We start from the raw sequence: 71,042 nt of genomic DNA, 5'->3' as shown, positions 1-71,042 counted from the left end.
GCCTCCTGATCTCCCCTTCAGTTTCATTCTGGCTCTCCTGGGATTTTTCCTGAACTTGGCATCTCAGGATGAGGAGCATTGGTGACCACAGAAGACTGGATGATGGGTAAGTTGGTACTTGCATTAATGCAGGACAACTGCATGGCAGGCCTGGGGTGCTGACTTTTGCTGGATGAAGGTCCAGCTCTTTTGTCCACTCTGATTCTCTGGTGTGCCCATAGTGGAATCCAACTGGCTGCCCCATCAGGCCCTTTAATGGCATAATTGATGGCAGGGCAGGAAAAGAAGCAAGGATGCCCAAGGTATTCTCGTTCTCTGGGGCTCCTATTATGTACCCGACGGAGTCACCACCTCCAGTTTGCCTTCAATGGCTAAAGCGACAGAACCCTTATCTGCAAGGGCAAGCAAAAACATTTCTCTCTTTGTGATGGAAAATCAGCCTGGCTGGAGCAAGCAGCTAATGTGTGTCGGGCAGCCGCTAAAACTTCTAACAGGGATATATAGCACATCATTTAAGGTGGCTTTTTTAAAATGCTGAAATGGGAGAAAGCAGCTGCTATCTGTACAAACAAAATTAGGGCAAGGGAGGAAAGTCATTTTGTAAAGAGAAATCAGGTGATGCAGGCGGAGATGAATAGCTGGCACATGAATAAACGCAATCTACATAGAAACAGATAAAAATTCAATTTCTCAGCACACACATTTCCTGTCTGGCTCTCTCTCCCTCTCTCTGTCTCTGGGCCTCGTTGCATTTACACTCCACCTTGCTATGCTGCTTTCAAAGCTTCCAGCTGGAACGTGGGAGGCTGGAACAGAGATTCAATTCAGACCTGAACATGCTGCAAAATTAGCTTGGATAATGTCACCCCCTCCCCTCGCCCCCACCACTCACAACTCCTTGGAATTAGGTTTGCTGTATAACGTACTACAATACAGAACATGCTCTCTCACACATGCACACACTTGTCCAAACTGCAGGTGTCTGAAACGTCTAATTATTAAAATCTGTACAGCCTCAGGCTGGCATCATCTAATGTAAATAAAATGCTCCCTTTTATCAATATCAGAACACCCAGTTATCTGCATGTTTAGATGGATACTGCAGGGCCTCTTTTTCCACTCTGCTGAGAGACCACCAACTTTCCGCCCTCTCCCAAATTACTTCCCTGCTGCTCACTACATGATCTGTTTAAAAAAGAATTAGTGCCTACTCTTGCTTTTTTTCCTCCTCCCCTTTCTTTTTGTGCCATGCCTCTTTGATTGTGAGTCTGAGGACAGGGACTGTCTTCTCAGCGATATTTGGTATTTAGAGAGGGGCCATAGCTCAGTGTTAGAGCATCTGCATTGCACATAGGATAGGCTGCAAAAATTCATCTCAAAGGTGCCTGATGTTGCTTTGATGGCAGAAAATACTATAGAGATAGAATTAAAGCACCAGAAAAAATTGAAAGGATGGTACTGAAAATTACAGAACTGCAGTTGAGATCAAGGACCAGGAGAATTGAGATTACCGTCAGGATATTTGCCTAAGGATAGTGAAAGATGGTCGGGGGGGGGGGAGGTTATGCTCTCCTTTCTGGTGGCATGGATTAACAGCACTGTCCTGAGCCACAACATTCTGAGGTAGACGTAGAGCAGGTCACAGGGTTAGGAATGGGCCCACCAGGCACCAGACCTTCTAGAGACATTGTTGTTGTTGTTGTTTTCATTGATGAAGAACTTCCTACAAAGCATCTCATTCCTTTGCTATACACTTTTCAATACCTGCTCATTTAGGCAAGCCTATCCAGGCATGTAGACGTTGATGTGTTTTAATCTTTTCTTGTTAACTTTAATCGTCTTTTAAATGCTATTCATTACTTGTTGTTTTCTATTGATGAGTTTTAATATTTCTTGTAAACCACCTAGAGGTTTTATTACAATCAAGCATCACAGAAATTTTGTTAAACGAATATGAAACTGACTTGAAATGAAAATAAAGCATTCAGGCATCCCCGCTGGTCTCCATCAAAAGACATAGCCAGCCACTTTAGCAGGTCCAGGATGGATGTCATGATGGTGATGGTGCTGAGACAATTGCACCCATATTCACAGTGTGCAAAGAAGGCTGCTTATGTATATGGTTTCCTGTTGCTGGAGCGCTTAGGGTGGATTGGAGCAGGATGTTTTACTTCATAAAGCATTTTAGAAGTTAGAAAAGGAAGTTAGTTGTTCTGGGCCCCCACCCGCCCACTTACCACCAGAAAAATGAGAAAGAACAAAGGTTTGCTCATTCTGAAACATACCTGAACACTCCCCTTTCTAAAAATAATTCCTTTCCCCACCGGCTCACTGCACAAGAGAGACTAAGGGTGAGATTAAGTTATGCAGCTAAGGTAGGTCAGACATCACCTCCCCTTTTGCAATCGCTGTTCAGTTATGTCATGCAAATCAAATAAATTAAATATAAATAGAAGTCTAATAACCAGTGTCAGAAAGAGAAAACCTTGTTCATCACAAAACAGACAATGCAGAAGTAACATGTTTGGATCAGGAATAGTGAACAGAAATGGCACGGCGGGCGATAGGAGATTCTGGACCACAGCTCAAAAGGGAAAGCTCTTGGCACTAGCACAGCTGCTAAGGAGATTCAGGGGAGCCTAAGTGAAGAAAAGAGCCTCTCCCCCTGCAATGAACATGCAATGGCACCTGATTAAATGTGCTGGGAATTCTTGATCCTAATGGAGCCTGGGCACAGGAAACTGCCTTATACCGACTCTGAGCATTGGCCCATCTGGTGCAGTGCTGCCTGCACTGACTGGCAGCAGCCCTCCAGTGTTTCAGGCAGGAGGCATTCCCAGCCCTCTGTAGAGACTGAACCCAGAGACTGAACCCTGCCTTCTGGGTACAAGGCAGGTGCTCTGCCACTGTGATCTGGCGTTGGTCACTGTTAAGGTCAGCTTGATATGCGTTCCTCATACCATCGTTAGAATCCTGCCCATGCCCTCCAGCATTCTGTTTCCAGGAACAGGGCACGAAAATGAGCTTCTAGAATTCAGTTATATGCCAACTCTGAGCATGGATCTTTCATTTATCTATCCTAGCAAAGAACTACTGGTGAATCAATCCTTTTCTAAATCACCTAAACGTGAAGAGTATCACTTAATTTTGCAGCCGTAAGCAACCTTAGGGTGAAGGGCAGAAAACAAACAAACAAACCTTCATTTTGACTGTCCTAAATAAGCCACCAGGATCATAATTGGCATACCCCAAATTTCAGTATTATGAAAGTGGGGGCTGGAGTCCCTCCTATGCAGTCTGCAATGAGATCGACAATGACATGCTCACAAAATGTAAGCTGTGTGTATTTAAAACACACCCACCCCAAGAATCCTGGGAACTTTAGTTTTCTTAAGGGTGCTAAGAATTACAGATCTGTGAGGTGTAGACTACAATTCCCAGGATTCTTTGGGGGGAAGGAAATGCGCTTTTAATTGATGGTGTATAATGACAACTGAAAATTCAGGTTTTGCAGAATTTATCAGCTGCTCCCGTGAATGATCTAATATATTCTCCTTCCAAAGGAAAAATGGTGGGAATTCAGTGCTGTAAGTGTCAGAGTCCTGAATTGCCAGTTATTTTCAGAATATTACAACTGAAGCAGTGAAAAAAGAAAACCGAGTTATACCAAGTCAGGCAATTGGTCCATCTCTTCTTCTTCTTCTTTCTCCTTCTCCTTTGGCAATCACTCGTAGCCAAGCAAGATTGTCTTCCATAAACACGGTTTTAACAATGAGTCTGTAAATGACTGTGGAGGCCAATTCTGGATCCACAAGTCCATCTAGCTCAATGTTGGCCACACTGACCGACTCTCAGGAATTTCAAACAGTGTTCTTTCCAAGCCCTACCTGGAAATGCTGCTGGAGATTGAACTGGAGACGTTCAGCATGCAGAGCTGATGTTCTCTCACTGAGCGCTGATTCAAAGAGGAAGAACACAGAAAAACCCCTTATACCCAGACAGACTGCATTGGTCCATCTAGTTCAGCGTACAATGATAAATAACACAGAAATGGAATTCAGATCCATTGTGTGCAACTCTCCAGTCTACTTTGGTGGCTGTGATTAAGTAATCCTGATCATGTGATACAAGCATGCAAGAAGGTGGTGGAATCAATGAAAATCATGGGACAGGGTTTGTGCATCTCCCTGCTTAAACAAATTCTGACCCAAAACTTCCTTCCCTCCTTCCACGGACAGCTCCCTTGTGCTGTGTCTTGGGGCTGCAGGGCTGCAAGTGATGTGTTTGCCGCTAAGTGCGCATTGCATTCACCATCATGCTAGAGGAAACAGCAGGTGCACCCTGTGATTGACTTCCCTTTCCAGGGTCTGTTATTAAAAATGTATAGAATTACTCATGCACACGCAAAAAACCCCCATAAAATCTTACAAAAGCGCCTGCTTACACACAAGGTCTTTTGTGAACACATTTCTTAAAATCACATCATTTGTCACTCACTTCCCAACTGTTAGTGATTCATTCCTGTTTACAGTCTTCTTCTTATTGGCATTTTTGCGCCTTGTTTCTAGGACACAAGCAAAACGGCTTTGTTATCTCACTCGTATTCCATCATGTCCTCGGATTTTCCTTGTTTCTCGTCGTCACTCCCCCCTCACACACAAAATGGTGTGTGTTGTGGGGGGAGAGATCTTCTCACAGATTGCCTTGACCCACTTTTCATCCCTTCAGAAATTGCCACCGAGATTCAACGTCATTTTGCAATCAGGCAGGCCCAAAGGGGTTACGAGGGGGTTCGGCGGAGTGAAAACATTGAAAGGCTTAACAATTCGTCTGGTCTTATTGAAACCTCTCTTTACTTCACTTCCAAATTCCTTTGCTGTTTCTCTGAAGCAGGAGCTTTCTGGCTTCTCCAGCCGTGGAACCCCAAAGGGACATCCAGAAAGCTGCTTTATACCAGGGCCTATACCCATCAAGGGGACGCGGGTGGCGCTGTGGGTTAAACCACAGAGCCTAGGACTTGCCGATCAGAAGGTCAGCGGTTTGAATCCGCACGACAGGGTGAGCTCCCATTGCTTGGTCCCTGCTCCTGCCAACCTAGCAGTTCAAAAGCACGTCAAAGTGCAAGTAGATAAATAGGTACCGCTCCGGCGGGAAGGTAAACGGCGTTTCCGTGCACTGCTCTGGTTCGCCAGAAGCGGCTTAGTCATGCTGGCCACATGACCCGGAAGCTGTACGCTGGCTCCCTCAGCCAATAAAGCGAGATGAGCGCCGCAACCCCAGAGTCGGCCACGACTGGACCTAATGGTCAGCGGTCCCTTTACCTTTACTATACCCATCAGAGGCCAGAGCTCTGAGACTGTGCCCATTTCCCACCTGGGATTTAGCCATTGATTCAATTAATGCAGCGAATGCTGTAGTCATTCACAAGAACACTGCAAGATCTCTCTCCCAAAATTCAACAAGAGGTGGCTTTGGCCTGCAGCCACAGCGTGAAGAATTGTTTGTCTGATCTGCTCTTGGCATCTAATAATCCCAGGTTACATGTGACCAGTGTTTCTTTTCTATAAAAATAGGTGTTGGTACTCACCAGGAAGTTGTTACACTAAGTGCCACACATTTTAGCAACAACAAAAAAGAGGTGTCAGTCCCAGCCAGATGGGCGGGGTATAAATAATAAATTATTATTATTATTAGGTACTCCCTGAAAAGAAAGCACGGCATGTGACTCTGATCACATGTTCCTGAGCTTGAAGTGTTCATGGAATGAATGCTAGGCAGCCCGTGGACATCTGCAAGATGGATGAGTCCTCCCGAAATATTATTAGTAACAAAACATTTGTGGAAGTATAAACATGTTGGATTAATTGGGCTTGTTTGCTTATTTCTTCCTGGGACTAAGAGGGCTGATTCATGCATCGTGTTCCTTCCAGCTCCTGACAGTGAAACCATTTCAGCTCTTAATACATCGCCTCCTCTGCCCCACTACCCCCACCATGCTTTGCTGGAACAGGCGAGTGCTTTGCCAAGTCAACAAGATGAATGGCTGAGAGTCATCAAGCCTGATTGGGTCAACAGCTTCGCATTCAAAAACATCGGTCACATTACTGAAATGCTGGAGCCCTGGAGCAAATCTTGCTCTCGCCGATGCTCTTTCCCCTTTGCAAAATTCTCACCTTGGCTTGGCAGTTCTGTTGCTATGCTCATGGCTCTCCTGCTTCTTCTTCCAGATTTCTCTGGACAGAAATGTCACAGCTACAACCAAGGTTGTGCCATATAAAGTTTGCTTGGAATGACTCAATATATGAGGTTTGAGGAGGTCTAATATCTATTATGTGTTTACATGGCATGTTTATTCCCTCACCTACTGATTAAGTTCTTGAGGAGGCTTATTACAATGCATTTGAAAATACAATAATTAGACAAGAGTTACAAGGGCATGTTAAACCACTCTGGAGGGACTCCTTCGCCTGCAAATTTTATCCACTTATGCGAAGGGGGGAAAGGATATAGACATTTTTACATTCCCAATTAGAATCAGTGGGGGTGAGAAAGGGCTTCAGATTTAGCAGATCAGATTTAGAGCACAATAATGAATCAGAACAACACAGAGCAGATCCAAAGCAGATCAGGCTACTTCAAGACACAAAATATATATGAACACAGCACATATAGTTTGCAAACCCCTAATATATAGCCATAATGATGAACAGCTGTTGATATCCTTATCCTCCTAGAATTTGTCTAACCTTCTTTTAAAGCCATCTAAGCTACTGACCAGGAAGGGACGCGGGTGGCGCTGTGGGTTAAACCACAGAGCCTAGGACTTGCCAATCAGAGGGTCGGCGGTTCGAATCCCCACGACGGGGTGAGCTTCCGTTGCTCGGTCCCTGCTCCTGCCAACCTAGCAGCTCGAAAGCACGTCAAAGTGCAAGTAGATAAATAGGTACCGCTCTGGTGGGAAGGTAAACGGCGTTTCCGTGTGCTGCTCTGGTTCGCCAGAAGCGGCTTAGTCATGCTGGCCACATGACCCGGAAGATGTACGCCGGCTCCTTCGGCCAATAAAGTGGGATGAGCACCGCAACCCCAGAGTTCCAGTAGTATAAGAGAAGGAGAAAATCCGTTTCCCACACATCCTGAATAATGTTATAAAACTCTGCTGTACACCCCTCTGTCAAGTGTACTGCAGGTCTTGCAGGTAACAGCATTGGGTGTTTTTTAAGCTATTCTGGCTTAATCCACTTTTGAAGGCCTCAGAGTAGGTGCCTTCATGCCATCCTGTGGCAGTGAATTCCATATGCTGATTATGGAGTCATCTGCTGGTGAACATTACATATGGGTCATTTCCCTTTATGTGTAACAACAACAAAGTTCAGATGGGTTATCCACACAGACTTGTTTAAAATCAGCAGGAGCTCTTGATTTCTGACCACTTTTCAGCAAGATGTTAGAGTCTGACCCCTTCCCCAGACATAAAGAGGGTTCTTGGGAAAGGGCTTATGTCAATACTCTGAAAATTACATGTTCCACCACATTGCCCAGTAATTGCATCTCCAAAAAAAAGTAATTATGGCTACCGTGTAACTTGCACACAGCGGGCTTTGGAAGACAATGCATTATTTATTTATTTATCCCTCTTCTAACGATGTAACTGGCCTGGAAGCTTCTCCCCCTGATGCCCGCTTCATGGCAATTAACCTGTGATTAAATGGGCAGACATGACCATGGAGGGAAATCTTTCTAGTGTGTGCCATTTCTCCCCATCTCTCCCTCCCTCGCTCCCTCCCATGAGCACTGTGCCCCTCATTTTTTTCCTCTTGAGATACAGTTTGGGATCCATTGATGCATGGATGAGGAGAAGAAGCAGAGTTACAATTACACAAATGCTTTTTTAAAAGGAAAAGGAGGGGGAAAACCTTAGCAATGTATAAGAACATAGGAATCTGTCTTATACTAGGTGAGACCATTGCTCCATCTAGATGAGTTCTAAGATATAGCCCTTTCCCTTTATGCAAAATAATTTCTTTTATGCAAAATAAGTGACCATTTAGCAAATGTATGCGATTTATACATGGAACGGAACTCACAGCCACAAGCAATCAAAAAGTACAAACTGACCAGGGAAGGAAGGTAGCAAGGACTGCCCCATCTCTCTCTCTCTCTCTCTCTCTCTCTCTCTCTCTCTCTCTCTCTGTGTGTGTGTGTGTGTGTGTTGCTGTGGCATCAGTTTCAGAAGAGTGGGGAGGGGATAAGCCTTTCACACACACATTACAGAGAGAGAGAGAGAGAGAGAGAGAGAGAGAGAGAGAGAGAGAGAGAGAGCTTCAAGCAGTTTTTAAAAAGCTGAACAGCGGTAGCTGTAGTTCAGTGGATATGTGGGGCATTCAAAAAAAACATGCATGGACATAAATGTGCACATGGGAAGTGGGATGAATGCCATCCCAGCTCCATGTCCCTCCAAGCTGATCAAAGGTCTGGAAGCCAAGCCTTATGAGAAATGGTTGAGAGAGTTGAGTATGTTTAGCCTGGAGAAGAGGAGACTGCGGGGTGATATGAGAACCATATTCAAATCTCTGAAGGGCTGTTTTCAGAACCCCCTGCTTCACCAGAAGAATGCTATTATAATCCCCCTTCTGACCTTCCTGTTCAATTCAGGAAGTTCAGGCACGGAGGGGATGTTAGGGCTGGGGTGGTGCTCTGGATGCCCACACATATTGTCCGAACATACACAGAGGGTTATAAGTGATGAAATCTCCTTGATGGTCAGCTTCCCCTCCCCAAACCCACCAATAACCACCGGGCTCCGAGGTCAGACCTGCTCTCCACTCTGCTCCTGAACAAGAAAGCTCTTCCATCATGACCCAACAAGGTTCCAGAGTTTTTGATTTCAAGAGCTGGCATCCATCCCTGAGAGCTTTGCCACATATCTCTGCCTGTACCATGCCAAGTAGGGAGTGGGGGGCAGTAGCTCAGTGCTAGAGCATTTGTTTTGCATGCAGATGATTCCAGGTTCAATCCCTGGAATCTACAGGTAGGACAGGAATAGACCCCTACGTAAAATCATGGGGAGCTGCTGCCAGTCAGTCAGACAATATTGAGCTAGAAAGACCAATGCTATGGCTCAGCATAAGGAAGCTTCCCCTGTTTCAACCTTAGATTGCCTACTGCCACACTGGTGCTACGTATGGCTTCTAGCGAGCTCTACAGTTGCCTCTATGGCCCTGTCTAGATGTTTCTGAAGCCAGAGCAGATACAATCCTGATCTCTCACTTGCATAGCCTGATGCTGACCTAATCAGCCCCAAAGCCCCTCTGAGATGCTCCTCACTTCAAATATCTAAAGGGCTGTCACATGGAAGATGGAGCAAGCTTGTTTTGTCCTTCTCCAAATGATAGTACCCAAACCAAAGAATTCAAACAACAAGAAACAAGATCCTGACTTTCTGGTGGCAATAGATGCTCAACAGTGCAATGGACTCTTTCAGAAGGTGGTGGACTCTTCTTCATAGGAGGTTTTTAGGCAGAGGAGGGATGGTCACCGGTCAGGGATTCTTAGCTGCAATTCCTGCATGGCAGGAGATCAGAGGACCCTTGGGGTCTCTTCCAACTCTACAGTTCTACCATAGTCCATGTCTGGCCACCTCTCTCTCTACCTGCCTCCACAACCACTTGCTAGTGTCAAAAACTCAACCTGTTTAGGCTGCTTACTGGAGCTGGCAAAACTTTGCTTCAGAGCAGCAGGGTCACCAAAATGAGACTGGATGGCCACTCTCTACTGCGACAAGAAAAGGGAGACTCTTCCTGCAAGGAAAGGGTAATCCGGAATGCCACGTCACACTTGCTTAGTGTCAATAAAGACCTCTTTAGCAGGGATAGTATAGATCGGCAGTGGGGATTTTGCTTGTTGCAGCAGAAAATGCCAGACAGATGTGTACATTTCACACATTAATGCATCAGACAAAATCAACCATTTAATCTTTCCCTCTATCAACTCCCCCACCTCCATCCAAACCAACATCACATCGACCGGAAATGCATATAAGAACATACGAAGAGCCAGCTAGATGGCATATACAGTATGCCAAGTCTAAAGTTCAGCGGTCAGGAAACACGGTCTGGGGTCAATCCATATGAGCAAAGTCCAAAGCCCAGTGGTCAGGAAACCTCCTGGCAAACTGGGAATATCCCCTCACTCCCGCAGTTTAGGACACTCCATACCTTTCCTTGGCAGAGTTTCTTTTTCTTTGAGAAAAATAAGTGGCTCACGTAAGTGTAAGCTAAGCTTCAATGAAAAAGGAAACTAACACAATAACATGAGAAAAACTAAATACCGTATTGGCCTGAGTATGAGCCTCACTTTCCCCCTAAATTCAGACCATGAGAAGTTAAAGTGCAGCTTATATCCGCGACCTTATGCTATGCAGCCAGGAGCGTGGGGCACACAGCGCCCGGAGCATGGCAAAGCGGCTACCGCTCTGCGTGTAGTCCCCTGTCCTCTTCCCCAAGGCCAGGAAGGGAGAAAGAGCAAGGAAGGGGAAAGGCCATCAGCAACGCAACGCAGCGCTGCTCCCCGCCCCCCCCCCCCAGTATGCAGCCAGGAGCAGCGAGGAATGGAGTGGCTTATATCAGGGTATCCCCCCCCCCCGCAATTTTAAAAGTGTGGCTTATATTCAGGTGCAGCTTATATTTGGGCCAATATGGTACAATGACACGAGGCAAATCTGAGGCAAGAAACAAGATGAGACAGTTGGTCCCTCTTCACTGAAACTTAACAGAACACCCTGAGGGGTGGGGCTGATTCCAGAGCAGAACACACAAGCCCCGCCCACCAGATACCAGACATTCTACTGATCAAATGAGGCCCCAATGTTTTTCTTACACTGTACCCCCGGCCTACCTGACAGCAAGTGCCGCTGGCGAACACAGTATGTCAAGTCCAAAGTTCAGTGGTCAGGAAACACAGTCCAGGGACAATCCAAGTAAGCAAAGTCTGAAGTACAGCAGTCAGGAAGCAGAAACCCATAGTCGTCCTGGAGCGAGCCAGTGTGGTCTAGTGGTTAAGAGCGGTAGTCTCATAATCTGGTGAACCGGGTTTGCTTCCCCTGCTCCTCCACATGCAGCTGCTGGGTGACCTTGGGCTAGTCACACTTCTTTGAAGTCTCTCAGCCCCACTCACCTCACAGAGTGTTTGTTGTGGGGGAAGAAGGGAAAGGAGAATGTTAGCCGCTTTGAGACTCCTTAGGGTAGTGATAAAGCGAGATATCAAATCCAAACTCTTCTCTTCTTCTAAGCTGAGGTCCAGCAACATGGGCAGTTGAGCAGACACAGCACCTTTACTCAGCTTCTTTTTTTATACCAGTAATAATAACAACAGCAATAATAAACCCCAGCCACTCTGGGTGGCTTCCAACATATTAAAACACAATATGGCATCAAACATTAAAAACTTCCCTGAACAGGGCTGCCTTCAGATGAATGTTGATTGCAGCATCTGGGTTTGATGAGGCATGTGACCCTCACCTGTTCTGAGCCTACTCCAGCCGAGGAATCTCACACCTCCTCCCCAAGCTAACAAGCCTCACCTGGGCTGTGGGTCCTTCCTGCCTCAGCCTCCCAGAGTGCTCCTCCCACTGCTCCCTATGCCTTGTTTGTGGAGACAGGGGCCTCTCTGGTTCTGAGGAGGGGTCCTGCTCTTCTGGCCCCCATCCCCTCACCACCCTCTATCATCCCATGTGTACTTTCCACAACCCCAACATCTCCTTTCCCATCCCTGTCTTCCCCTGGTGGGTCCCAGTTTGTGACTGCACCATTCGCTAGGATCCTCTTCCTCCTTTCCATTGTCCTTCCAGTTCATGATAGTAGATCAGGCCAATGGCCCCTCTAGGCCAGCTTCCTGTTCTCACCGTGGCCAACCAGATGCCCCAATGGGAAGCCTGTAAGTAGGACCTGAGCACAACAGCCACTGTTCCCTCTTGTGATTATCAGCAGCTGGTATTCAGAAGCATTACTGCCTCCAACTGTGGAAGCCAGTGTTTCCCAGACTTGGGTCTCCAGCTGTTTTGGGACTACATTTCCCATCATCCCTGACCACTAGTCCTGTTAGCTAGGGATCATGGGAGTTGTAGTCTCCAGCTGGAGACCCAACTTTGGCCAACATTGGTGGAAGCAGAGCAGAGCCATCATGGTTAGTAGCCACTGATAGATTTCTCCTCTATGAACTTGTCCAATCTTCTTTTAAAGCCATGCAAGTTGTTGGCCATCACTCCCTCCTGTGGGAGTGAGTTCCATAGTTTAACTATGTGCTGCATAAAGAAGTCCTTTCTTCTATCTAACCTGAATCTTCTAACATTCAGCTTCATTGGAGTTCTAGTGTTATGAGAGAGGGAGAAGAACTTTTCTCTATTCACTTTCTCCAGTTACTTGTTTGCTCCCCCACCAAACTTCAACATTTAATCAGTTAATCAGTAAGATAATTTCATTAAAACACTTTTAACCAACTAACCCACACTCTCAATTAATCAGGCAGCAGATTCTTTTAAAAATGGTTTTAAGTAAGACTGCAGGTGACACGCCTTGTCATAAAAGGCTGTCCTTTTCTCTCTTGTGAAAGGTTGTGACACAGACATGCATCATCTGAAAGCACAAAAGGGGACGCCTCTTGCTTCAGTACTACTGTTTTGCCCATATGCAAATTTATGCAAATTTAAATGGTTGATTAATTGGCAAGTCAGATCTCTTTTAATTAGGTGGCAGAACTACAAAAAGAGGATTACTGGGTGGGGTGGAGTGGTGAGTAACAAGCAGTGGGAAATTCACAAGGTAAGCCTTTTATAGATTGTGGAAGAAGTACAGGAGAGGTGGAGCATGAGAAGCGAGCCAAGTCCTACTCAAAGGGGGCAGGATCCGTGTCAAAATGGAGCCAGACACTTTGAGTAGGAGGGCATTGCATTATGATTTCTCCCCATTGCCCAGTTGAAGTCCCTAAACGGCAAATGGAGCCTTTAAGGAGCCAGGTCCTTCTGAGATGAGTCCACACTCTCCAACACTCATAGACAGAATCAAATGGGAGTGATTTTATGTGTGTCCACTTTGAAGATCACAGGAAGCACCACTGTCCTCCTGAGTACAAGGACACACCACCCTCCATTATTCTGCTTCGTCAGATATGGAAGGGGGAGAAATTTGATTCATTTTGCAGCTCCAGGTGAGCCTCCCTACTCTGTACTCCCCAAAATAAACAGGAAATGACATGCAGCTAATCACTGAAAATATTTGCACATCTCCCAGTTTTGAGATGCAGGTGTACAACTCAAAAAAATGTGCCTATCCCTCAGAACAGCTCAAGCTGCAATTCTGACCATGCCTACTCAGAAGTAAGTCCCACTGAATTCAGGAAAGTGGGATTTGAATTGCAGCCCTTCCTGAAGAAATACTTGCATTTTCTCCTCTTCCTCATTACCTCCTAATGCTACACTTCACCTTCAAAGCAGAAGTCCAGAGGAAATGAAATCAATAAAAAGGATTTAGCTGGAGCGCAGAGAACATTTCTGAAAAATAGTCAAGAGGACGCAGTACTGGCAGGAAAACAGGAATGAGATTGCAATGAAGGGAGGGGGTTTCTTTTTTCACACTCAAACGTTACTGTTTGGGACACAGAATCCATAAATTGAGCCAGTCTAAGCAGGCACATCACTGTGCACCTAAGATCATGGGAAGAGTTCATCAGAATCAGGACCAAAGTTTGCCCACTCAAGCATCCAGATTTCAAGTGCAACCAGCCAGAGGCTTCAAGGAAACCCAAAAACAAGGTTACTGAGACAACCCACTCCCTTGTTGTGTGACCTCCAGGATATATCCTTCCTTTTAGGATACAAATCCTCCTTCTGACCCGTTTTAAGCCCCCCCCACAATCAGTATGGTGGAATACTACAATTGGGAGGATGAAGAATAGCATAATAATTACATAAGGAAAATAGTATAATAAGTGCATCAAATTGCATAAATAGTTTACAAGTTACTTTGAGAATAAATCCAGAGAGGGAGGGAGAAAGGGAGTGGTTCAACTTTAACTTGAACAAATCCTTGTAAGGCAGCTTACACGTCACATAGAGACATGTGAATAAAAGAGACATGAGTAAAATCACAATAATGATATTCAGCTTCAACAAATCACAGGGCAGTTAATGTTGTGTGTCTGGAGTCTAGCTAGAGCCAGCTTTGCAACTGGAGGTCATCCTACACACAGTTCGTGCTCTGGGCTCTTTGGGCTGCAAATGCAAATGTTCGATTTCCACTAGCAGGATGTTTTAACCAAAGAAGCCTAAAAGCCATCCTTGCCCCCCTCTCCTTCCCCCATATACTAAGCAAACTTTTTCACATAGTAAATGCTTCTGTTTTTCTGGGGGAAGTTTAGAGTGAAAGACAGGAATCTGTTGCTAAGGATTCTGGGTCCAGAACATCTACACGGCTCTATTAATGTTGTCTAACCAAGTACGTTACACCTGAGTAGCCCTGTCATTTTCCAATAATACAGACAGAGACAAGCCAATAAATCATCCAGATCCTCCAATCAGGAGCCGCCCCGTTCCAACAAAAGATAAGGACTAAACAACAGCTGACATTTTAAAAGGTTGATATATTAATGCGGAATTGCAAGAGCTCATCTTTCAGAAGAGGACACTGAGGTTCTGCTGGTGGCTGGGGCACCAACTCCCTGTGTGACCTTCCTTAGTCTTTTTTCATTCTACCAAAGCTTGCCTGGGCCCCTATCTGCATTACACATTTAAAGCAGTAGCTTAGAATCACAGAGTTGGAAGGGACGCTGAGGAATATGCAGCTGCCCATATGCAGATTGAACCTGCAACGCTGGTGTTATCAACACCATGCTCTAACCAACTGAGCTATCCAGGCTGCCTGCCACTCCCAACCAGCCTGGTTCCACCCCACCACCACCCAAATTCTAAGAACTGTAAAATGTTAAGGGTTCTAACAGCTGTTAGCCTACTCTCCTTCCATAGCTAAAATGATCATTAAACCACTCTGAGAACTCTGGGAAGGGGATAGAGGCAGTGGCGTAGCGTGGGGGGTGCAGGGGGGCCCGGCCGCACCGGGCGCAACATCTGGGGGTTAGGGTTAGGGGGCGCAAATCCACAGGTTAGGGGGCGCAAATCCATGGGTTAGGGGGCGCAAATTACTTGCCTTGCCCCGGGTGCTGACAACCCACGCTACGCCACTGCATAGAGGTGTCCTAACAATACAGGGTGCCACTGAAATTTGAGAGCCCAACGTCTGACACTGTTCCTGGGATTCTTCAGGGGCAGCCATGCCTGCTTAAAATGGTATGGTGCTGCTTTAAATGTGTAGTGCAGATGAGGCCTTAGTTGCTGACTGGTTTACCAACTGGAGTTGTGCTGAATGGTCTCCAATTTGACTTCAGGCTGAAACTAATGATATTGAATGGGATGGAAGTTTCTACTCTCCAAAAATGCCAACATTCCCCCAGATTCTCTTTGCTACAACCAGGCTAACCCAATCTGCTTATCGTTCCCCTTTTTGTGGCTTGTTCACATGAGAGATTTCTCCATGGTATGGAATTTACTACCACTTCACGCACTTGGGAAGGGCTCTTACATATTTAAACACTGCCTGCCCCCCCCCAATAAAACTCTATGTATTAGAAAACTGGCATGCCAGACTTCTCACCTTCTCTCTGACATACTAGTTTTCTGTGTGCAGGGGTGCTGTTTGTCCATAGAAAGGGGGCAAATGTGCAGAACACCAACAGCTAGTTGAGTTTAAGGTGGGGGAAAACTTCACTGTTCGATTCTGTTGGTTGCATAAAGTGGATGGATGGATAGATCCTTGGGAACTGAGGCAAAATGCTACCCATCCATATGTGCTGTATACCAAAATATGAGTACCAGTTGGCCTTCTGAATTTGGACCAATGACCTTCTGGATACAGACACAACATAGCTTTGCAATGAAAGCCACACTTTCCTGTTGTAGAATTATCCCAGGGAGAGTCCAGGTGGGTGGCCAATATGAGATGGGTCTCAGGAGTTGGTTTTTTCATGTCCAGTCTTCTGGAAACCCAGGATCTGGAAACCCATGCAGAGGATTTCTTTTTTTTTAAAGGCCTTGCAGTTTTAAAATCAAGATTTCAAATAAGGAGCAAAGCAAACCCACTGAGCCAGGGCAGAGAAGCTCTCACTGTAGCTGCATTGGGATGGAGGAGGCTTGTGTCTCCTTATCAATCAAGCAGGAGAGTCAAAAGACATGTTTGCACATCACCAGCAGAGTCATTATCATTGTTAGAGGTCATAGGAAGGGGAGGTGCAGCGGTGAGTGGCTGAGAGCTTAATAAACTTGGGGAACAAGGAGAGAAGAAGCCCTTGTTTATCAGGATGCAAGAGGGAAGGATGTTTCTGGAGAGGAAGGGAGGGCAGCCGTCAATTGTCTTGAGCAGAACATCTCTCTCTCTCTCTCTCTCTCTCTCTCTCTCTCTCTCTCTCTCTCTGTGTGTGTGTGTGTGTGTGTGTGGATTCTGCGTGTCTGGTTTCTGTTGATTAATCTGACTGCTTCTTTGCTCAGGGAGCCTCAGCCCTACATAAGATTCCCTTCAATTTTGAGAAAGTGGAAAATTTCCACTTAGGTCTAATGAAGAAGGGGCTGAGTACTGCTTTAGAGGGAACTTAAACTTTTATTTATTTATTTTTAAAACTCTTTGCTGGTGTGCCATTTCATATGTGCTGCACATGTGTAGGTGTGCGGTGGACAGAATTCAACCATATCTGTCAAGTATGTATTTAATCTGACCCCAAGTGGGAGCAGGTTCATATGGGGAAGTAAACTGCCATGGCATTCACACATGTGTGTGTCTACTCTGAGAAGGGCTAGCATTGGATTCAACCCATTGTCTGTAGTTTGGGGGTCCTCCTGGATTCACCCAGCTGCATCTTTACCTGCCCCATCCCTAAAATCATGTAGGTGTAGGTAGGGATGGGGGATTTGGTTCAGTTCTCATTTATTGACAAACTTATCTAAGTCACACTTCCTGAAACAACACGTGACCCGAAATGCAGACCTTTGAAATTCACACTTATAAGAATTTTGCTAGGGAGTTCCCCAACTAACTAATGCGTATGAAAACACATATATATGGGGAAAGTGTGCATAAAAATGCATATTTTAGTGAAAATAAGATGCAGAATCGTATTATAATAGCGGAAATTGATTTGTCTAAATGTGTAAGCAAAACTGAATACAAAAATAAGTACTGGGGAGAAAGTCACACTATAATACTGATGAATTTTCATGAGGACTTTAGCAAATTATATTGCAGACTGATGTGGAAATGTAGAGATTAGGAAAAGGAGAAACAGAGAGAGAGAGAGAGAGAGAGAGAGCGCATTTGAGTCCTTCTCTTCAGTCAAATAGGCTTCCAGAGCAGTTTGCATATGATCAAATACAAGACATTTCCTATCCACATGCTTACAATCTAAAATCGCAACACACAAGGGGAAAGGGACCAGGAGGGAAGAGGAAAACCAAAACCAAAACTCAGACACTAATTTCTACACAGCTGTTCTTATGACCATCTGGCACAGTTCAGGGGCATGAGGTGCCTCTTCCCCATTGCTGGAATGGCTGCTCCAGATGACAGTGGAGGGATTTGGCCTGCTTGATTCTCCAGTCCTTGGTTATAGGGTGGGTTGGCGCAGTGGAGGTGGCTTGGCCAAAACATGTGAGGAGGCCTGCCTGATCCCTCCCCCCACCCCAGCTCACCCCATTCTAAGGTGATGTCTACTGCAACCAGTGCCGGATTTACGTATAAGCTAAACAAGCTATAGTTTAGGGCCCCACTCTGTTGGGGGCCCCCAAAAAAATAAAAGGGGGAAAAACTGGATGTACATTTCCAAAATATAAGATAAAAAACAAATAAAACAAAACCTACATACAGCAACAGTGTTTTGTGTTGTGTAGGTCCACAAATTACCATATAGCATATATTCAACACAAAAAACAGCAACAATTTGTTGTTGACAAAGGACAATTGGACATATAAAGGGCCCCATTACCTTCAGTAGCTTAGGGCCTCATCAAACCTAAATCTGGCCGTGACTGCAATGCAGGCACATGCAGCAAAGGACATGTACTTCTTAGGTCATAACACTTTTTCTTTTACTCCTCTGCAAATTTATGCAAATTTAATCACTTATGTAAGGACTCAAACTCTTCAGATTAATCAGGTAAGGTTCCTTTGACTGAGTGATCTCTCTAGTTGAGAAGCATCTGACAAATGACAAAGGGAGCAGGTGGGTGGGAAGAGACTTGATGCAACCAGGGACTTGATGCTCCCCAGGACCCCCCAGGCATCCCTAGTCCTAGACCTTTCTCCTCCTAGAAATCCAGCTCTTGGCATGAGCTCCTGGTCTGCCTCCCCTCCCTTCTCTCCCCCCCCTTTCTTGGAGCTCTTTGATCTGCTTTTAGTTGCTGCCGATTCTGCTGCCACATTTGCTTTAGCCTTCAGAATAAATGTCCAATTTGGGGCTTCCGCAGGGCTCATAAATCTCTGGGCTCTCGTTAATTTCAGCCGACGTCTCAGCCATCCGGGTACTTTGGCGACAGGCCTGCCAGAGCTCTCCACTCCCACAGTGACTTCCTCCCCAATTCCCAGCTCATTTTAAGGCCATTTTTAAAAGATGTACTTTCCTCTCTCTATAGCCATGACAGATGTGGGCATGTCTCTTTTGACAACCCTGAAAAGCCCCAACTCATAATTTCTCACTCTCTCAATCGGTTTGAGGTCATTTGTCAGATCTGGGCTGAAAGCAAAAAATAACAAGAAAAAAGAGTTGAGATGTTGAGAAACTGGAAACTGGAAATCTTTGGGAGCCATTGTCGGCCAATTAGGCAAGGGATCACGGCCCTCAGGTGTGGCAAAGCAGGGGTTGGGAGCCCAGGAATTGTTGGACTCCAACTCCTATCAGCCTCAACCGGCTTGGCTAGTGGTCAGGGATGATGGGAGTTGAAGTTGCTAAAGCTAAGCAGGACTCAGTCTGATGAGTTCCTGGATGGGTGTCAGCCTGGGTACCACACATAATTCACCTTAGGTTCCATGATGGAAAGGAAGCAGAACATACATCTGAGGAAATAAACATGGACATGCACCCCTTCTTTGTTGGCTTTTATTGAACATTCTTGCTGATACATTTGCACGAAACTTGCACAGAGCTTCTCTGGCATCAGCTGTTTATTGAGCAGTCATCCTGAAATGTTTGCACAGAGATTATAGGACATTGCCAGGTAGTGGTCATTTATCCCCTTCTTTCAGCGCAATTTTCCATCACTTTTTCTTATCAGACTTTCTGCAGCCAGAAAAGGGACGGAATAATTGCACTAGAAAGGGCAACCAAATTTTGTGCAAACAAACAGGCCACCAAAAAGCTTCCTTAGCAGAGCCCTGAAAGCCCTTTGTTGTTGTTATTGTTGTTGCTCCAGTATGTTTTGGGCTGATCTTATGGTGTGGTATTTTAATCATCGTTTTATTTCTTTCTATTGTTTTAGCTTTACTAAACGTTTGCTGTTTTATTGTTTTTGTTAGTTCATAAGTTTAATCTTTTATTTTATTTTTCCTGACTGCTTTGTAAGCCACCTTAGGAGGGTTAGACAACTTTGTGGAGGAGAGGTCTATCAATGGCTACTAGCCAAAGTGGCTGTGCTCTGTTCTCCCTACTAGCAACAACTGCCCCATCAGACTTTAGAAGAGGAAGAGACAGGACTACAGCATTCTAGGGTTGCCATATGTCCTCTTTTTCCATCCTCTTTTTCATGGGTATGTAAAATGAGAGTTGTCATAGAGATCCATAGTTAAAAGTAGAAGTTGGCAATTGTGTCCTCTTTTTTTGTTGTTCTTCAAAATATGGCAACCCTAGCATTGGCTAAGCTGTGAGACACCAGCCACTTTGGTCTCCCCCCTGCCCAAAACTATTTCCATCCAAGTGGCTTATTCCAATAACTCTGCAACTATGATCTGGTGCCTGAGTTTGCCTTTTCCCTCCTCCCTCCTGATCCCTTTTCCTTTAGTGTTGTAACATTTAGCCTGCAGACAGGCAGTCTTTTGCAGTGGAAAAGCAGAGTAAAAAGAAAAGAACAAGCAAAACAGTACCAAGAGGTGCTTCACAGCAGCGGGTGCCCTTTTGTTCTAAGAAAGAATTTTTGGTGGCAGTGGGGAAGGTGATGCCAGCCCCAAGGAACAGCACCACGGTTTTCAGGAAGGTCTCCTTTCTTCTCCTCCTACTCCCTCTCTGCAAAATGACTGAAATCTGCCCCCGCTGTCAGCTTTACTACCTGTAAAGAAGGCAGTGAAAGGTGGGCATTTTGGCACAACCTTACAAAAAACACACACACAATAATAATAATGTATTTTCAGAGGAGACTCTGCCTTCCCAGAGAAATTGAAAAGAAATGTCTATATTTCACTTGAGCTGAAGCACCCTTCTTTCTTGCAACTTGAAAGGAATGTGCTCTATTTCCCCATCAGGCAGGAACTGGTGTCTGAAAAAGGAGGGGAACATCTTTTCCTTTAGGGTGACTATTGGGGGAAAGGTTACAGAACAGGAAGGAAAGCCAAGTGGGGGGAGTTGAGGATCTTTCCTGCTTTTCAGCATCTGTCTGGAAATAATAATCATGTATAATTCTTGCTGTTTAAAATGAGAGGTGCAGCCAGTCCAAAGCAGGGATGGGAGAGCCATTTAATGCAGTTCCCATTTAAAAACAAATCTATCCAATACACATTTTCCAAAGTAATATGTGAACCAAAATATATCCATCCATTGAAATTTACACGTCTCTGAAGTTTGCAAGGTAATGTGCACAAAAACGCATATACAGTACAAAGGTAAACTGTGCGCAATAACACCTATGCTAGAGAAATAAATAAAGAAATAAAGGGACGCAGGTGGCACTGGGGTCTAAACCACTGAGCCTAGGGCTTGCCGATCAGAAGGTTAGCGGTTCGAATCCCTGCGACAGGGTGAGCTCCTGTTGCTCGGTCCCAGCTCCTGCCAACCTAGCAGTTTGAAAGCATGTCAAAGTACAAGTGGATAAATAGGCGGGAAGGTAAACAGCATTTCCATGCACTGCTCTGGTTTCACCAGAAGCGGCTTAGTCATGCTGGCCACATGACCTGGAAAAACTGTCTGCGGACAAACGGCAGCTCCCTCGGCCAGTAAAGCGAGCTGAGCTCCACAACCCCAGAGTCCTTTGTGACTGGACTTAATGGTCAGGGGTCCTTTACCTTTACTTTTAGTGAAAATAACATACAAAAATGCATTACAGTGGTACCTCAGGTTACATACGCTTCAGGTTACAGACTCTGCTAACTCAGAAATAGTATCTCGGGTTAAGAACTTTGCTTCAGGATGAGAACAGAAATCGTGCTCCAGCGGTGTGGTGGCAGCAAGAGGCCCCGTTAGCTAAAGTGGTGCTTCAGGTTAAGAACAGTTTCAGGTTAAGACCGGACCTCTGGAACGAATTAAGTACGTAACCAGAGGTACCACTGTATGTGGAGGGAAGTTTATTTGCACAAATGTGTATATTAGGGAAAACTGTGTGCAACAATGGGAACGTTAGGATAAATTTGCAATAAAATATTGATGAATTTTCATCAGGACATGGAAAAACAAACTGATGTGGAAATATGGAGAACCAAACTTAAGATTGGAAAAATGAGAAACAGAGAGAAACCATAGCTCAGTTGATAAAGCCTGAGACTCTTCATGTCGGGCTTGTGGGTTCAAGTCCCACACTGGGCAAAAGAGATTCCTGCATTGTAGGGGATTGGACTAGATGACCCACGTGGTTCCTTCCAACTCTACAATTCTATGGTTCTATGAACCAAAACTGACATATTCACCCATCTGTAGTCCAGAGAGGGTGTCCTGAGGTAGCAGCACAGAGAGAAGCAGCAGCATGTGGCATAGCCTGGTCCACAGACTCCAGCTTCCTAAGGACAGAACCCTCAGGCAGCCTTGTGCAGCCAGTGGGGGAGAGGGGCTCCTCCATCCCTTAGAGCCAAGGATGGCTGAAGGTTTCCAGGCCAAGAGCTGCATTGACTCCAACCATCTGAGGATCACTTGTCAAAACAGGTGTGGTGTGTATGGCACCAGAAAATGCAGTTCTCGGTCAAGATTGCCTTCCAAAAGACTTCCCCATCAGCTTGTTGACACTTTTTATAATAATAATAATATATGTTTTACTATTCATCATTCGTTATTAAATTCACCCCTCTCACCAACCCAGTTCTCCAAAACCCAAGCTCCAAAATGACATAGAAAGTCCCTAGTGTTTGCAGTCAGAGGCTGTGGGAAATTGCAAACCTCCATAAACTTTGGCTGCAAATGACAGCTTTCTGCAGCCAGGAGGTGGCTGTTTCTGGCCACCTGAACCCTCTCATTTGCAGAGGTTTAAAGGTAAGTGGCTTGTGAGGATGTGTGCAGGTTGGTATCATTCAAATTGGCTCTGAAAGGAGACAAGCTTTCGAACAGATCAGTTTACTTCTGAGTCAATCCAAAACACAAATTGCCTGCCCATCTTTACTCTGCGCTGTTCTTGGGCTCAGTAGTCACTTCCTTTGGCCTGAGCTTCCCTCATATACACAGGACAGAACTGGCCAGTTCCAAGTACATTCAAGAGAAGAAGATACATTGGAAGTGGGACAGTCAAAAGGTTCAGCTGTGGCAGAGCATTGCATCCTGTCCCCATTATTTGCAGTCTTTCACTGAGGTAGGGGGAAGCATTTTTGTCCAATCCTATGGTGGACGAGGCCAGAGGCAAAAGTAGGTGGAGAGTTTGTGTGACTCTTACCTGTGTACACAAGCCTACATTCCAACTGCACAAAATGAGAAGTTTCTACACTTTTATGCAAACAAATATATACTGCAAGTAGCAGGGTCTAGACAGCAGTGGCCCCAGAGTCATGGAACTGCCTCCTTTTGGAACTAAGCAGTTGTTCTCCTTTGTTTTTTTTTTTTTGTTTTTTTTGGAAGGGTTGCAAAACTTCCTGTTCCTACCTGCACGATGCCCATAATACACTGTAAAAAAGCATGAAAGGCCCAGTTTAAGATTCTGTTCAGATGCCATATATGATTCATAGAATTATAGAGTTGGAAGGGATCCCAAGAGTCCTCTAATCCAACCCCCAGCCATGCAAGAATCTCAGTTAAAGCATCCATGACATTCAAAGGAACACAGAAACCTGCCTTATACCAAGACAGACCACTGGTCTATGTAGCTCAGCTTTGTCAATGCTAACTGGCATTTGCTCTCCATGGTTCCAGCCAGGGGTTCCTCCCAGTTCTATCAGGAGATGCTGGGGACTCTACCTGAAACCTTCTGCATGCAACACATGTGCCACATTGAGCCACACAGCCCTTCCCCGAGGAAGGGGAGGAAAGAATGAATAGGATTGATAAGATAATGAACAAAGAATGAAAAGGATTTATCAAATGAATTGTGTTGGGATGCTGGCAATGTGGTATTTTGGATGAAGGCTTATTTCAGGTGTTGTGGAGTTGCCCCAACATCCAAAGCTATTCGACACACTAGATTTCTCATATAATTAACCAGATAACAAGGATTAGACTAGGCTTTCAGTGCTTTGACTTTACTCTCAAAGTACATACAGAATGTATCAAACAATGGAAGTGAAAATGTGATTGTCAATCTTTTAATTGGGGCAAGGATTGTCCATGCAAGACACTGGGAAAATCCAACTATTGCATCTTTAAAGAATGGCTACTGAAAGCATTAGGAGCTGCATGCATGGTTAACCTAGAAGAAGAAATGGACAAATTATATAAAGCAAATCCCCCGGCTGCTCTGCCACATGGTATTCTTTTGTCTTACATTGGAACATTTGTTTGAGTCTAGGGAGATTAAATATGTCTGTATGTAAGGATTCTTGAACTGGGTGTGTAAATATTATTATTATTATTATTATTATTATTATTAGACTCTGGTGCAGTGGTAGAGCAACTGCATTGCATGCAGAAGGCATCTCCAGGTATTATTATTGCTGTTATCATTATTATTACTGATTTATTAATTGCCTTCTAAACAGAGCCAGCCCATCTATGAGGCAAGGTGAGGCAACTGCCTCAGGTGGCAGGATTCACTGGGGCACCAGATCCCAATGTCGATCTTTCTTCCCCCTTGTTCCTGATGTAAAACTTTCCCCTTCTTCCATGGCAGAGAAAGGGTCCATTTTGGGATCCACCTAAGGGGCCAAAATGTATTGGGCTGGCTCTGCCATCTTAATCCCCACTCAGCCATGAAGCCCCCTGGGTAACCTTGGGCTGGTCACCACCTTTGAGCCTAACCTAACTCACAGGGTTATTGTGGAGAATAAATGAGGAGCGGGGGAGAATCATGTAAACCCCCCTGGAGCTCCTTGGAGAAAAAAAGGGGGATAAAAATGCAACAAATAGATAAACAAATATACAGTGGTACCTTGGGTTAAGAACTTAATTCATTCTGGAGGTCCGTTCTTAACCTGAAAATGTTCTTAACCTGAGGTACCACTTTAGCTACTGGGGCCTCCCGCTGCCGCCGGACTGCCAGAGCACAATTTCTGTTCTCATCCTGAAGCAAAGTTCTTAACCCAAGGTAATATTTCTGGGTTAGCAGAGTCTGCAACCTGAAGTGTTTGTAACCCGAGGTACCACTGTAAACAACAGTAGGAAGATGAGAAACTGAGAGAAGCTGAAACTGATAGGTTTGTCTATTACTAATCATAACTGCTCTACCCATTGATTTCAGGCACCTACCTTCCCACTCCCTGCCCCTCCCCATTTCATTTCAAGAAGTACTCCCCCCCCCCAACTCAATTGCTGCTCCCATTTGGTAGATATAAACATACCAACAACAGCCATCCGCTTGTGAGCCAAGGAAAGCTGCTGTGTCGGAAACCCTTCAATTTTCTCTCTCCCCTCTTATCTCTTTCTGGGCAGAAGAGAGGCCTCTGACAATGGAAGAGAGCACTTCTACTCTTCAACAAAACATTTGAGAAAGGGATTGAGGATGGCGTGGTGAGGGGGGGGGATGGCGAGGATGCGAGGAAAGAGAGAAGCTTTCCTTCACAAAAATAAATGTATTGACCTGGAGATAGACAAGCGAAGCTCGGCTCCTTCCACGCTACTGTCTCCGTTTCCCGGACTTGGCAGAGGATGTCTGATGAATCAGACATTCAAGCATCAAATAAATAGAATTTGCCTCTTTGGGTGATTATGACAACTCTGCAAAGCGATAACACTTTGTCAAAGCACACACACACACACACACACACACACACACACACACACACCGATTCAGAATCACAGAGCACCGGCCCTCGGTTTTCTCGCCCCAGCAGCCTGAGACGGAATCAAGGGATTTAAAACAAAATATGGAATAAATGACCTTTCCTCACCCATCCCCCGCCACCTCACCAGTTTAGCTTTTGCCTTTTTAAATTCCCTGGGCCATATCCTCAGCTGGCGTCACCCAGCATTGATCTGCTGACTCTTGCGGAAGAGTGGCATGGAGTAAAGCTTTGGCCAACAGAATCAATATGCAGTAAGGGGGCTTATCTCCTTCCCACATCCCTATCTCTCATTTTCAGCAGGTGCAGAGGGCATTCACGCATTGCAGTCCCAGGGAACACTCTGCACTGCTCCCTCAAAGCCCTTTTCTGCCTGCTGCTCAAATCTCTGTGGACTATTGTTCCTACCCGCCCCTTCGCTTTTAATTGACTTTGTATTGGCTTTACCATAAAAATAATATAACCTTATTACTGAGTGAGACAGGCCATAGAAAGCATTATCGGGAGCATCCATTGCTTCTTTTTTACTGCCAAGTGTCACCTCAGAGAGAGGTGGCCTAATGGGAAAGCTGCACAGCCAGAGCCAGCCCTACGGTTAGACAAAGGGAGGCAGTGGCCTCAGGCAGCAGATCCTGGGGAACAGGTGGGGAGACACTGGAGGACACAATTGTATGTGCCACATATGGGTTGCCCTGTGTCCCCTAAGGTAGACTGCTGTCCTTGGGTGTGGTAGACGGTTCTGCTCAGATTCAACTGCCACTCTGGCTGGCATTTGTATGTGGCGCCCTTTACCTCAGGCAAACTGACCCTGTACACAGCCATGACCCAGCAATCCAGAAATATTGGTAATGTGAGGGTTGGGTGGGCATGAGAGGCTGTGTGTGTGGTCCACCTGACAGAGTGATGCTTGCTGTTGGGTTTGGAACCAGGAGATGGTTCACCTCTTATTTCATCCTTGGAATCACATTCTCTCTGTTTCAATACCCCAATTATAAACAGGGAATAGTTTCGGTTACAGAAACCCAACCTCTACAGAATGTTGCTAGTCTTGTTTGCGAAAGCTCTTTCAGGTGCCTTCAGATAGTTTGTTTGGCTAGGAACCCCCAAACTTAGATAAAATACAGTGTCTAGATAGGCATTCTGTTGTGCTGTAATTCTTTTAGTTCCTCCCAAAATTCATAGCCCAGGCAGGAATTGGCTATGTTGAAATTATCTGAGCATGCTGATGGGAGTTGTAGTCCAAAACCCATGGATGACACTCTACAAAGTTTTCTGCATCTGACTTCCCTGCTGGTCTCAGCAATGAGGCGGCCACTTCTGCTCTTGCTGTTTCTTGGACTCCCTTGGCTGCACCCGATTCAATCTGGGTCCCATTCCCAGCAAATTTGGGAAGAGGGAGGGCAGGCAATTAGTAAACGAATCGTTGAGCTTTAGCAGCTCAGAGCTGTCACATGGAGATGGTGATAGGCAGCATTATCATTGCTCTGTGGGGCACCTGGGACCAAGAAGGCTTGAGGAGAGACAGAGGAAGAAAGAGAGGGGATAAATATATAAAAGTGAGGGAGATAGCAGTGAACAAGATAAGTGTTTTTGTTTCTCAATGGGAGGCTGGCACAGAGACAGAATCTAAACCATAAAGACAACAATGAAGTGTACTGTAGAGCAGCTTGGAATGCTCTCTTTTAATTAGCTGCCGGTACAAAGAAAACCACTTTCCTCCTCGAAAGGAATACGGCTTCTGGTTGTATGGATATCATATAGCTGCTCCATCAGTAATAGTCAGCAGCAAGTGTTTATTAATCTACTCTGCGGCCAGGAAACTTCAGGTTTCCCCAGCACGGACTAGAATGCTGTGCCACCAATGTCACAATTGTCCCCAGAGTAAAGGACCCATTAAATTTGCAGACTGCAATCAGCCATGTCCACATTGCAGAGCCCAAGCGTTGCATCCCAGCAAGTCCTGCAGCACTGCAAAGGATCCTGGGTAGCCTCTTCCTGAATTAGGCTCCGCAGCCAATTCAGCTTGAGTGCTGCATTCCATTCAAGGCTAAATGTTTTTTGATAGATGTAGCTAAGTGGTAAGTAATCCTCTCTCATCTTATCTCCCCAATATGGCCAAATTCTCTGAGGGCTGGAGGTGACTCACAAGACAGCACTCATCTCTCCTGGCAAATCAACTGCCGCTCTTGCTCTCAGAAACCTAGGGGCATTGTCAATATTCTCTATCCAGGAAGGGCCCGTTGTCTTGACAGGGCTGCTGGTAACAAATAAAGGCAAACAAGAGCCCATTGTGAAGAGAGGAAGATCAAGAATGTGTGACCCAAATTTATTCTTACTTCCTCTTCCCAGGAAGCCCCTCCAGCAAGGTCAGGACTGAGGTCAGTGGTGGGATCTTCTAGCCCACCTGGACTCCATCGTTGACCTGTGAGGTCATTTCAGGTGAGCCATGCCTACCTGTGTGACACCTGACACCACACATGTTGCCAGGTGCAGGGCAGGTAAAGATGGGGCTTGGCTGAAAGGGGTTTGCATACACAGGTGACCAGCTGCTCAGCATTGCTGCAAAGGCCAGCTCAAAGGGCTTTGCAAGGCTCAACCAGCAGCAAGAATCTCTCCTGGGGATTCAGCCAGGGACCTTCTACATGCTCTCCCACTAAGCTATGGCCCTTCCCCAAAGCACATAAATTTATTCATACACATAACCTAAGAGTAATTCTTTTCTAGTAATTCAAATGCCCAGGTGACTTACAACTCAATAATCAAGCAGGCCCATGACAGTGAAAACCCCATTTAAACCAGTTCAGTTTACTGAGCAACATCATTTCCAAAGTGTCTGGTTCTAAGTTCTAAGGACGTGGTTTTGAGTTAGCTATGTCCATGAATTTCAGTGGGTCTACTCTGAGTATGACTAACATTGGATACAACCTTTTCTTTTTAAAGAGACTCTGGAGTCATCCTAAATATTTTGGCTGCTGTGGCATCTGATACTGTTTTTTTACATCATTGTATTTTATTCTGTGGTTGTAGGTTGTTGGGTTGTTGTTTTTTTACTGTATTTATTGTACATTGCTCTGATCTCCTGAGGAATGAAGATATAAACAATTTTAAATAAATACATTTTCCAAGACTGCTAGTGTCTGGTATTACAACTGGAGCAGGGCAGCTGAGCCTGAGCAGGAGCTTGGGTCTCATATGAAGGCTCTTCTGGGGCTAGGAGCCGAATATTTATTGTAGGCTTGGCCAATCCAGGGGACAGATACTGCCAGCCAATCACAAATGATGATACTGCTCTTTCTTCTTTAACCCAAAGGCCCTTTTCTTCACAATCCCCTTTTCTCAAGATTATTTGAGAGAAGTCGTAATTTCACTCCAAATTTCAAGACTCTAGTCTTAAGGCAGGTCTGCTTGGTCTATTTCAGCTGGGACAGCAATTCCCAATGACATCTTTGCATTGGCAATGAATGCAACTGAAAGAGGGGCTAATGCAAATCATCAGCATTAATGATAATAAGAATAGTTATTATTACTATTATAAAAAATACTTGGTGTTGCTGTCAGTGCCTTTTCAGAAGAGGATCTTAGAGTCTTGTAAACATTAATTAATTAGGCAACAAAAGGAAGCTAATGAGGGAGCTTGTTCAGATCAGTTCTTGACTGTTCAGTGTTGTTCCAGTAAGCATCAGGGGGAATTTCACTCAGTTTGCTCCATCCTTGATGACTGGCAGCTGAATGTGTGAACCAACTCCACTGAAAAGCACAGGGAATTTCTGTCTGTAGCATTTGACATGTGTTGGCTTTTTCACACATACAAGTGATCACTTAATGCAGCCCTCAAGTGTTAAGCATGCGTGAATGATGGGTCAACCAAGTATTTGCTTGTGTGCAGGAAACAAGGTTGTTTTTCTGCATGTATGAAACTTAACCCTAAATATCTCTGTGAACATGTTCATAGGAAGCATTGGGTGTCTTGTTGAAGGGCTGTGTGGCTCAGTGATAGAGAAGCTGCTTTGCATGCCCTCCCTGGTTCAGTCCCAACATCTCCAGGGAGAATCCAGGTGAAAACTTGATTAGGTAGGTGAATCATGAATGCTACCCTGGACTACAGAGGATAGAACAGGCTTCCTCAACCTCAGCCCTCTAGATGTTTTTGGGCTACAACTCCCATGATCCCTAGCTAGCAGGACCAGTGGTCAGGGATTATGGGAATTGTAGTCTCAAAACATCTGGAGGGCCGAGGTTGAGGAAGCCTGGGGTAGAACTATGGCAGCCAATAGGGTGGAGGCAAATTTCCTCTTCTAAAAGTTCCTATTTTGGCACAGCAGAAATACCTGCCAAAATCAGGTAGACACTGCAGATCTTAGCCTGTGTGATACCATTGTTTTTATGGGATGGGAAATATATTTGATTCAGTCCACATTTAAAGGTAAACTTACTTAATTCACCCTTCCTGAAACAATGCAAAAATCATTTGAAATTCTCACTTCTTTGAATTTTGCAATGCTATTCTCAAGTAAGGTCCCCTGTCCCCATCCCCCGCTACACATACTGGGGCAAACTATATATGAAAATGGAAACATTTGAGAAAACATGCATAACATACACTGTATTAGGGGAAATATTTAGGCAAAAATATGTGTATTAGCATAAATTCACATCAAAATGCTGATGAATTTTTATGAGACTGCTTCAGCTTTTCCAGGAACATTTGTGTAAAGCAGTGGGTCCATTTGATTCAGCTTAGATGGGTTTTTGAATGCTCAGAACAACTCTGTACCACTCTGTCCTGCTCCTAGCACAGTGCTGAAACTAAATACCCATGGTAGCACTAGTATATCTGTGTGGAGGTCTATATTGGAACTGACAAGCCAGTTGGAGCAAAGAGCACTGATAAGCCAATGTCAGGATGATCCCATTATCTGAGACACTGGTATTGGTGGGAGAGACCAAAGACGTGGCATAAATTGCCAGCCTTTACCAGCTTTGTTAATTGCATGAGAGCAGAGTCTGGCACATAAACACCCGGCCAACCATTCATCAGCATTCCCTCCTTGCCACCCCCTAAAGCTCAGAGGCAGATGATAAAGTCTTTCCATTTCGTTGCCGGAGAGCTCCGAGAATCCCCGAAAGAAACAGTAAATCCCCCTTTAGCTTGGAACTGATTACACACCTCACTTTTGTAAGAGCATGATAAAGGCTTTGGCGGAAACCCAGTCGGCAGTATACCTCCCCCTCCCCTCCAATCAAAGCATTGCGGTTCTTGCCAACAGATCCAGAGACCTTAATTCACAACAAACCCCCCCGGCCCTCATGAGGGCTCCAAGAGTTACCCATCCCTGCTCTTTCTGTTTTCTTTGTCCACACTCTCCAAGCCCCTGACCATTATAGTTCCCACTCCGGTCCTTCCCAGGCCCATTTCCTCTATTACTGAGAACCAGAGTTGGGTCTGCCCCAAGTGGACACTTGGGAAGGATCTCCAGTGAATGGAAGCTCTTTGACAGGGGCTCTTATATGTTGCGTCTGTTTGCAAACCCACTTTTGTTTTATGTACATTAAGAGTTTTAAGTGCATACATAAGCATCAGTGTGAAGAAAGAAAGAAAGAAAGAAAGAAAGAAAGAAAGAAAGAAAGAAAGAAAGAAAGAAAGAAAGACAGACCCTTAGGCCCATGAGGAAAGAAAACCCAAGAAACCCAGGTCCGCTGCAAGTAAACACTCTGAGCTGTTTTACAAACATACTTTAATATGCCACACCACTGAAATACAAGTCACACCTTAGCTAGGAGTCATATGGCTATTTGCATTTGGTCAGAGAAAGTTGAAGTTTGAGTTTCTTGGAGCTGATGAGGAAGAAGTAGAAATTTGATGGGGCTGCCTGCCCACTTGCCCCTGCTCAGTGTAAATATTTGTAAATAGTGGAAGGGATATTACAAAAAACTTCCATTATACCTCCTCACAAGGAAGATGATTCTGTAAAAGTCCCAGCCACTGGAACTTCCTATCACAAGGAGTTGCTACTATATCTCCATACTTTTCTAGTGATCAGCAGGTACAGGGCTATGTGTGTGCCAGTTTTCACCTTCTTGAAAAATTTGAAGTACTTTAAGCATTTGGGAATATAACTCATGCCCCCTATTCCTAGGGAGAGGTTTACAAATGGCAAATTCTCATTTCATGCTTTCTTAGCAATTAGTGTGTCTTCAACTATACACATAATAAATACAAGCTTTCTAGGGTGCCTAGAAATATAGTATTATTATTTACAAATTTCTTAACCATGGTTCATCGTAAGGTCCCAGGGTGGGTTATAGCAATTTAAAACTCAATATAAAAAACAGTTTAAAACAAATTATTGTCACAGACCGATTATGTATGTTCTGTTAAACATTTTCGAGTAGTAAAAATGTCCCATATTCATAGGAAAATAATTGGTAATGTGTCTCTTTCAGATTAGGATTATATGTGTACAAAATTCAACACCCCCCCATCTCTCTCTCTCTCTCTCTCTCTCTCTCTCACACACACACACACACACACACAGAGAGAGAGAGAGAGAGAGAGAGAGAGAGAGAGAGAGAGACTTAAACTATTTGTGATATAATTCGAGTTCCCCCACTTTGAGAGAATTGTGTATAAATGTCCATTTTTCATTGCTGCAAGTAATCCAGGTATCTCCTGCATGTGCCATGTAGAACCAGCTACTCGGTCCTCTAGCACATGGCACAGTATCCTGGGAATTTCAGTTCCCCACTTCCCCCATGAGTAAGTGGGGCCCAAGTGCCACCATCTATGCACAGGGGACAGATGCTGCTCTCTTGTTTCTATGATCTACAGCAGTTCCTTTCCCTTCTCTCTTGTGACCTTTATTTTAAAGCAAAGAAAACAACCTGGATAGTTGCAATCTGGAGTACATACATTCTAATGAGGCAGGTAACAGTTGGGATCCATTAAATTTAGATTTGAAAAAGAACAAAAATGAAAAGAATTGTAGCTCGGCACACTATACATTTTCCTTCCTTCCTTGTAGGAGAAAAAGAAAGACTATTTCAAAAATTGCTGTCATGCTCCCAGACTGATCCAGAGATGGAAAGAAAGAGGCAGAATTAAGTGCTTTGGAAAGCTGGCAAGGATTCCTCTGGGAGCTTTTTCTAAAATCTCTTTTCCACCCCTCCCTCCCATCAAATATTAAAAATGAGATTATTGTCGTTCTGCTGACAACTCAGTCTTTCTTTTTTTTCCCCAGCCAGGTGTTCCTGCCTTCATAACATGAATCACTGGCCCCAGGCTTTTGGGGGGCTGTCCTTCTTGGTCAAATGAGGGGCACTTGAGGCTTCATGTCCTGCTCTTAGCCAACTTTGGACCTCTCGTCTGGGTGGGAGCAACAGTAGATCTCCCTGGCAGTGCAACACATGGGGGGTGGGGGCTTGTGATCTGATTCTCTTATGGCAAGAAAATGTTGATGAGCTAAAAATAATTGCTAGGCCACATTGTGTCAGCAGGTTGCATTGTCTCATTGCACACAGAGGCATCTGTTGGCGCGCATGCGTGCAGGCAGGAAGATTTGCAAGTACACTCTGCAAACAATGGCACTAGCTCCCACATCGGCTCCCGTTGCTTAGATACTTAACACACCTTACACTTCTGAACTCTTGTGCTTGCTTTGTCTTCCTCTCCAGAGCCAGCTTCATCAAGAGAGGGGGCTGGGGAAGAGGCCATCGCTACTCCACCCCCTTCATCAGTGGTGGGCAGGGAGCAGCTAAACCGAGTCTGTGTGCCAAAGCTGACATGAGATGACTCATCTAAGCAAGCCAAGCCGCATGTAAGGATGAGATGTTCGATTTGAATTTTAATGAGAATCGACCAAAGTCATGCTTCCCGAAGCAACACATGAACTGAGACGTGGATATATTTCAAGATTCACACTCCTCTGGACTTTGCAATACAGTTGTCCGATCAAAGACCCCATGCCAAAATGCATATACTACGGAGACACTGTGCTAAAAAATTGCATATGCTAGAGAAAATAGCATAAAGCATCCACTTAGGAAATATCACTTGTAAAAATGCATACAAGGCCAAATGACATTCAAATATACATATCTCAGTCCTTCTGGATGCTGACACCAATCAGTTACTGCTGTTGGGCCAGAGCTGTTGCCCAACTCTGCAGCCGCTGTCTCCTGTGTTCTGAGGGATAATGAAGTCTTCCGAGTCTGAGGAATCTGGTGAAGCAACGTCTTCTACCTGATAAAGTCTAGTAACAGGAAACAATGCCTGCACACCATCAATGCCTTCTTTTGAGCTTGGGGTGAGGGAGCTGGAGGGAATAGGAAACTTTCAGCCTGTTTATCAGACTCTCACCATTCTTCAAGATGAGAGCACCATTAAGCAGATTCCTGTCCCTTCCCCCACCCACTAGCACACAGCCTCCATCATCAGGAGGTTGGCTGAGACAAAGGAAACTTTCAGGCTTTTTGATCCAGGGCCAACCTGAGACAAATCCTTATCCCGAGTGGCTATACCCTACAAGGTAGGTGTGCCCCAAGTTCCAGTACAACATCACAGAGGGTCCTGGCCTGAACCTCTCAGATCTCTAAGTGTGGGTCCATTTATTCTACTCATCGGGATATAGGACCCTTCCTATCTCAGCAAGTTATGGGAGTTGTAGTTCAACAATATCTGGAGGGCCACAGCCCCTAACATCTCTGGTATAATCAGAATTCTTTTTGCCCCAAATATTTTGTCTGTCCAGAGGTGGGGTGCTCTAGAGGTCTAGGTATGTCCTGTGGGCCATAAATTAGCTACCCCTGCACTGAAGAAATTTCACAAATCCTACTAAAGCCAGCTTTGCTATCCTAGAAAAGGCCCAAAGTGTTTCTCTCAAGTAAGACCCCCAGGGTCCACTTTGAATTTTGATTTAGGAGACTGTGTGGCCACATGTTAGTCTATTCCCATCTTAGGCATTCCACAGGACCTGAAATCCTCCCTTCTCCCCGCTCTCCGCCCTTTATCAGCTTCCCTCCATTTGCTTCCCTTCAGCTTGGCAAGCTGCCACCCCAGTGAGCAAAAGAAATCTGCACTTAAGCACGGATATTTAAAGCAAATGTTGGGGTGAGAATTCAATCTGTAAGTGGGAGGGCAATATGCTGGTTTATATATTAGCAGCAGCCAGGATGATATCAGCAGGCTCGGCAAAATGCAGAGGATCTCAAGAGTTGCAGTCGGGGGCGAAAGGGGACCGGCAGCAATAATGACAAATAATGACGCCTTTCCTCCTTCGTGTCTAAGCAAGGGCTCCAGATGCATTTCTGGAAAACAACCTGCCTCTCTCTTCTACTCAGCCCCCAAATAGTCCCTCCCGGAGCTCCAGGAAGCTCTGAGCCGCCGGTTGCAAGAAGGCGTCTCTCCAACAGAGAAGTTGATGCTATAAATTCCTTTCCTCCCTCCTGCTTATAATAATAATTATTACTTGAGGAGTAAAATGAGCAAGTTGCAGCTTTTGGGTGATTATATACTATATATATAATATCAAAGGGGGGGCGGTAATATATCTCAGATTCCATTACATAATGGAATTCTCCCTAAAATACATATATTTTAAAGAACTCTTGGCATAATAGGCAGCCCTGCTTAACCTTGGGTGCAACTGCATTTGCTCGCAAGCCTCTCTTGGGCGCCAAGTCTTGAAAGAGCTATGCTGGACAGATTGGAATTTCACCAGCCAGCCTGTGCCCATCTGTAGCCACAAAGCCCAACTCATTTCGTGAATACATGAAACAAAAAAAAAAGGAAAACAAAATCCCATTGATTTTGACAATGGAAAATCTGGACTCTTTGTTGGGAACTGATGGGAGCCAGCCACAAGCCAAGATTACAACCTCTTCTGGGAACTAGCAAATCATGGATGTCCCAACCAGCCAGCTGAGCCTGGTAGCTAATAAATCACCAAGCCACAGTGTTGCCCTGTCCTTTGCTCTCTACTTTGTTGGCAGAGATCTACACCAGTTGCCTTTCTGCAGCCAATATATCCTTCACAGGACAAAACTATAAGGAGAGGGAACCCTCCTGGAGGCTGCATGGTCAGCTCAGGCTCACGTTAAGGCATCCAGCTTGTTGGCTGTATTTTCAAACTTCCCTCTGGCTCCATTTTTACAACAGCAACATCTGTATGGTGGAAGTTTTGCTGGAAAATGTGAAGGCACAGCTAAGGTTTTGCAAGAAAGGCTGACATTCACACTGAGGCAGCAGGATATTGATCTATTTCACTATTTGTTCTTACAGCCTACTCTTCACCAAACGGCCCCTTGGAGAGTTACAAAAAGATCATATTTAAAATATATGCAAATTATCGTTAAGTTATAAAATAAAGCCACAAAACTAACCAGTGACAAAGTCAACCAAACAGCAGGGCAGAAGGAGGGAAGACCTCCACTCTACTAAATGCAGGGCTAAAGAGATGCATCCTGTCAAATGCACATATTGTGCCATTGTATGCCTTAGAAGGGAAGACATCCCACGACCTGGGGGCCACCACAGAGCAGACCCTCTCTCACACCACTGCCCTTTGAACCACAGAGGGCTATAGCTATTGTGATGCAAGTCCTCACCTCTTCCAAGGTGAAGCCTTGTGCAGGGTTCAGGAGGAGTACTATTTGGGAGCAGAGCTCAGATGTTGTTCCAGCACCAGTCAGCCTGTAAATGAGCCATTTAAAGGAGAAGCAGCTGCAAGCTCTGATGTCACTGAAATGTGCCTCTTAAGCGGAAGGGCCTAGCCCACCCTAGAACAACAGGGCACTGGAACCATGAGGCTCATCTGATGGACTTACTTCTGGAGCCTCAATCTCATCTCTTGAAGAAGGGAAATCAGATTCCATTTCATGGCCCTTTCATTGCCAAGAGGGCCTCCTCATTCCTTAACACCTGGGCAGGTCAATGTGGGAGGGTCTGCTCCTTCAGCTAGTGAGAAGGGACTCCACATGCCACCTGTTTGGCTTCAGCTTGGAAGGAAGGCAGTCTAACCTACCTCACAAGGTTGTTGTAGGGATTAAATGAGGAGGGGGAGAACCTTCATCTCCTTGGGGAAAATACTGTGTGTGTGTGTGTGTGTGTGTCCGTGTCCCTAATCTGTTGGAGGGTGGGGTGATTCCCAGCTGCTGGCCAGCTTCCTAAAAGGTGGCTGTCAGTAGCTTGCACCAGAGAGCAAAAGAATTGGTTGGTAGCCTGTGTGTTTGGGGCTGTGAATTTAATTTTCCACTCTTGGCATGGTATTAATTCATTCAGAGGGTGAGAGTATATTGTTTTGACCACTCTGTTTTATCTTCTTCATAATCTGATTTAGAAGAAGGAATGGAGGAACTCAATGAAAAGAGACACAGTTAATAAGCTTGAGGGTCACAGGCTTGTTACTCATGTAGGTGGATGAAGCCGTGGTAGAAAATCACAGAAGATTAGCTGCTGGGGCAAGATGTATTTATAGCCGCCCAATTACATTTTGCCTGCTTGCTCAGCCTGTTCCCTGCTTGTTTCTGTCACTTCTTGAAACCACCCTTGACAATATAGGGCTACTCCAGCCATTGTGGGTGGGAAATGAGGTGGCCACCTCAGGCAGCTGTTCTGGGTGTCATGAAAAGGCAGAAAATTGTATGTTATTTATTATGTTTACTATTAAGGATGGAGAGAGACTTGTGGGACTTTCTGCCTCAGGTGCCAAATAACGTGGCCAGCTTTGGATATTATGCACCTTGATTGTTGTTGTTGATAATGGAGGTGGCATTTTTTGCTCTGTGTCAGGCAGCAAAAATGCCTGGTTCCAGTCTTGCCTTGATGGTGTGGTGTAGTGGTTAGTGAACCTGGGCATGGGCATGGGAGACCAAGGTTCAAATCTCCACTTGGCCATGAGGTTCACTGGGGGACCTTGGGGCAGTCACTGCCTCTCAGACTAATCTACCTCACAGGGTAATTTGGGGATTAAATGTACACCACTAACTTGAGCTCCTTGGAGAAAAAGGTAAGATATAAATGTAATAATGCAGTGTGTTAATATTTCAGCCTTATTTCACTTGTGGCTCCCTGGCCATAAAGACAGAACTGACTGTAACATTTGGGGGCCCACAGGAACCCACTGTGATCATTTTGGGGAAGGGGGGGGCATAGATCTAAGGCAGCAGTCCTATGTACTCTTAGGCTGAAAGCAGACATTGCAGAAATCAGGTGGCTCCTGCTATTCGCTTGTGTTCCTTTGGTGGTGAGAGAGGTTGGAGTTGGCCTAGGGTGTGGTTGTTTGTTTGTGATTGGCTGTGGTGAACTTTGTTTTCATGTGTGAGTGCAGTGGGTGGGTGTTTTTGAATCAGGTTAGCCATATCGATTCGTATGCTGTTGGTGGATTCTTCTCGTTGTCTTGTTGGGCTGTGTATGTGATAAAGGGGAGCCATACTGGGGTGAAGGCGTCTTCTTCAATTTGTCCCCATGTCAGTTTTAGTTTAATGGTTAGTTTTTCTAATAAGGCTGTTTCTCATATTAATTGGTACCATTGGTCCATGCTTACTCCTGACAGGTCTCTTCAGGGCTATGATGTTTCTGGCTGCTGAGAGTAAGTGGGTTATGAGCACTTTATGATGTGAGTGGGCATTATTATCTTGGAAGATGTTTCAGCAGTCTTCTACCAATTGCAAGCTCCACCATTACTGAAAAGGTGCCTCTGCAGTTGAAGGGACCCAGCAAACTCCCAGGAGTCTTTTACTCTTATGGCATAGAAAATACCCTGTAGTGAGTCCTCTGAGTCAGAGGGCAGCAATGCAACATCCTCAGGCCAGAAAGGCACTGGTACCAAGGGCTCGTCTTGAAGATGTGCTTCTGGGATTGGCCCTGCATGCAATGCCCCCTCTGACTCAGAGTCCTTGATGTCACCATTGAAGAAGGGAAATCTGATCCTGGGCTTATGACACCCCACTTCTTCTATCCCCCATAATGTCTAGTAAAGGTGTGATGTGTCATCTCTAGTCTCCTCACCCTACTTTATTTCATTGCCTGCTGTAAGGCTGTGGCGGCTTGAAAGCAGAGGCAACACGCTCGTCCAAACTTGGCTGCATAACAGTGCTGGCCAGAAAGTGTACTGATATTTTCATCCCAGCAGAGAAGTCAGCAAGCCTTGCTCAGTTCAGGCTGAGATGCTTGCAGGCTACTTGGAATGCTACTGAACCACAAGGTTACCTCAGGCTGGCAGCCTCACAGTATGAGGTCATCACATCACACATTTTAGATTAGTAGACATTACCAGGGAAGAGAGGGGTGAAGATGCAGAGCTGCTATTTGGGTCATTGGTTCCATGATATCCACAACATTTGTGCTTAGCCTTATCTAGAACTCAGTCCTCTTGATCCCAGGGAGACTGAGTAAACATGCATTGGATTGGACTGCTCAACCATCACTTTTGGAGTTTTGGAGGTTGCCTAGTTGATATTATACGAAGATCAAGAAAAAGAATCGGGAGTAAGAAACCAAGGAGATACAAGGAAGGGGAGAAAGATAGGAAGAAAGCATCGTAAAACATCCAAAGCCCCGTGTTTATGCCAGAAAACATCCCAGGAATCCAAATAACAGATGCCACAGGAAGATGTACAGATCTTGTAAGAAAGATGAGAAACTGGCATGCTGCACCAAGCAGATGCAGAAAGATGGAAGGATGCGCAGGAGGGTTCCTCACCCCTTGCTCTGTATGTTCTCAAAGTCTTAAGGAGCCACACTGAGAGCTGAGGATGCTGGTCCCACTGACATCCTGCTCCCCGCCATCCTGAAGACCTTGCATTTCTGCAGCATAGTGGGAGATGATTTTTCTTTTAAGGAAGCGATAGTGTGTGCAATCTAAGTCAGCCAGTGTGTAGACTACAAATTTTTATGCCTCGGCAGTGTCTGTTTGGGTCAGAGGCCTGGGTTATTGCTGGCTGGACTGATACTGTAACTGCCAGGCACTGGCTGCCTTCTCTTGAGAAGACAAAAAGAGAATCTGGGCATCAGACCTCAGCTCCCAGTAAGCTTGGGGAAGGGCTGTAACTCAGCAACTGAGCATCTGCTTTGCACACAGAAGGCCTCAGGTAGGGATGTCGGAGAATTCCAATGGAAACAGAAATGGGAGCAGAAATCGCTGATGTTTGCTTATTCGTCCCATGTCCGGAGCGGAAATCAATCCAGCAAATGCAACCAGTATTTGCTGTTACTGTTTTCAGTCCAAAAACAATGCATAATTGATGGCATTTCTCCCATCCCCATTTGCATTGTGTTTCCTTTGCAGTGAAATTAATTGATTAATTATGTAAAACTCCACCCCAGCGGACAGCAAGACAAATAAAGTGGCTTTTGTAAGAAGCCAAGTGCAGAGGAATGGGTTGAAACAGAAATGGACGCCTTGCGCCCCCAGTTTCCAGGTTCGATCTCCAAAGGGTGGGGCTGGGAAAAGACCCTGGAGGAGAGGGACAGACAGATAAATCCACCCATTTTGGTTTCTCCTTGCTTCCCTTTTTTCTCATCTTTAATTCAGTTTACACAATTTCCACATGATCAGTCTCTGTGTGTTCTTTTCCAGAAGCAGAAGCAGAAGCAGAAGAAAAAGAAAAAGAAGAAGAAGATACTTTCATGCACATTTCTTTCAATATGAATATTTTTACACAATTTTGCTGGAGGTGCATATTTATTGCAGGCTATCTTCCCCACTACAGGGTGAGCTCCCGTTGCTCGGTCCCTGCTCCTGCCAACCTAGCAGTTCGAAAGCACGTCAAAAGTGCAAGTAGATAAATAGGTACCGTTCCGGCGGGAAGGTAAACGGCGTTTCCGTGCACTGCTTAGTCATGCTTAGTCATGCTGGCCACAAGACCCGGAAGCTGTACGCCGGCTCCCTAGGCCAATAAAGCGAGATGAGCGCCGCAACCCCAAAGTCGGCCATGACTGGACCTAATGGTCAGGGGTCCCTTTACCCTTTATCTTCCCTATTATAGTGCCTCTTTGTACATTATTTTACGTGTGTGTGTGCATCTATCTATAATTTCTGCCCTTTCCCTCATATACACTTGCTGCTGTTGAAGCCCTGCATCACAAAATTCAGAGAGCCCCAAGAGAGCCCCTGCCAGTCTGTGAGCAGACAAGTCTGAGCCACACTGGTCAATGGAAAGGCAGAGCTGCTGGCATTTTAACCACCTTACTTTTCTCTCCTCCTGCCATGGGACCACAGCATTGGGAAGGAATTTGTAGGCCACCTGGGACACAAACATGGGCAGCATTTAAGTAAGAAAATTGGGTGGGATCATGGGCGGGGGGGGGACTGCCGCCCCTAGATCAAGTAAATAAATAAAAATACTTAACTAACTGACTCATCTCATCACAGATAGCTAGGTTCTGCCCCGTCCTATAAAAGTCCTGGCCCCCAACAAAAATCCTGGCTATTCCATGTGTGGAATGAATATGTTTTGCAAGAAGTTCCTATGTCAGTACTGCTGCCAGTTCCTGGGGTGGCTGCAGCGCTGAAATGGGATCTGTCTGGCCTTGCAATGGAAGTCCCCACTGTGCATACCTCTGTCCTTTGTGGGGCACCAGCAGAGGCTGAACATGAAGGTAAAGTGGTCTGTTTTCTAGCACCGGCCCTCCTCCCATCTCCGGGTTGGTTCCTTCTGTATTGGCTTAGCTATAAAATGCTTCCAGTTCAGGCCTTGGTCATTGACTGGGCAACACTCAGACTTTGACCATGTCTGGGTGGCTCCCCCAGTCTTGCTCAATGTTGTCTCTTTTTGTGTGATAGAGAACTTGGGTAAGCCTCTCTCCAGAGGGTCCTCTCTGCTGTCAGTCCAGGGGCTTTTGTCAGTTGGGGGCTGTACCATACCAAGATGCTCTACCATACCAAGCCTGGCCACCATCCCTGCTCTTGCCCCAGGTGTTGCAGCCTATTCCTTTTCTTCTGTCTCTCCCCCTACCCATAATCCCACTTTCCCATTCACCTACCTGCTCCCTTGCCTTCATCCTTTCCCGTTCATAGTGGCTTCTTGCCCAAAATGCTGGTGTGCAATTGGTCCTCCCTCTGGATTTGATCATTCTGTAGATCTGCTAGAGACATTTCTGGTGCCAATCCTGCCAGGACTCACAAAGCACCTGCCTGCTTGTCTGCCTGCTCAGCTGCCAATGGCCTGCCAGCAACTGCAACTTTCCAGGTAAATGGCTTGCCCATCTTGCCCATGGTTCTGTTCTTCAAATGTAACCTGAGATAGTTAATCCCCCCCCCCCAAAGCATGTCAAATGTAGCATTGGTTGCAGCCCAATGACAGAATCTGAGAACTGTTCACCCAGGCCTCTTATGACCACATAATTATTTGGGTGTTGTTTTTAAGAGCTGCTGGGCCACTGCTCTGTGCTAGGCATGGGAAGTTGCCCCGACAGAGAAAGGAAGGGAAGAAGAGGCTTTACTGGCTGAGCTGTGTTTTTGGCTGGCTGATTTAAAGCCTCTCTAAGCTATTGTTGTTTGAACCGTTGCTAATGAGATTAAACTGGGTGTGAAAGGCATCTCACACAATAGATTTATCTGAGTGCTTTTTAACAGGCAGGGAAAGTTGCCCGCTGCCACTGCCTCCCTCCTCCCCCCACAACAGACATCTGCTCTTCCTTTTGTTTCAAGTTGCCTTCTTTGATGTCATTGTCAATGACTGTGCAAGAGTCTCAGGGTAGTCTGGCTTGAGGTCGCTGCGGTGGGGGCCACTGAAGGCATGCAGAGCATTAAAGAAAAACAGGAGGGGGTCATTTCTGCAAATCCATGCAAGCTGGAGACGTCAATGTGGTATTTACAAAGAAAAGCAATCGATTCTGGGCACGCTCAGAATGGACGGAAACAATCCACAGTGGCTATTATTAATTACTAACTTAATTTAGCATTATTAATAATAATTGCTTTGGGCAAGCTACAAAGACATGCACTGCCAGCCCCTGTGGAACTGGGTGAATGGAAGGCTTGGCTGGGGTTCAAGAGTAGCATGGCAGGGGCATCACGTTGACACTGCAGCCACCCTGAGGAACTGGGGACTGAAATTTGCTCTACTGTCAGGAATTTGAGGAGATGACCTTCTTTTCCTGTAAACCTTCAGTAAGGAAACAAGGAGGGATTGTTAAGTTATTCTCTACCAGGGCCTCATCTCTGCTGCCAGTTGCCTGTCTACTATGTGCCTGGGTGAAGGGAGAGTTGTAGCAGTTACTTGAACGTGTATTGGGAGAGCCAAAAGTCATGGCTTTCCATGAACACCGTCAGCGCAACTCCTCTTCTCTTTGAGCCACAATAGGAGAAAACAAACCAGAGTGCTAACTTAGCACTGCACATGAAGCAGCCCCATCTCTTCCTCTCCTGAAGCTGGATGGAATATGAGCTGCAGAGAGATGGCTTGAGGGTGGTCCTGTTGAAGCTGGACTTTCAGCAGAGCCAAAGGAAAGGCCTTGCAGCTCCATTTCTTCCTCTCCTGCAACCTGATGGAATATAGGCTGTGGAGAGATGGCATGAGGGAAGGGCCTGTTAGAGCTGGGCTTTTAGCATGTGAATTCTGCTTGAAAACAAAAGCAGCAAATGAAAGCTCTGTACCATGAGATCCCTGATTGAACCCAAAGCCATAGTGACCTGCCCAAACCATGTGAATGTGTGGCACACGATGTTTTCACAGGACGTGGCAAGGAGATGCGTCTGCTGAGCACTGAAGCTCCACCATCCCCAACACCAGGCACCTTCAGACGGCCACTGTTCTGATTTATGGGAGGACGATTCTGTTTTTTTTTTTAATAATATTTATTAAGATTTTACAAAAAACAAAAGTTTACAGAATAAAAAGAAAACATAAAAAAGAAAAAAAAATAAGAAAAATACCAAAAATACAAAAATAGATAGAAAAGAAAAAAGAAAAAAAGTACAAAATACAAAAAACAAATAGATAAGAAAAAATTAAAAACAAATCCATTTTTTGATATCTTTAGGCTCATTTGATTGTTTCCTTGACCTCCTCACACCTCCCCTTTTTGTATTCCCATTTACATAATCAATTCAACAAATCCTTACCCTCTTTCCTTTATCTTAACTCTATATCTTAACATATTATAGCTATAATTTTTCATCCATTATCAATCCATTTTTGCATATTCTTATTAACCTTGTTGCTAATGCCACTTAATTTCAATCCAGGCAGGGGAGACACCTTGATCATGAGAGGCCGATTCTGGACCACAACTGCTAATCTAAATTTTATGATCAAGATATCTCAAATTTCATTCTAAGATGCTGTGATCAGAAAGCCCACACTCCTGTGACAGGAAAATGTTAAGCACATTTCCATATTCTCTTGTTCACATTTGCAAGCAGGTGACATTTAGCTAACGAATTCCCCAGACAGGCCAAAACACACAAGGAGGGTGCATAGCAGAGCTGCTGGGTGGGGGTGGCCTGGGGAAAAAATCCAAGGGCCAGAGAAAGGGGGTTGGAGGAAACAAAGTTCCCTCGACCTGTTTTAAAATAAACACAGACAGACAGATAAAGGTGTGCTGATGCTTCTTCTTGGCTCCATTTTGAATTGGTGATCCAGATGGAATTGGTGATCCAACTGGGGAGATTTGGGGCATAGCAGTCTAAGACCAATTATGAATCTGCAGGCACCACCACCAAAGGATCTGCCCCACTTTATGTCAGCTTTATTTTTGATATTAGAGGGAACACAGTGTAGAATTAAAAGGCAACGAGATAATAAAAAGTGAAAGGAAAATTAAGGCCTGTATTACAAGGAACCAATCAATATAGGACTTTATAGGACTTGTTTCATAAAGTCTTCTAGTCTCAGAAAAAGATGTTTTGAGACTACTCCAGTTAACAGATGTTGCTATTCCAAGTTTTGAAGATATAAATTCATTCTGAGTTTTATATCTCCTATTAGTTTCCAGTTCTGTTTTGTGTTTTGTGTTTTTTTAAAAAAAACAACAAAAAACAAATACAGTATCAAATTTTCTCTTAGGAAATTTTTTTATATGGAATTTAAAATGTATTTTATGTTGTTTAAAGGGCCTTTAGTTTTGACCTCATTCTCAGAACAATTGATCAGTTCTTTCTAACTTTGGGTGGCTGATCTTAATTTATCATTGTGAGATGCCCAAGTATGGGGTGTGTGCCTGTTTTAATTCCCAATAAACATTTCTCCAGTGCTTCACAGCCTCCCTGGCTACCCACACTTCCTGATCAGAAAAAGCCCCATGGGAGAAATCACCTCATGATGTCTTCCTCTAGGTTCTTTGATTGAAGTGTGGCCCTCTGGGAAGGCTGCAGAGTTCAGATCACTAGTGAGATGGTTTGTAGAATGAAGGAAAGGACACCCACAAGCAAGCCTTGGCCACCTCAAAAGTAAAGCAAGCAGAACAAAAATCTCGTACCCCACCACAAGAATTTCAATGACATTTCCTCGCCCCTTTGATACCAACATAAAAGCACCAGAGGAGCTTGCTGGGTCAGGCCAGTAGCTCATCCAGTCCAGCCTCCCGTTCTCACAGTGGCCAAGCAACAAACAGCAAGCAGGACCTGGGCAAAAGAGCCCTCTCCCCTCCTGTGACATCCAGAGATGGGAATTTCTTTTCGACTTGTTTTCTAGATAATTGATGGAGAATGGTGGAGCGAGGAGGGGGAACCACAGGAGAAAATTCAAGCACAAGTCAATCTATTCTATTCCGGTCCTGATAAAGGTCAATTGGAGGTGTGTGTGTGTGTGTGTGTGTTCACACATCTTAGCCACAGTAACAAGCAGAGGATTTTGTCGATCATGCGAGGCCTATGTGCTCCGTCTGCTGCTGCAACTGTGTTTGCTAATTAATGGCGCTTCGCCCAACCGCTGGGGTGCTTTGCTACTGATGCCTGCTTGTGTACAGACAAGGCCCAGGAGGTTGCACAGACAAGACACACCAAGGCTTGGAGGACAAATGTTTTCCGCTAATAGGCAAGGTGGCCGACTCCCAGCATTCTCCCAACATCCTTTCCCCTCTGGGCAGCTTAAATTCTCTTGCTGCTGCGGAGATCTAAAGGGAGAGAGGTTCGCAGAGCAGGGAAGTGAGTGAGCAGAGCTATCTTTCCGGGGAGGCTGTTGTGGGGCTGCCACGTGGAGTTGCCAGACCTCCACATTTGCCCAGCCCTCTCCAGGTGGGTGAGACTGCATAAATACACACATACACTATGCATCTACCTTGCAAGTTTCAGACTGGCAGGAGCTGGCTGCAAATTAATGCATATACTCTCAGGGTGGGGGATACTCAGAGTCGAGAGTGGATTTCATGCTCTTTATTCAGCTCATAGTGGTGAGGAGGAATGGAAGTTCCCCCACAATATCTGCTTTATATACATTATTTACACAATGGGCTGCATGTGATTGGCTAATTCCGGGATTCTCCTGTAGGCCAATCAGGTTGTGGATTCACTTCCACCTGGAGCTGGATTGGGTTGCTCCTGCAGACCAATCATACTGCTGCATTGTTCTAGGACCAATCAGACTGCTGCATTCTGAATCCTCTTGTTCTAGGACCAATCAGACTGCTGCATTTTGGATCCTATTCAACTCAGTACATAACAGGGTCTGACCTCCTTTGCTCCCTCCTCTGACTCTACGGCTCAGCGGTGAGAGGAAGTATCCCTGGGGAAGCTCATAGGTCTCAGGTTTGGAGCCTGGCATTTCAGGGTTTGGGATGCTCCTGACCAGGCAACTTTATTGCCCTGTTCTGTGTACCGCCTTGCTGCTCCTCTGGTGATTAGGTGGGGAAATAGAATAAATTACAGCTGGGAGAAAGCTGCAGATTGATCTACTAGTCAAGTCAGAGGACATTAGACACAGATCTCCTTGCTACAGAACCCAACTTTATCCTCTTTATTTATTTGTGGCACTTGTAGCTGAGATCAGGATTCTAAATGGGCTCCAGCCCCCCCATTTCCCCCTCACAATAACCATAACTTTGTGAAGTATGTTGGGTGAGAGACTGACTGCCTGAGAGTTGTCCTGTGAGCCTTGTGCCTGAGTGGGGAATTTGAGCTTGTTTAGAGGCCAAACTGCACAACTCCCTCCCCATCTCTAGATGGGACTTCAACTCGAGTCTCCCAGCTGCAAGAAGAGCTTGCTGTTGGCTTCACCACAGACAGGCAACTTAAGAGTCTAGGTGTCCTTGGCAAGTGAACCCAGGGTAGATTTCTTCATTAAAGGGGGGGGGGGCTTGAGGCACCAGACAAGGAGGATCCCTTCCCCCAAGAAAATATACCTTTAAGAACAGGCTGATCCACAAAGCAGACAGCAGGCACTCTGTCTTAATAGAAGCCCCTTGATTTTGCTTCTGCTTCTTTTTTTAAAATGTTAATACCGCAGGCCCTGCATTTCCGCATAATAGAAATAATCATTATTCATTACCTAGCTCACTTTAAGCATGGGAACTGCCTATTGCTAATAGCCAGGCAGGTGGCCTGTTAGTGACTAATTAATTTCTCTAGTACACTTTGCTGCACACATAGAAAACAGCTTTTGAAGTCATAAAATTTCATGCTGTGGCCTGGGAGGTTCTGGAAAGAGGGGCCTGAAGATGGAGGGGGTTTGGAGAGGGCTTTGAAGGAGGAGAGGAAGGAAGATGCTTTGTGGACAGGGAGGGCTGTCCCAGTGTCAGGGAGGAGCAGGACTAAAGGGGCTGACAGTAAGGGTAGACCAAGGCATGGGGGTGTTGTAAAAAGGATACAAAAGGGAGGCAAGGCAGAATGATAGATAGCTTTAAATGGCAGGGCTGGGAAAATCTGATGTTTGGTGCTTAGCATTAGGGATTAAGGAAAATCTATCTAATTAAATTTGCATTTAAAGGCAAATCTACCTAATTTGCACTTCCCTAAAACAATATGTGAACCAAAACACAGCCATCCATCAAATTTCACACTATTTTGCAATGCGGTTCTCCAGCCAGGTAATGAGAACAAAAATGCATATACCAGGGCAAGGTTTCCCAAACTTGGGTCTCCAGCTGTTTCTGAACTACAGTTCCTACCATCCTTGACCACTGATCCTGCTAGCTAGGAATGATGGGAGTTGTAGTCCAAAAACAGCTGGAGCTACTCATGTGCAGGTCCTTGACGTGCTGGTGGAGGAGTGGGACTCTGCTTTTAGCTATGTGGCCACATTTCCACTCCTGCAGAGTAATACCCCGCCCCCCAAGTATCAGCTCATGAGTAGGAGCTCCACACAGTCGGGGCACCCAGTTGCTCAGCTGTGCTAATCATGGCATGGGAGTGGAGCTACATCCCTGGCTTGGACTGGCAGCAGTTCAGGCTATCTCCTTTTTTGCACATCATCTGCCTCATATATCTGAAGGAGTGTCTCCACCCCCATCGTTCTACCCGGACACTGAGGTCCAGCACTGAGGGCCTTCTGGCAATTCCCTCACTGCAAGAAGCTAAGTTACAGGGAACCAGGCAGAGGGCCTTCTTGGTAGTGGCACCCGCCCTGTGGAATGCCCTCCCACCAGATGTCAAAGAGAACAACAACTACCAGACTTTTAGAAGACATCTGAAGGCAGCCCTGTTTAAGGAAGCTTTTAATGTTTGATGTTTTACAGTATTTTAATATTTTTTTGGAAGCCACCCAGAGTGGCTGGAGAAGCCCAGCCAGATGGGCAGGGTATAAATAATAAATTATTAGTATTATTATTAGTAGTATTATTAGTATGGTTGTTGCAGAATGGAGTTGTGGCATCTATCCAAAGCAAGGCTAAAGGGGTAGTTTCCCCCCTCCAGCAAGACAGCTAGGCCCTACAGCATATGAACAGCATTTCAGAGGCATGCAAATTTGATCCCAGAGTGACAGCGGAACCTGACGTCAGAGCCCTGCCTAGCTAAGGGAAGCCTCTAGCCTTGTTGGGCTGGTGTAGTACTGGGTTCCTCTGAAGCTTTCAAGTTCTTAGTTCTTAGATAGACTGGGGTTCTTAGCTAGGAATCAGATGCAGGGGCCTCCATCTGTATAGTAACAGTTGTCCACCATGCCAATGGGCTTACTGCCATCAAGTCACTGCCATGATACACAGCTCCACTCCCTGCCTTTGGTGCCATGGCAACCACAGGCAACCTGTTTAATTACAAAGATGGAGCTTATCCACTATAAGCATTTCTTCATCTCCCAGGAATTTTCCAGCTGGGAGGAAGTGCAGGAGGGAGGCCTCATGATCTCTGTAGCAAAAAATTGGATCAGCAGGGAGCCAGGAACCAGGAATCCCCACCCACCCCCATCCCTCTTACAACAGGACTGAGAACTTGTCCTCATAAGCATAAAGTTTAATAACAAATAGAGGGAGAAAAGGTGTTTGAGGAAGGATCCTAAATTGGATCCTAAAAACAAAAATGTAAACATTTCAAAATCTGAGAACTAAATTTTAAAATTTAGCAGAAAGCTTTGGATTTGTGCAAGATTTCACATTGGCTAATGGTGTTCTTGTTTGATTTTTTATTATGTATTTTGTGTTTTTATATTGTGGTTTTGTCTGGCAGCGGCAGCAGTAACAGGCAGTGCCATAGGCGCTGACTCCCTGGGGCCGTGGGTGCCCGAGTACCCATAACATTTTCCATGAAGGGACCAGGCACTCACAAATTGTGCAACATCAGCACGCCCCGTAGCAGCCACGTGCGACACCAGCAGCATGTTATCTAATCAAATAAATAACAACGAAAACACAAACACTGTCACATGTCAAAATATTGGTGTTGAACATAAAATGATTGCCACATGCTGGAATATTGAGAGGATATTTAGCATCAAAATAGAGTAGAATCTTGCTACGCAAATGCAAAGAAAAATGACATGTAATAGTTCTTATCATCTGCATTATAATTTTCATTAGTTGGGGAATTACCAGCCTCTTAGAAAAAGGCAACCAACAGGTTTCAGCCGACTAGTCCCCCGAGGACAATGAGCATTACGAGTTAATGGGGATCCCATCGTCTATGCACAGCCAGGGTCTCTTGCCAAAATCAATGGTTACTTCCAGATTTACAACTTGGGCAGAGGCTGTCAGGGCACGATGGAGAAACTTTAATGTGTTTTAACATTGCCAGCTGTTAATCCTGTCAATTGCTGTATTTCTGCTCAATTATTATAGGGCATATTTAAAGAACAAGAAATTGTTTCAATGGTCACATGCCCAGGACATGCTCCTTAATCCAGTTGTGCTATGCGGATGGGGAATATATTCCATCACAGACAGTTGTTTCCAAAGAAACCCAGAGGGGATCCTCAAGTTCTCCCTTTCCCCAAATGCCAGTTTTTGCTCATACCTGCACCCCTGCTACCTTCCAATGGATGGCAGGTAAGAGGAGGAGAGAGACCTCAGCTAGAGATTGTGAGTCTACAGCATCCAAGAATTCCTGCACTAAGCGCTTCTATTCGGTACCTAAAGAGAAGATCTCGCTCACCTGCCTTGCCTTTCTCCCCGTTTCCCTCTTGTCGCCACCCATCTGCTTTTCCCAGATGCTTCATGACTGATACCATTCCAGAAACAGGAGGCAGACATTGTCCACTAGAGGCTCCCGTGCCTCATCATTTAAGCACCTGCTCTTTCTTGCAGGACCCCTACAGTTGTAGCACGCTTCCAAACATGCTTGAGAACTCATGGCCCAGTGGCAGTAAAGCTGCTTCCAATGTTGCAGCTGCTGGTTGACAGCTCCTTACCACACATCCCATGGGAAGTTGCCTTATAGCAAGTGAGACCAATGGTCCATCTAAGTCAGTATTATCAACATTGACTGGCAACAGCTCCACAGGGTTTCAGGTAGGGGATTCTACCTCAATATATATGGAGACACCAGGGATTGGACTTGGGACCTTTGGCATGCAAAGCATGTACTCTACTCTTAAGCTAACTGCCTTTCCCCAACTGCTGTAGCCATTCAATACAGCTTCAGTGCTCATGATCAGACCTCTAGGTGAGATACTACAAAGGTTCCTTGGAAACACCAGATTATTCCGGGTCTGAAATGCCTGCATTGTCCTGATATAACATCCTCTCTAGTATCATGTGTATTCTAGATTGCACCCACCCAACCTAGATTCTACTATGCACAGGTAGTTCCTGATCCAGTTGAAGGACATTTTGTTTCACATACATCCAACAAGCATGCATTCAACAAGAGTGATGGTGCATGCATGCAAGAAACTTCAGCATACAGCTTCCCTTGGCTTAATCAGGAACTCTGAACCCATGGCCCTCCTCTAGATGTTGCTGGACTACAGCTCCCATCACCCCTGTAATGAAACTAGTTTTCATATTAAGAGCTTCTGGAGTTCAGCACAGGCACAGTTGGAAGTCTGCCTGGAGATTTATCCCAGTCCAGTGGCATCTGGCATGATTTTGCAGCACTGAGAGTAAGGCCTGCCATATGTTTGAGGGCTGACCTGTGGCAATGAGCATGCATGTTCCAAGTCACATCTGTGTGCTTGCAGAAGGCCAATTCCTTACAGATGAGAGGCTTCATTAAGGATCAGGCCCATTAGGTGTACTGAAAGAAGGAAGAGGAAACATAAGTTGTCAGGAGCTACCATGAGACTAAGCTGATGGATGTCAGTATTAAAGCTGTAAAGCAGAAGATTTTATAAAACTATGTGGGACTGAAAAGGGAAATTAAAATATCTACATATAAATTATCTGAAGTTGAAATTATCCCAGTAGTACTTTCCATAAATGGATTAGTGTCAAAGAATTGTAAAAGATATCTCGAAGAAACTGGTACACAAACCACAAATCACAGTGCCCTATCAAATACTGAAAGCTATTATCTTTGAAACAATGAAAATTGTCTGACTCACACGCAGTCTTTGATGTTCACCGTCTTGGCAATTTTCTCTCTCTTTTAGTTTTAACTCACATTGGTGATTCAACTGAGAAACTGGGGTGGCTGCAGTTATTCATTATTATCACTCATTAATATTATCATTAACGTTAGTAGGCAAAGATGAAAATTACAATAGGCAATTAAGCACTTAAGGCAGCAATTGTACTCACCCTGGAATAAGCCTTAATGAACTCAATAGGGTTTACTTCTGAGTAGACATGCATAGATTTAAGCCCTTCCATTTAAGTACATACAGTGGTACCTCGGGTTAAGTACTTAATTCGTTCCGGAGGTCCATTCTTAACCTGAAACTGTTCTTAACCTGAAGCACCACTTTAGCTAATGGGGCCTCCTGCTGCTGCCGCACCGCCAGAGCACAATTTCTGTTCTTATCCTGAAGGAAAATTCTTAACCTGAGGTAATATTTCTGGGTTAGCAGAGTCTTTAACCTGAAGCGTATGTAACCTGAAGCATAAGTAACCCAAGGTACCACTGTACTTAAATATTGGGGTTTTGCTGAAACAAAGCACGGCTTTGTGCCTCCCATTTCCAATGATTTTCCAGCAGTCTTTGCAAAAATATGGCTTGTTTCATTCGCTCTCAATTGCCCTCATTTGTCCTCAGTATCTCCCTCAAGCAGTGAAATCAGATTACTATATAACACCATGATGTCATCCAATTTACTGTGTGATCCCTAATAGTGACATCTAATTTACTACATGATCTCTGATTGGGTGGGATGACCCATATGACTGATGCAGGAAGGAGAAAGAAGGAACAGCTTGGGAGAAAATGACTGTGTAGCAGCAACTAATGAAAGGATGGCACCAAATAGGATTTGGGGAGGAAATGATGATGAATACTCTAAGTGGTTTGAGGATAAACATTTCTTGTCCACCATAACTGCTATTTTGAACCCCCAAATTGAAACCAGATATTACTGCCCAGGCTATTGCTCTACACATCCAGATGTTATTATCTTGATAGCAACCCCTGCCCAATGACACTCTGCCAAAGGAAACAGCTGCTGGTTTATGAGCGGGCCATAAACAGATTCCCTTTATGTCCGCCTTCATAGCTCCTACCTGAGTTATGCATTTGATATACGCTGTTATGGCTTCATGCCTACCTTTGACGGCTTTGTGCTGGAATTATTTCAACAGAGCGGGTCGCTATGATGTGTTGTCGCAATGATGACCAATTGAATCTGCATCTCAGCTGTGCAAGAGAGGTGAGAGGTCTATAGATTTACCAGGGGCAGCATCAGAGGGTGGCATCACTGGGCACTTGCTGACCACCTGAGCCCTCCGGCCTGCAGTTGCTCCTTTTGCCTTTGCCAGTTGCTCACTTATTCTAGCCCAAAAGCAAAGCACCAGCAAGCAGTTGGACAGATATGGAGATTGGGCTTGAGGCAGAGAGGGTGCAAGTGAGCAAGTGCAGGGAGGAGGAGATGGGCCCACTGAGGACCACCTGCCTTAAAGCCCTCAAACTAGTATGGAGCTGGCCCTGTGATTTACAGTATCTATCAGTCTCCTATCCAGGGGAAAATGCCTAAGGAATTAATTATAGTATAAAACCAAGCATCAAAATAATCAAAACAGCATCCATAGGAAATAGTAAACAGCAACTGCCAACTATAATCAACGAGTGAGTAAAAATAGATTTAATGAAGCGATGGAAGGCAGACAATGAAATTGCTTGGCAATCTTCTCAGGGGAGGCCGTTCCTGAAAACAGGCACCACCTCTGGACAGGCTGCTTTCAGCACCAGAACAGCTCCCGCTTTTTGAATGGGTGAAGAAGGACCTGAGGATCTTCTCCCATGGTAGCAACAATCCATTGGAAGTTCACTTGTGGGATTCAAAAGGCTGGTTGAAGAGCCAAGGATGGCCCTTTGACTTGTAGACTCTGGCCATGTACCGGAAATATGTAAGTGCTAAGAGTGGGCATTCTACAGGCTCTTAGGAGGAGCTTCTTCAGCTATAGGTCTTGCCCCACAGTGGAAATTCTGATTCCGGGGCCCAACTCTAGCATTTGAAATACACGCACACACACACACCTGCAAACAAGCCTTTGCCAACTGGTTCCCTCTAGATGTTTTGGACTATAACTCCCATCATATCCTGGCAGAATCGTTGTGCTAGCTGGGGCTGATGGGAGTTATAATCCCAAACATATGGAGGGAAACCAGGTTGGTGGATGCTGTTACAATGAATGTAATCATTGCTGCTGAAAAATTTCTGTTGCAAAGTCTAAAAAGAGTAGGGCTTTTTAGTTTTGCAAAGAAATGGCTAAGGGGGCGGGAATGAGAGGTTTATAAAATCGCTGATTGTTTTGGGGGAAATGTTAAGTGGGAACAGCTGTTTAATCTATTTCATAATATAAGAGCGACAGTTTCCCTGCGGAAATAAACACACAAAATGTGGTTTAGGGTTTGGGTGGAAAGCTGAATGTGCTCCAGAAAAACTAGGATTGAACTCCCATCCTCCCACCCACCATCCCCTGATACAGCTGTCACCCTATTTATTGGGCAAATGCTCCCAGCTGCCACAGAGCAAGCTGACAATGTGCCTTGCATTTGAACCCAGGTGAGCTGGAAGGGTGGGATCTGTAGAATCATAGAGTCAGGAGGGACCTTGGAAGTAATCTAGTCCAGCCTCCATTGCTCAATGCAGGGATCTTGCAACTGCAGCTTCTCTGATTGATGGTCAACTGCAAAGGAGAGCCCATGACCTCACAAGTCTGCCCCACTCTTTCTCTTAGGATGTCTCCCCTACTGTTCAGCTTAAAACAGCTTCCCTGCAATTTCTATTGGCAGAGTATTCCATAGGACTGGGCCAATGATGTTAAAGATTCATTTTGTTGTTGTTGCCAAATGAGCCTCACCAACTCAGAGAGTGACCGATGGTGCTCCTGCAGATGATCCCAGTGATGAAGCTGGGCTATAAGGGTTCAGGTGAGCCAAGTTGTTCAGGTCTTTGTAAATTAATAAAAGAGCCTTCAGCCTGACTTGGTAGTAAGTGGGCAGCCAGTGCAGCTGTTTTAACAAAGATGCCACGTGTTCTTGACCAAAAGCTCCTGCTAGCAGTCTTGCCACTCATTCTGCACCAGCTGGAGCTTCTGAACCAGGCCCAAGGGCAGCCACATATACAGTGCATTACAGTAATCCAGCCTTGAGGATGTTCTCTCTCATGTTATCACCAACCATGCCTCTGATGTGAATGGGACTGACAGAAGGTGCTCATCCAAGGATCTTAATGCCTGGGCAGGTTCATGTATGGAGATACAATCTTCCAGGTAGCCTAGACTGAAGCCATATGGAGTTTCATGGGTCATGGCCAGCACTTTGAGTATTTGTATGACTTGGGCATTGCAGACTGTACAAAGCTATGATTCACATCCATTGGTCCACTCGCTTTTGCCGTTGATTCCACTCATCACAGGCATGTGCCACTGGAAGGTTCCCCATGAGGGAGCTTGGATCTACGGCTGCAAAAGTTCCTACACAGCTTCCTTGCAAACGTATTTACCTGCAAATTACTGGACACCACTTCCTGAGAACTTCCTCCTGAGACCATCTTCCTTCTTTGTCACACATGTTCTTTTGAGCAATACTTGGCTCCATACATAGCTCTGGGGTATTATTATTATTATACTGCTGAGTGCCCAGTTGACTTCTAAGCAGTTGCAAAACATAAAAACTAATTGAAGAACATTGTTAAAATACAGAATAATTAAAAATGCACCATGATTAAAACACACTATAAAACAATCCCATTAAAACATTAAAATATAAACTTCCACAATTTAATATATGCAATAAAGCAATTCCATTAAAACAGTGCAGTAATTAAAACAGGAGACTCAGGTCAAGAGATCAAGGGAATGCCTCTGTAAACAGGTGCATCTTCAAAACTTAGAAGAATGCCAGTACAGATGGTATTTTGGCCGGAAGTGAATTCCACAACACCAGTGATACCAGTGAAAAGGCCCACCTCCACATCTCCATAAACAGATGATCATCAAGCCGTGGTAAGACTTAACAAGTTTCATCTGTTGATCGTAATGCCCTTAGCGATGACTCCATCACATCTTGAGTACATTCTCTAAATGACCCATGATAACTCTCCATAAGATAGTGTGCAGTTCCAATGGCACAGTATGCCTCCTGATTTTCCTGCTCTGATGTGTCATGTTCTTCCTTGCACCTGCCCCCTGCTCTTTGCTGCCTTCTTTCTCCTAGGAAATCTTACCTGGAACCATCTCAGGAGTGCTTCTTGACTTTCATCTAAAAACTGCCCCCAAAGCTGGCGTGGGGAGAGAGAGAGAGAGAGAGGCCTGCCAAACCCCCTTCACTTTTCCTTCCAGCTGAGACACCAGCTTGCAGTTGCTGCCCATATAGTATAAAGATAGGGAAGAAATCTTGTTTTGCCCACATTTTAATGCTAATGTACACTTCCTGAAACAGTATGTGAATCATATGTGAAATTAGAAATTCACACTTGTCAGAGTGGTCTGATGCAGGTCTCCAGCCTCAGCATGTATTTCAGGAAAATGTTCACAACAATCCTCATATTCTTGAAAGTAACATACAAAAATAAAACAGGTAAAAAATGTGCATATTAGGAGAAACATGCACTAAAAAGCTGATGAAGATGTTTTAAAAACTGGTATGGAAAGATGGCAGACTAAATAGAGGATGGGAAACTGAGAAAATGAAACCAACAGTTCTGCTCATCCCTGGTATTGTTCATAATACTGTTGTGCACAACCCAATCTTTAAACGGCACAAGACTGCGGGGGTTACTATGCTTTTCTCCTTGGAATGAAGGTCAATGGAGACTGTGGTATCTTTAAGATATATGATTTATTTGCATACATACAACCTGAGCATAAAATGGAGGGGCTCACTGCATAAAACCCCAACAGATCTTGCTTCCCCATTGGGGTTCTAGGGAAGCCCCAAGCTTACAGCTCTTGGATCCAGCAAAGAGGAGACATGGCTGTTTTTCTTCAGCATCCAGAATCAGCTAACATGCACACACACACACACACACACACACACATACATACCCTCTCGGCTAATTTCTCTCCATCCTAGGATGACAGGGCATTCAGCCAGGTGAGGTAGGGAAAGGCCCACCCATTTCTCTCTATGCGCTTACATCAGGTGTGCAGGAGTTCTGTTATGAGAGAGGGTGGAAAAGCTCCTCTCCTTGTGGACTCTCCCCTGGACTCTCCCCAGCCTGAATTTAGGCCAAAGCTTTTAGATCACAGCTGGTTGTCCTTCCCAGTTTTACAGAAACAAATAAAATGCTTTTGAACCTAGTTTAAAGATTGGCTAATTCGTCCCACACATACTGCCAAAGGAAAAGAGGCAAGCTGAGAAATTTCATTTCATGAATTTGTTGAAAATTATGTTAGGCAATTCTAGCCACTCCTTCATATTAATGTTTCCGATTGGGTGCCATGATAAGCTAAGCAGGTTTAACACCAATTTAGCATTTGTTTGTTTGTTTGCCTGCTTGTTTGCTTTAGTGTAGACATGCCCTTAATATTTAATCATTTCCCAGATTCTAGCCCTTTGCAAATCAAACAAGACTTCCTCAGGAAGGTATTGGAAAATGGCACCACCAGGAAATGTCTTGTTCGGTTTTGATGGATTGCCGATTACCAGCAAGCCCTGCTTGAGGATTAAGAAAGGCGGAGGGTCGGTTCCTTTCAAGTCATCGGCACTTTAGCAAACAATAAATAAATGCCTCCACTTTGTTGTAGGGAATGGGTGCTCAGCTTTTGAAAAATGGCTTCTTAAAGGATTGGTTAAAAATTAAAGCATAAGGTTAAACCCTCTGGGAACACAATTAACTTTTCAAATTAAATCTGATTTCAGAGCCGGTAGCTCTTCCCTCACCAGCCACTGTAAGGATGGCTTGCAAACAGAAAGAAACCATATAGAAGCCCCTGATGGATTTGGAATGCTGCAAAGACCTCATGAAATGAGCAGACGAGCTAACCGCTAATGATTTCATGCAATTAACTTTCCAGAGATGCTAAGCTCTTTCCCCCTGTTCCTTCACACACACACAAACACACACACACACACACACACACACACACTGGTATAGAGGTAGACAGTGAGAACCAGACATAGCTGGGCCATGTATTCTTGGTGGGTAATTTAATATCCGTATTGATCCAGTAAGGCAATCCCAAGCAATGTAGTGTATCTTGCTAAACCCAACAGGTAATTAAGTGTTTACCGTCTGAGTTTGTTGCCTCTCTCTCCTCTAACCCAAGCAACGGGTGAAAGAAATTTGTTTTCTCATTCAACACCACGTAAGGTTCACTCTCACATCGATTATTCTCTAGCACCTCTGAAGCAATTCCAGATGTTCAATCACTCTCTTCTCTCTTAAAATCCCAGAACACCATCTACCTATGTGGGGTCACTATTCCTGCTGAATCCTGGGTAAGCAACTACCTCCCTCCTCCCTTGGTGACTATTGTCAGGAATACAAGCCTTTACTTCAAACAAAATCTAAGCATTTTTTTAAAAATTAAAAAATAAGCAATGATGTAATAGAATTTGCTTACATCAGCTCCTTGTTTTTCTACTGTCCCCCCTCCCTCTAGGGAGGTTTACACAATGCCACCCCCCTACATTGAAAGAGCATGTGAAAGTTGTCAAAGATCATCTCACACTCTGCACCAGCTATGGGCTTCCCCAGTGGCCAACATGGGGAAACTCCATGGGCATGACATCGGGATCAGCAGTGGGGAACCTCTGGCTGGCAGCTCCTAAATTAGACCCACCAGGTCTCCCCATTTGGACCACAGGGTCATTTTAGCTAAGCAATACCCATAAATCTGATGCCAGGTATATGGCAGTTAAAGACATGGCCTGGGCAATAGCGGGTTGCTGGCACCACCAATCAGCTGATGGGTGGTACCTGCAAAGCCCTCCGCACCATCAGTTGATTTTGGGGCAAGCAAAGTTCTAGGCACAAAGTTCAGCAAATGTTGACCATCAGTTGTGATGCTAGTTGATTGACAGTTGGGTCACCTGGCCTGTAGTGGGTAGGAGATAGAAGCATCCAGTTATCTACCCCTGATCAACCTGCCCATGGAACTCCTCCATATGAGGACCCTGACTGGACCAGAGTTGGAAATCTTATTGTTGAGTTTATCCACACATATACCGTATTTTTCCGTGTATAAGACTAGGTTTTTTCATTAAAAATGGAGCCAGTGTGGTGTAGTGGTTACAAGCGGTAGTCTCGTAATCTGGGGAACTGGGTTCGCGTCTCCGCTCCTCCACATGCAGCTGCTGGGTGACCTTGGGCCAGTCACACTTCTTTGAAGTCTCTCAGCCCCACTCACCTCACAGAGTGTTTGTTATGGGGGAGGAAGGGAAAGGAGATTGTCAGCCGCTTTGAGACTCCTTCAGGTAGTGATAAAGTGGGATATTAAATCCAAACTCCTCCTCCTCCTCTTCTTCTTCTTTAAAATTTGCCCTCGTCTTATGCATGGGTAGTGCAGAGAAGGGTTGGGCGACTGTTTGCAGCCACGAGCAGGAGATTTTCTGTGGCAACAGGGCTGGTGATTGGTGGCTATGTGAAGGGCTGTTTGCAATTGGCTGCCTCTGTGGCAATGCACGGTCAATTGGTGGCTGCGGGTCTTCAGCGACGCACACAATTGTCAGTAGCTGGTGAGTGATTTTTGGCAATCCCCCCCAAAAAAGCTCAAAAACTGTGGGCAATCGTCCACAAAAAAGTTCAACAACTCTGCGGCAGCTCCCCCATTTTCTTAAATCAGAATTCCCAAAAATAAGGGGCGTCTTATACATGGGACAGAAAACTACAGTATGTTTTTCTAGTTCCTGTTCTGCACCTTAATCTCAATAAAAAGAAAGTTTTTCCCCCACCCTCATTCTACTAAAAATATGAACAGTTTTCTTGTATTATATGTTATACATCTCTTATTATATGCATATACATTCTAGGTTTCCTATAGTCATCAGCAGATAAACAGATATGCAAAACAATGCATATAACTATACAAAAATACACTTAATGTGCTGCAGAAATATAGCACGGCATGGGGCTTGAATATTGTGTGTATATATATATATTACTCCGAATATACACACACATGCAATTAGGATTTTCCTTTTTTAAAAACCCACCATATGTGAGTGACTCAGATGTAAGTGGGTGCTCAATGCAGGACGTGGTCATAACCGCTAATTCCCAACAAATTCATTGTATAAGTCAGTTTTAAACTGATCCCTCCTCCATCCCTAGCAGAGAGGAGGTTTTTGTTCCCCTCTGTCATCTACCAGCAGTCTCAAAGGGCCTCCTGTTGTGGCCTGTAGTCCTTCAGGCGCTGACAGTAATCCTTTTATTGACAAATACTCTCTAGAAACCTCCCCCTGAGAGTCTTTTCACAAGATGTTCAGTTTGTTTCAAGGAATTTTTTTTTTTTAAAAAAACCCTCATGTGTGCACTCTCTTCCCTTTGCACTCCATTAGTTCCGCCATTTGTTCGTTTGCACTTCATTAATCTGTAATTCGTTAATGCGCCTGCTGTCTGTCCATTACCAGCCATTTAGGTGTTACTAACAGAGGTTAAACAAAGTTCAGCAAAATGAGACAGAGTTGCTGATGGCTCAGCACCTCAGGGCAGCAGATGGAATGAAAGGCAGCCCTCAGGTCTGACTCTGAAACACCTGCTTGTGTGAAGGCTTACTTGCCGATTGCACTCTGGGGTGCCAGCACCAGATCATCACCAAAACTTCTCTGAATAGCAAAGGCTGAAATATTGAGGCACCACCAAGTGATTATTCAGCATCAGTTAGAGTGAGGGTTGAAGCTCAGTCATCTGAAAGCACACTAGTGCGAATAGATAAATAGGTACCACTGCGATGGAAAGGTAAATTGTGTTTCCGTGAGCTCTGGCACTCATCATGGTGTCCCGTTGCACCAGAAACAGTTTAGGCATTCTGGTCACATGACCCAGAAAGCTGTTTGTGGACAAACGCCGGCTCCCTCAGCCTGAAGCGAGATGAGCACCACACCCCATAGTCACCTTTGTCTGGACTTAACCATCCAGGGGTCCTTTACCTTTCACCTTTACCTTAGATTCAAAGTCCTGCAAGTTCAGGTAGCTCTAGGATTGACTCCTGCTTGAAATCCTGGACAGCTGTTGCAATCAACAATATTGAGCTTTATGGATCTATGGTTTGACTTCGTAGAAGGCAGCTTCCATTGTTCCAATGTTCTTGTCCTTTGCAGAAGCACCAAAGCTCAGTGGTGGCGCATCTGCTTTGCATGCAGGTCCTAAATTCAATCCCTGCCATCTCCAGGTAAGGCTTGGGAAGATTGCTGCCTGAAACCCTGGCAAGCCAGTGCCAGTCATTATAGACAATAATGAGCTAAATGGACCAATGTTATAAGGCAGCTTGCTATGTTCCACACCCATACAACTAGGTGTGAGTTGTTGACATCAGTAAGATTCACTGGCCAATCAACAACAGTGAATTTGTATGGTGCGGACTGAGGAGCACTGAAGTATACTCAGAGTCGCAAAGTGATTTCATGCTCTTTATTCAGCTCATAGTGGTGAGGAGGAATGAATGAAAGTCCCCTCAAGGTATCTGCTTTATATACATTATTTACACAATGGGCTGCACATGATTGGCTAATTCCGGAATTCTACTGTAAGCCAATCAGGTTGTGGATTCACTTCTATCTGGAGCATGATTGGGTGGTTCCTGCCAACCAATCATACTGCTGCATTGTTCTAGGACCAATCAGACTGCTGCATTCTGAATCCTATTGTTCTAGGACCGATCAGACTGCTGCCTTTTGGATCCTATTGTTCTAGGACCAATCAGACTGCTGCAGTTTGGATCCTATTCAACTCAGTACATAACACCCCTCCCCTCTAAGTTCCAGTCCTGCCCAGGAGGTCGCATTCATAGTCCTCAAGGTACGCCAGCGGGTTACCTGTGCGTTGCGGCCTGGGGTGTTCCCTGGTCCGGGGTTCAGGTTCTGGCTTGTGTTCCAAGGATGCTGGCTGTGATGGGGCTGTATGGTCTGGCGCAACCGGCTCGCTCTGTCGTGGTTCTGGTTCCAGTGTCCTTTCGGCCTCACGGGTCCTCTCTGTATTTACTGATTCTGCCTCTCTTGCTTGCCCCTGCTGCTCTATGGGCCTCACTGCCCCACTGTTCCCTTGGGACTCCTCTGACCTGTCCTCCTCCTCCTGGTTTTCTCCCGGGAATCGTCGCCGTATCTGGTCGTAGTGGCGGCGCCAGCATTGCCCCCCATCTGTTAGCACCTCGTACGACACGGGGCCAGTGACCCTGGTGACTGTGGCGGGTACCCATGCTGGGCCTGCCCCAAAATTCTTTGCATACACTGGGTCCTGGGCCTCGAAGGTCCGGGGGTTCCTGCCTTCCCCCACCACTACCTCATCCTGAGCTCTATCGGGGTGAAGGCAGTTCAATCTGATTGCAAGGCGCCGACCCATTAGTAGTTCAGTGGGGCTCCGGCCAGTCGTTGAGCTGGGGGTGCTGTGCTGTGCTAGAAGGAATGTGGCAAGGCGGTACTCCCAATCCCCTTGCGTCATGCGGCGAAGGGTGTCCTTGGTGGTCCGCACCATGCGTTCTGCTTGGCCATTGGTGGCAGGGTGGAATGGCGCCGAACGGAAGTGGCGGATGGCGTTCTGAGTTGTGAAGGTTTGGAATTCTCCTGACATAAATGCAGTCCCGTTGTCTGAGACGAGAGTGTCAGGGAGCCCGTGGGTTGCAAACAGCCTGCGTAGTACCCGGATGGCTGCGGGCGTAGACGTGGACGGTACCAGTGCGACTTCCAGCCATTTGGTGTAGGAGTCCACCACTATGCAGAATGTTTTCCCCTTAAAGGGGCCAGCGAAGTCCACATGCAGGTGTGACCATGGTGCTCGGGCAGACTCCCAGGACTGGACTGGGGCCCTTGGGGGATCTGGGCGGGATTCTTGGCAGGCCTGGCAGTGTTTGACCCAGGCCTCTATCTCTCCGTCGATCCCCGGCCACCACACATAACTCCTGGCAAGGGCCTTCATTCTTACTACCCCTGGGTGTGTCTCGTGTAGGGCTGTGAGGACCCTTTTGTGGAGGGGCTGGGGAACAACGACCCTGCTTCCCCATAACAGGCACCCCTTGTGGGCTGACAGTTCATGTTTGCGGGTTGTGTAGCCGGCGAATTCTGGCCCGGGGCTGCTGCTGGGCCATCCCCTCCACACCCAGTCCAGGACCCGGGAGATGACCCTATCTTTCTTGGAATGGTGTGCAACTTCTTGTGCCTGAATGGGGCGGTCGGGAAGCAGCTCCAGGCTCATAACCTCTTGTGCAGGTGCTGGGTCGGGGCCTGTTTCCGGTAGTGGTAGCCTGCTGAGGGCGTCCGCATGGCCCATCGCCTTCCCAGGGCGGTGAATCAGTGCATACTGGTAGCTGGCAAGGAAAATTGACCACCTGAGGACGCGAGGAGACAGCACTTGGGGGGTCTGCTTTTCGGGGGCAAACAAGCCAAGCAACGGCTTGTGGTCAGTCACCACGGTGAAGGGCCGCCCGTACAAGAAATCATGGAATTTTTTTACTCCCTTCACGATTGCCAGACCCTCCTTGTCGATTTGCGAGTAGTTCCGCTTGGTTGCGTTGAGTGTCTGGGAAAAGTATGCCACCGGTACCTCTCTTCCATCCGGGAGTTGGTGTCCCAGGACAGCGCCAATGCCATAGGGTGAGGCGTCGCATGCTAGCACCACCGGCAGCCTCTCATCGAAGTGTGCCAAGACCGAGTTTGAGACAAGAAATCCTTGACTGCCTGGAATGCGGCCTCCTGGTGCTGGCCCCACACCCAAGGGGCCCGCATGTCCAGGAGTCTGTGTAGGGGCTCCGCTACCGCCGCCTTGTGGGGAAGGAAGGAATGGTAAAAGTTCAATAGTCCCAAGAAGGCCTGAAGTTCAGTCTTGTTCTTGGGCGCTGGGGCATCACAAATGGCCCGTACCTTGTCCCCAGTCGGGTGGACCCCTTCTGCGTCCACCATAAATCCCAGAAAGTCCACCTGAGGCACTCCTAGTAGACATTTTTCCCGCTTCACCTTGAGACCCGCCGTCTGGAAACGGTGCAGAACGGTGCGGAGGCGGTCCTCAAACTCCTCGGGTGTGGGCCCGGCAATCAACACATCATCGAAGAAGGGGGTGACACCAGGAATCCCTTTAAGGAGAGAGTCCATTAGATTCTGGAATATGCCTGGTGCCACGCTGACACCGAATTGCAGCCGCTTTACCCTGAACGCTCCTCTGTGCGTCACAATCGTCTGTGCCTCTGCTGTGGCCTCATCTACTGGCAGCTGTTGATATGCTTGGGCCAGGTCCAGCTTGCCAAAAATTTTCGACCCAGCCAGGGTAGCAAGGACATGGCTGACCACTGGCACTGGGTATGCATGGGCCGTGAGGGCCTTGTTTATGGTACATTTGTAGCCTGCGCAGATGCGGACTGAACCATTAGGCTTGACGGATGTGACGATTGGGGTTTCCCAGGGGGCATTAGGCACCAGCTCCAGCACTCCTTGCTCCACAAGTCGGTCCAATTCCTCGTCTATACAGGGTTTCAGGGCGAATGGGACCCGGCGGGCCTTGAGCCTGACCGGTCGTACTGCGGGGTCAAGCTGTAGAGCAATGGGGGGGGCCCGTATACTGTCCCAATTTCCCATCGAAAACCCCTGGAAATTCCTTGCATATGGCATCCACGTCCACTTGTAAGGTAGTGTGGTTCACCCCGGTGACGGCTAGCCCCAGTGGTCCAAACCATGCCAATCCCAGTAAGCTAATGTAGGGGCCCTTGACCACAAGCAAGTCCAGTTGCCGCGTCCGCCCTCGGTACTGCACCCTGAAGGTCCCCACCCCCATTGTGGGGACCTTACATTTCTGGAAGTCCCGGAGGGTGAATGGGGCCAGCCTGAGTTTGGGACCCCCAGTAGGACACAGTTTCCTTAAGGTCCTTGCCAAGATTATGGATAGAGTTGAACCCGTGTCAAGCTCCATGTGGCATGGGCCCCCCTCTATCTGTACCTCTACATAAATTTTCTCTACGTTGGGGTGGGGCAACTGGTATACCTGGAAGTCCGTGAGCTCCTTCGAGTTGCCTTGGTGCGTTGGGCCCCGGGACCTGGGGCTCTTGGATTGGTCATCTGATGCCTGGCGTCGGGTGGGCCGAGCCCGACACACCCGGGCGATGTGTCCCGATTTTCTGCACTGCCTGCACTCTGCGTTGCGGAAACGGCAGGTCCTCCTCTCGTGACTTTCTCCACAGCTTGCGCAGTTCCCTCCTTCTCGTCGAGGCAGCTGTGGTATGTGGGCTGCTTGAGTGCGCTGCTGTACTCGGTGCACCTCCTCCCTGTTGGATCCTGAGTCGTCGGTGAGGTCTTCGTGGTGGACCCTCGGTTGGGACTGGCTCGGCCGTGCCTCTTGCGTCGACCTCTCGGCAGCTTCCGTTGCCAGGGCCTCCTCCAGAGCGACCTGGAACGTTAGGTTCTTCTTAGCGTAGAGGCGTCGTTGCAGCTTCTCATCCTTCAGGCCACTGACGAGGCGGTCATGAAGCATGTTCTCCAGCTCTGAGAAGTTGCAGAACCGGGCAGCTTGGCGGAGAGAGGTCACAAACCCAGTTATGGTTTCCCCAGGGGCTTGCCGCTTTGCGTAGAAGGCATTTCGACGAGCCACCACTGAGTGCTGTGGCGAAAAGTGCCCCTTCAGCTGTTCCATTATTGTTTTGTATGGAACAGTAGCAACGTCTTCAGGCACAAGGAGAGCCCGGGCGATTTCAAACGTCTCCTCTCCGCAGACGCTGAAGAATATTGCCCTCTTCTTGGCGTCTTCTTCATCGGTGACCCCTTTGGCTTCTAGGAGGAAGGTGAAACGTGAGGCGTACGCTTCCCAGTCTCCAGATGCTGGGTTGAACGGCGAGAAGCTGCTGTCGGTTGCCATTCTGAGTTCCTTGTGTCCCGGAGCTGAAGCCTGGATACACGGTGCGAGGCAGCGGTGCGGCAGGTGGCGGTACTGCGGTGCTGTGTGTGGCAGTCAGCTCAGCGGGATCCCACCTTCGTCGCCAGTGAAATATACTCAGAGTCGCAAAGTGATTTCATGCTCTTTATTCAGCTCATAGTGGTGAGGAGGAATGAATGAAAGTCCCCTCAAGGTATCTGCTTTATATACATTATTTACAAAATGGGCTGCACATGATTGGCTAATTCCGGAATTCTACTGTAAGCCAATCAGGTTGTGGATTCACTTCTATCTGGAGCATGATTGGGTGGTTCCTGCCAACCAATCATACTGCTGTGTTGTTCTAGGACCAATCAGACTGCTGCATTCTGAATCCTATTGTTCTAGGACCAATCAGACTGCTGCAGTTTGGATCCTATTCAACTCAGTACATAACAAGCACCCTTCCTCCACTCCCATTGATTTCGGGTAGATTTTTTCAGTTACTGACTCAGAGTGACCTGCTAATCAGCCACAGCAAAAGGGAGTAATGCAACATTTATATGGAAAATACAGAGAGTGTCTCATTGCTTCATTTATTTCCTAATGAGCTGTTAACAAAATGTTTTCAGTCTATTGTGATTAAAGTTTGATAGGGCTTCTAGAGAGCCAGATGCCTCCCTCTTTGGTCTGTGAACTACCAGTTGGTCATCAAACTAGAACTGAAATGGTTGGCAATCAAATTAGAAGTGACCATGTCTGAAAATTGCATCCACTTCTTGTGGAATTATTATTATTTTTTAATGCAAAGACTTCTTTCTTTCTGCTTACCTACTTTAAAAGTTGCCTGCATAAGAACCCCTAGATGGAGGTGCCTGAATTTTGGCAGGTTTAAGCCACTCTGGCTGGGCTTCTTTGCCTGCAAATTCCACCCACTTATGTGAACAAGACCAAAAAGTTATACCAATTTGTTTGAAAGACCTCTCTCATGCCCCATCTTCATAATCTGATTTCAAAATCTAAAAGCTACAAATTAACAACGAATGATTTTCACTGACCCCATTGCAGAATGGGCCTTACTTCAAGAGCTCAACCAGGACTTGCTTCAGATAAGACTTGAATTAACTAACTCCAATCATGCCTTGTTGTCTCACCCACTTCCGGCAGCCTCTGCTCTGGTTCGAGCTATTGGCAGCAACATCTTCTGCACATTCTGAGGTCCCTTCTGCTTTACAGGGATGATTGATGTGCTGAACTAAGTGCTTTTCAAATTTCCCTGAACTTCCAAGAGGCCACTCTTCAGTTGCCCCAGGCAAAAAGAAAAGAAAACTCCAAGATTCATCACTGTATCACTGCCATACAGATACTGTGCTGTTCCTCATAGGGTTTCAAGGAGGTACAATTACAGATGCAGCTGTAGGAGAGGAAGGAATGGAGTTTGAAGCTGAACAGGGAAAGAAGGAGTTGCAGGTAGAGTCCCAGCTGGGAATCCAATAGATACCGAATCAGATGCACAAGGTGTTTTGGTCTCCCCCAGGCCAAAACTAGATGCCTCTGGAGCATGATCATTTCTTCAAATCACAATTGGAGATGCTTGCCTAAATAAGTTTCCCCCTTAGAAAAGCTGTTTGGAAGAAGGAATCGTAAAGTCATAAACACGCCTGATGCACACAAGCAAGAGCTTCAAAGGTCATCTCTGGCTGTGAATTTTAATTTGTGCTCACAGGCGTTAGGTTCATTTGTTAATTACTGTTGCATAAAAAAAGGAGATATTTCAGGAGCAAATGGGGAGGGGGAAAGATGGGGCCTATTTGAATTTCAAAGGCAAGCTGTTTTCTGAATCAACAGAAGGGGAAACTGGTGTCAAGGGAAGAGCAAGAGTCTGCGCTCAACCCTTGGCTAGCCTTTCCCATCTCCTTCATGGGGTGGTGAAGCAGCAGGATCCATTGAGCAGGTGGAATCTACAACACATCCTTTTCCCCAGAGGAAAGCAGTTCATTTGCATTAAAGTAAATGGCATCATTATATCAGGAGTTGTAACTCATTGATTGGTTGCTCCATGGGGAAAATAAAACATCTAGAGAGATGGAAAACTCTCTTGACGGATTTACTAGTCTTACTGAAATGGTTTTGAAGTCCTGTAGATGTTTTGCCTCAGCAGGGACCTCCAAATTTAATTTGAATGTTGCTATATGTGAAATCTCATGGCACCTGTAGCCATCAAACTGTCTAAAGTATGAAGGACTGAGCAACTAAGGCTTAGCTTAGACATCTAGGGAACACAGAAGCCCATGAGAAATGTTCTTATAGGAAACTCTACAGGCTTAATTCCTTAGATGTTTGGCTTGCTGAAAAGGGACCCACCAATTCAATTTGAGCTTTGTTTTTGGTGAAATTTCCATATCTACATATGTTTTGGAAAGTCCTCAAACAGAACCACCTTTAAATCAAACTACAGTGGTACCTTGGGTTACATACGCTTCAGGTTACATACGCTTCAGGTTACAGACTCCGCTAACCCAGAAATAGTACCTTGGGTTAAGAACTTTGCTTCAGGATGAGAACAGAAATCGTGCTCCAGTGGTGCAGTGGTAGCAGGAGGCCCCATTAGCTAAAGCGGTGCTTCAGGTTAAGAACAGTTTCAGGTTAAGAACAGACCTCCAGAACGAATTAAGTACTTAACCCGAGGGACCAATGTATATGTTGAAATACCATCCAGTGTTGCCCTTCCTACAAGGCAGGTTCCTAAAAACATCCCAGTTTATGGAAAGCTAGCTTATCAGGGAGAAGAATCCCAGTGTAGACTTTTTGTTGCTGCTGTGCTTAAACAGTTGGGAGTCCAGTGATCTAACAGTAGATTCTGAACTAATTTCTACCCATCCCTGTGTTAAGTGATTTTCAACAATGCCCAGTTTGCCCCAGGAGTCCATTGTCCAATCAGGCCCTGCAAAATGACACAATCTAAGTCCAGACCAAAACCTCCAGTTCCAAAGGATTCTTATAACATGCACAGCCAATGCGAGTAGTACGTTTGGAATGCCTTCATGCCCTCTCCCCAGCTTAATTTTTCCAATCTGCATTTCTTTCGCCGCTAAATCCTATTTATCTTCTCTCCGATAATCAATACATAGCATCTAAAACATTCTTGCTTATTCTCCTTCATCTATTGGTATTGATTTTTGTCACAGTTTCATTTGGGGGAGAGGAACTCACAAATCTGCTCTGAATTTCATAATTTCAGTTTTGGTCACAGCTGGAAAACCTGCCTCTCTGTACCTGGGAACAGACATTTGCCCACCTTCACTTTGATCCTTGCCTCTGCTCGTCCCTCCCCTCCCTTCTGCATCTCCTACCTGTGGCTCCAGCTCTCCATTTGCCCATCTAAGCATCCCTGTCTCTTCAGGATTACCCAGCTTGTCTCTGCAGGCCTTACTTATTCATTCCAATCCGCTCTCTCCTCCTTGATGGACCGAAGGGCTTGGTACTGTTTGCTTCTCTGTGCACTGCTTCAAAAGCTTCCCCCATGACACCTTCCCCACCCCAACTGCCAATGGGTCTTAAGTTACTCCCACTCATCAAGGCATCAAGGGTCAGCAAACCGCCCCCTCCCTGCATTGCTCTAATTAAGCGTTCAAGTCATGCCAGCCAGCAGCTCGAAGTTGAAGAACTGAAGCCTGTTAAAAAGACAGTGTCTCCATTCTGAGTCATCATTAATAGAATAATAGAACTGTACAGTTGGAAGGGACCCCAAGGGTCATCTAATCAAACCCCCTGCAATGCGGGAAACACAGCTAAAGAATGTCTGGCAGATGTCCATCCAACCTCTGTTTAAAAACCTCCCATGAAGGAGAGTCCATCACCGCCTGAAGGAGTCTGTTTCACCATCAAATAGCTCTTACCACCAGAAAGTTCTTCCTAATGTTTAGTTTGAATCTCCTTTCTTTTTAATTGAAATCCATTGGCATGGGACCTACCTGTAGAGCAGCAGCAAACAAGCTTGCCCCCATCTTCCATGTGACAGCCCTTCAGATATTTAAAGATTGTGCTCATACCGCCTCTCAGTCTTCTCTTCTCTAGGCTAAATGTACCCAACTCCCTCAAATATTCCCATAGCTGTCAACCTTCCCTTTTTTGGTGGGAAATTCCCTTATTCCAGCGCCATTTCCCGCTGCTATCCCAGATTGTTAGATATCCCATAGACTGTCCCTGGAACAGGTGAGGCTGCTGATCCCTTATTTTCAAATCTGAAAGTTGACAGCTATGACTATTCCTCATAAGGCTTGGCTTGCTCTGGAAAAGGGGAGCTTTGCATAATGGGAACATATCAGTAAACTCCAAGGAACATAGGAAGCTAGCTTTTATTGAGTCAGACCACTGGTCCATCTAGTTCAGCATTGTCTACCATTGCCCGGTAGATAACTGAAGTTTCAGACTGAGGACATTCCCAGCCCTACCTGTAGATGTCAGAGAATGAACTCTGGGTGCAAGGCAGCTACTCTACCACTGAGCTGTGGCCCTTCTTCAAAGAGGGATAACATAGGAAGCTGCCCATCACTGAATCAAAGCACTGGTCCATCTGGCTTGGTATTGTCTATACATACTGGCAGTGGCTCTCTGGGACTCAGACTGCAGACATTCCTGGCCCTACCTGAAGATGCTGAGGATTGAACCTGGGATTTTCTGCATGCAAGGCTGATGCTCAACCCCTGAGTGAGGGTTCATGTTTCCATATGGGAAGCATTCCCACAGCTATGCCTGAGTCATTGTCTCCAGCTGGGCCCCTCAGCTCAAGTAGCAGTGGAGCTGCTAAATGCCAGCCCACAATCTAGCAAATTGTTCCCCTCTAGACAGTCTTGCTCAGATTGCAAAGCAGCTGGAAATCATATGCCATTCAGAAACCCAGGCTAGCAAGCTCATGTGGAAGGCAAGTGGTATCTGTTTCAAGCCATGTATTCTCTCCAGACTAGGCAATCCATTGTAGCCCTATGCAAATGTTTACTTGTACATTGTCCAAATGCTTCTTCCTATACAATCTTCTTTTTGTTTAATCATTTGCAGCTATTTTTGTGAATGCAATTTGTTTTATCACACTGGAGAAATCTGTGGACCCCAGATTAAGAGCCCCCGCTCTGGCACAACCGCACGTCAAGGAAAGCTGTTGAAGAGCTCTTCGTTCAGTAAAATTGCCCACTTAATCAACCTGAAGGGCTCCCTTCCTTCGCAAGCTACCTTTATACATTGCTCTCCTGCTACCTCACAGTAGGAGCCCCCCTCACCCACCAGGTTAAAGAACACGCTCCCCTTTGTTTGATGAATGCTGCATAATGAGGAGGAACAGGGGCTCTGGTGATATATCTCATGCAGCTGCAGACAACTGAACATGAAGCTGGTTTGGAAGGGGTCTGTTTTTAGGGAAGTGGTGGGGAGGGATGGGGTGCTTCACCCTTTCCCTGCATGCTTGTTTCTTTGCTCCAAATCACCTCCCTTTAGCAGTTTCCCCTTCGCCTCCTGAAGATTGCCCTTGCAAATCTCCTATGTAGCACAGCAGGAAGTCTCAGTGAGTTAAGTGCAGTTTACTCCCAAGTATTGTGTGTAGAACCACAGCCATATCAGATAATCTACACCTCTCCCTGCCCCAGCCACATTCTCTGCCTTGCTTTGTTGGGCCGTCTAGTTGTGCTAGCCTAACAGTTAGCAAACAACAAGATCTCTTTCTCTTGTGAGACCCAGATGTGGGGAAGGAGCTCGGGATTCATTTTTAGTTCTGGTGCCCTGGGGATCCATGCCCATCTTAAG

The 71,042-nt window shown here is 45.8% G+C and overlaps 1 long non-coding RNA gene across 1 annotated transcript; it reads left to right on the top strand.

Annotated features, from left to right (window-relative positions):
* The first annotated feature begins 10,743 nt into the window (after positions 1-10,743).
* On the top strand, positions 10,744-33,624 carry LOC310767887. Its single transcript, XR_014551094.1, has 2 exons — positions 10,744-10,975; positions 33,030-33,624. It is a non-coding gene; the product is annotated as an uncharacterized lncRNA (long non-coding RNA).
* Positions 33,625-71,042: the final 37,418 nt, after the last annotated feature.

The sequence above is a fragment of the Podarcis filfolensis genome, assembly GCF_964270895.1.
Source record: "Podarcis filfolensis genome assembly, chromosome: 8".
Lineage (NCBI taxonomy): Eukaryota > Metazoa > Chordata > Lepidosauria > Squamata > Lacertidae > Podarcis > Podarcis filfolensis.
This window is presented reverse-complemented; position numbering and strand designations above follow the sequence as displayed.